Source organism: Microchirus variegatus (assembly GCF_963457635.1).
Source record: "Microchirus variegatus genome assembly, chromosome: 21".
Classification (NCBI taxonomy): domain Eukaryota; kingdom Metazoa; phylum Chordata; class Actinopteri; order Pleuronectiformes; family Soleidae; genus Microchirus; species Microchirus variegatus.
The window spans coordinates 3,840,187-3,912,275 of NC_139822.1; the positions used below are offsets into that span (position 1 = coordinate 3,840,187).

Here is a 72,089-nt window from a genome sequence, read left to right on the forward strand (position 1 = left end):
AAACACAGTGATATTTGAGAAGTGAAAAAAAGTTTATATGATTTACACAAAGTGTGCAAGAATTATTTAAAGAAAATTAAGCATGTGCATAAATTTAGGCATCTTTGTCATTTTATTGATTTCAATACAATTAGCGCTAATTATTGGAACTCAAATTTGGTTTGATAACCTCAGTGACCCTTGACCTCCATACAGGTGAATCCAATCGTGAGAAAGGGTATTTATGGAAGCCAATTGTAAATGTTTCTCCTCTTTGCATCTTCTCTGAAGAGTGGCAACATGGGAGCCTCAAAACAACTCTCAAATGACCTGAACACAATGATTGTTCAATATCATAGTTTAGGGGAAGGATACAGAAAGGGTTAGGGTTAGGGTCTCAGAGATTTAAGCTCTCGGTTTCAACTGTGAGGAACATTGTGAGGAATTGGAAGACCACAGGCACAGTTCTAGTTAAGGCCTGAAGTGGCAGACCAAGAATATCAATATCAGCAGATTGTGGAGAACAATGTCCAGGAATCAGTGACAAAGTTGAAGTTGTGTCGGGGCTGGATCTTTCAACAAGACAACGACCCTTTACACTGCTCAAAATTTACTAAGGCATTCATGCAGAGGAACAAATACAACGTTCTGGAATGGCCATCTCAGTCCCCAGACCTCAATACTATTGAACATTTGTGGTGTGATTTAAAGCTGGCTGTCCATGCTCGGAAACCATCAAACCTGACTGAACTGGAGATGTTTTGAAAAGAAGAATGGTCCAAAATACCTTCAGCCAGAATCCAGACTCTAATTGGAAGCTATAGGAAGCGTTTAGAGGCTGTTATTTTTGCAAAAGGAGGATGCACAAAATGTTTCTTTTGTGGTGCCTAAATTTATGCACATAATAAAATGTATTATGTGTATTTAAACAAAATTATTATTTAATAATAATTTTGTTTAAATAATTCTTGCACACTTTGTGTAAATCTTATAAACTTTATTTCACATCTCAAATATCACTGTGTTTGTCTCCTATATGATATATTTAACTGAAATTTCTTATCCAAACAACCAATGATTTATAAAGGAAAATCATGAAAATTTACAGGGGTGCCCAAACTTTTGCATACCACTGTATATTAGCGAGCTGTTGATGAGTTTAACTCATGCAGCATGTGTATGTAATGCTCAAGCACGTCTTAAATAAACCTGGCGTAATAGATGTTTTTGTTTTTTTTTACAGCAGATATGTCTTTAGTAGGACAAACACAGGATTTACCAGTAACATTAATTAAGGTTTCACTCCAGTATGAACAGAGCTGTGTCATTGTTCAAGAGTAATGCAGATCACTTGACACCTGTAGAGGATTTTTTTTTTAACAACAAAAAACTGCATACATATGTTCTGGATGTGTTCCAGTAAAGTTAAATATAAATAATGATCCTCTATTGTCATTATAGCATTGCTAAAACAACAAATCTAATGGTGGCCTAAGTCTGCACAGTACTGTATAATCATAGCTATACTCAAGCTTCACTAAAAGGTTGGTAAAATTCTGTAAATTCTTTTCAGGACCCGAGAAATTCTCCTGCAACACATCTGTGGGTCCCTAGTCTTGACCCAGTTTTTGGAAACCACTGGTCTAGATCAATGAAAGCTATTTAACACAGATGATTTGAACTAAAGCAGTTCACTGACTGCAGCTTGAGCACAGACTTGACTTCTTTGTCTTTTCAATTTTTCTGTAGATGAATATGGAAAACATTAAAAATCTCAACTACACTGGGCCGCAGAGGAGGAGACACCAATCAGCAGAATCCAGGAAACCCAAAATGACAGACCATAGACTGATTAGATGTGTGTAAGAGAAGGGATGAATTGTTGTTTTGTTGTTTTTGCACATCATCTATGGATTCATCTGTCAGCACAGCCCTGTGGGGCAGCAACTACTCAGCCCACACCTCCAGGCCAAGCTTCACCAACCAGCTGGGCACCTCTTCACCTGTTGTGCCGAGGTAATTCAAAGTTATTATTCATTCAGCCTCACTGAAAGAAATGACAGCAATGGGGCAGGTGCTCGCTGACACCTCCACCATCCATAAACGGAGCTACACCAACCTATAACTCAAATATACTTTTCAATTGAATTGCCAAACTAGCTTGAGTTACAGTTAGTCAGAAGAAGGGATTTCATGTCACACAGAGTGGACAGAGTTATGGCTACACATGCAGGTGCATGCAGAAAATCTAAAGAATCACATTCACTGCAGAACATGCAATTCTGCATGATGTTACAGAAAATTATTCCCCCTGTGGGATAACGATTAAATAGGTTTTTATGATGATTAATCTATTAAAATTATTATTAAATTAATAGGCAATTATTTTGCTAATCGATTATTGTGACGTCACTATCCTGCGCCGCTCCGTATTGCGAACTCATTTGAATTATGAAACACTTTTTGCGGCGAACATGAAAACGAAAAAGCATTTCTCTGTTTGCTTTGTCTTTTAACTAAGGCACAGAACAAGCAGTTTTGAAGTTAAAAATTAAAATGCAGTTTTATTTATGAGTCAAAAAATGCAGCTACATTTTGAAAATGAAAAAGCATTTCATCTAATGCATTTTTATTTTCAAATGTGACATTTCAAATTGAATTTTGTTACCTTTTTGCTGGAGGATGTTTTGAAAATTAAATCTTAAATGTTATTTTCTTTATAATTTTAATTAAGTCACAGAATGAGCAGTCTTGAATTTGAAAATGAAAAAGCATTTTGAAATATTGATTATTCATTTTATTCATGGGTCACAAAATGCAGCTCCATTTTGAAAATTAGAAAGCATTTACGTTAATGCATTTTAATTTGAATAATGGCACACATTTGCTTCCATAACTGAAGTCCTTTACAAGAAGGGACATAACCACCTCTATTTTCTGAGGAGGCTCCGCTCCTTTAACATCTGCCACACTATGCTGAGGATGTTTTATGAGTCTGTGGTGGCCAGTGCTGTTCTGTTTGCTGTTGTGTGCTGGGGCAGCAGACTGAGAGTAGCAGATGCCAACAGACTGGGGGATGCTGTCAAAGGTGAGGGCTATACTGCAGCATGACTCTCACCCTCTCCAACAGAGGAGCACCTTCAGCTAGAGACTAATTGCTCCTAAACAAACTATAATCACCCATTCTCATCTAACTTCTTTTCATTTGTTTATACTTACATTCACTGTATATTGTATATATTTCCAGATTGTCTACTTTTCATTTAGCTTATTGCCTATTTTACTGTTTTATTTTATTTTATTTTATTTTATTTTTATTTTTATTTTTATTTTATTCATATCTGTATATCTAGCTCTTGTTTCCTCATGCTGTATTTCTTTCCTACTTTGCACGGAGCACCCGGTGATTAATAAAGTATTCTGATTCTGATTCTGATCCAAAACACACAAAGCCAAGTAGACCTGTCATTGGCTACAGCAAAATAAAGTTATGGTTCTGGAGAGGCCATCTCAGTCTCCTGAATTCAGTATCATTGAGCCACTCTGAGAGACCTCAAATGCAGTTCATGCAAGACAGCAAGACGATGCACAGCAACTGGAGGCTTTTTGCCAGGAAGAATGGGCAGCTTTACCATCTGAGAAGATAAAGATTCTCATCCACAACTAAGACAAAAGACATCAAGCTGATGTTAAAGGGGGAAATACACAGTAATAAGATCTGGGGTATGTAATCTTTTGATCAGGGTCATTTGGACAGTTTGTGTTGTAATTATGATTTAAGAGTAAACACAGTCATTTGACAATAAATGGCTTCAGCCAACCACTAACCATGAGTGAAAGAAAAGTGTTTGTGTTATCATTCATATTCTCTGAAAAATGGCCAAGAAATTGTAAATTCTACCAGGGTATGTAAACTTATGAGCACAACTGTAGATCGGTAACATTGTATTTTAGTAGTTATAGTAAATACTCTTTGTAACTTCTGCAGACTAATCTCTGCATTTGTACAGTACAGAAAAAGTACAGTCTCCATTTTGTTTCATAAGAAACATTATTTTCTGTGCATTTAAACTAAATTAAGTGATTGTTAGCAATCAGCTGAAGATAAAAAAAAAAAGAAATACAAAATTAAATAAACATTTTCAATAATTTCTTTAAAAAAACAATCTACTGATATGCTGTACATGAAATACTGTTAGTAAGTGTGAGAACATATTTGATCTCTGCAATGATCAAACCATCTCATCTTTTCTGGCTATTTAGGGTTGTTTCCATAGTGACCAGACTGGTGACCTCCACCACAGAGGCTACAGTGGGAACTACAGGAAACCTATCGGCCTTTAGAGATGAAAGAGGGAGTGAACTTGGTCAAACCCATCAGGTATCGACATCAGCTCTGGTGAGCACTGCAGAGAGTAACTCTGCCCTGCAGGTCATCACAGTGGCAGCTCAGGCCCTGGTGCTCCTCTCCATCTTTCTCCTCTCCAGCCTCGGTAATTCCGCAGTTGTCATTGTCATCATCAAACACAGGCAGCTTCGCACAGTAACCAATGCTTTCATTATGTCACTGTCGCTGTCGGACTTCCTCACAGCTGTTCTATGCCTGCCCTTCTCCTTTGTCATGCTCTTCAGTAAGGATGGCATCTGGATGTTTGGTGATCATTTCTGTGTGGCCAATGGCTTTTTCAATACCTGCTTCGGGATCATCTCCACCCTGACAATGACTTTGATCTCCTTTGATAGGTATTACGCCATAGTTAGACAGCCACAGGCTAAAATAGGGCGGCAGAAAGCCACTCAGTTGTTGATCGCTGTCTGGCTGACTGCAGTCATTTTCTCTTTACCTTGGTATCTGTTGATCCGATCACCAACAGAAATCCATAAGCGAGGTTTCTACCATTGTATGTATGTGTTCCATTCTGGGACGTCACGCATGGGGACGGTGTATAGCATCTGCCTGATTGTTATCTGTTATCTACTGCCCTTCTCCCTCATGTGCTTTTGTCATTATAACATCTGTAAGACAGTGCGGCTCTCAGAGATCCGAGTCAGGCCGGTGACCACATACGCATACTTACTGCGATTTTACAGTGAAATGCGAACAGCCACCACAGTTCTTATCATGATTGTTTTTATTATATTTTGTTGGGGGCCATATTGTTTAATGGGGTTGGTTACAGCAATGGGAAACTACACGTTTAACCCTGCAATGGATACAGTGGCCATCTGGCTAGCCTGGGCAAATGGAGCCATCAATCCCCTGATCTACGCTCTGAGAAACCCCAACATATCCATGTTACTGGGCCGGAGCAGAGAGGAGGGTTATCGGACAAGAAATATTGCTGCGTACCTCTCAAGCCAAACCCAGAACCGTGAGATCCGGCTTAATCAGGCAGAGAGGATAAGGGACCGCTATGTGAGCCGTGTAGGGATTAACAACAGCCGCCTCTCCAGTTCTAGTCCTGGAAAAGGAGGAGAGGTGGCAATGTGGGCCTGTAAAAACCCTGCTGTGTTCTTCTGCAGGGATGCCCAGTCTGACACGGCAACGCTAACTAACTCTGTCAGCACTCGGAAGATGAAGACTGCTGACACCAGCCTGTGACGTTCCTTTGGAAACTCCAGATTTCTGATTCATCAGATCACAGAATGTCAGAAAAATGTGTTTATGATAAAATAATTGACCAGATTCTGTTCCAGAAACAAATATCATCTAATCTTCAGTAGTTGTGCTGTGGGAACTGGACTTCACGCTTGCGTTAAGCCTGAAGACATTTTACCTCTCATCCAAGAGGCTTCTTGATTTCTGAATAACTGGTGGAAGAAACAGGTGAAACTCGCGGCTGCCCTCACAAAAACCTGTCTCGGTGAATCCACTTCCACTAGCCCTGAAATTTTTTGAAACCAGATTGTAGAGTGGGAAAATCTGGTTTGGGGAGTGAAGTGAACGTCCTGGATGGAGATAGCACAGACACTGGGGAAGAACGAGCAGACTTATCAGCAGAGGTGGAAGTGACGTGGCGACAACACTCGGGTGGCTGAACTGTGACTGTGAAATGTGTGGCTCTGTCCAGTTTATTAGCACAATCATGAAAATGCAAATATTGTTTTTTTATTTTTTGTGCATTCTCTTCTGATCTGGACAGCACTACCTGACCACCCTCTAATGACTTAAAAACTTAATAAAAGTTACAAGTACATAATTTAATAAAAGGAGCTACTTTATTGACTTTGGGTTCTTTACGAAGTTACTGCATTATATTGCCTCCTCTACTGGCTTATTCTGGCCTATCACAACATGCAACGGCTGCTTTGATGACGTTTATTGACAGTTTCCACACAGAGGTTCATTAACTGATATTTGTATTTGTCACAACATATTTGCAATTTTTAAAAAAGTAAATTGAGGAGGCCTCTCCTAACGACTTCATCCTGCCACGGGTCCCGTGACAGGTACCTTTGCACCTTGAGGCATCTGCAAGAAGATCTTCAGGTTGTCCTGCACCAGTATTGCTGCCCGAGAAGCTCTGAAGGCCACTGAGCATCCAGGAGACCACTCCTGTCGCACATCTGCATCTCTATCTTCATCATGTAGCATTGTTCTCATTGACATGGTCGCAGACTGAAGTTCTTCCTCGCTGACAGCTCTTCTTCTCCTAGCATTCTTCTCGTTGACATAACTTTTTATAGCACATTTCATACATGTAATAATGTAGCACAAAATGCTTTACATTTAAAGAAAAGAAAATTAAACAAAACCCTTTAAACAGCCCCACTCCCCGCCCCACATAAGGCCCTGGGAGTGGAGGGCCCCCATGTGGAGAACAATGGAGCTGGAAACTAAGAGACAATAAATAAAATAACTACTAAAAGAAATGAAAAGACCTCCAAAAACAATGTAAATTAATGTTAAACCTGTAAAAGCAGCATTAAAAATAAATACATCAATAAATAAGTAAATAAATAAATAGGTAAATGAATAGTAAAACTTAAAAGAGAAAATGAAAAGACAGCATAAGTGAGTAATACTAAAAGAGTAAAAGGGGACTTAGTTAAACGCTAAATTAAAAAGGTGAGTCTTGAGCCTGTGTTTAAAAGCATAAGAACGCCCAAGTTTTTCACACAATGTAAGTGTTTAAAAGCATTTCGTTTTGGTAAAAGTTTCTCTCTCTTGCCTTCAGGACCAATAATTAAAACCTTTGTTTTGTCCTGGTTGAGCTGTAAGAAGTTCTCTGCCATCCATGACTTTATATCTAAGATACAGTTTAAAAGGGAATCAATGGGCCCCATGTCATCAAGAGACACGGCAATGTAAAGCTCTGTATCATCAGCGCAGCTGTGAAAATTGATGCCGTGCCCCTGATGACGACCCCAAGGGGAAGCATATATAAACTAAAAAGTATTGGAACTAAAATTGACCCTTGGGGCCACACTTAAGTTCATGCGTCCCTGAAGAACATGTATCCATACTTACAAGAAAGTGACAATCTGTGAGGTAGGAATAAAGCCAGTTAAGAACAGTAGCAGAGAGGCCCAACAGGTTTCTAAGTCTATTTAACAAGATGTGGTGATCTACTGTATCAAAAGCAGCGCTTAGATCCAGTAGCACCAGGACTGACAGTTTCTGAGAGTCCAAGTTTCACCTGAGATCTTTACGAGGGCTGTCTCGGAACTGTGGTTCGTCCTAAAACCAGATTGACATTGTTCTAAAATATTGTTGCTGTTTAAAAATACATTTAATTGGATGAAAAACAGCTTTTCTAAAACTTTACTTAAAAAGGGTAAGTTGGATACAGGTCGGTAGTTGTTAAAAATGTCAGGATCCAAATTGCTCTTCTTCAGAAGGGGCCTCACCACTGCCGTTTTAAAGACACCTGTCTGGAGAGAGCAATTCACGAGATTCAAAAGTTCAGACTCAAAGCACGCATACAATTGTTTTAAAAGTGATATGGGGATTGGGTCTAAAAGACAGGTTGTTAGGTTAACTCGGGAGAAAACTCTACCGAGTGTTTCTGCATCAACCAGGACAAAATGCTCCATAGTCTCCACAGATAAAAGCGATGGTTCAGGTCTGTTAAAAACAACCTTATTTTGTCCTAAAAGAGTGGATCTAATGTCAACGATTTTAATTTAAGTGGTCTGCAGAGTCCTCACATAGATTGTTTGTTAGAACAATAGAGGACTTCTTAAAATCAGTATTAATTAAACGAGCAATTGTGGAGAAGAGAAATTTATGGTCATTCTTTTTTATCTGAGATGAGTTGTGAAAAATGGGAAGTTCTTCTTCTGTTTTACTGCTTTATTGTAGGTTTTTAGTTTGTACCGGAATATGTTGAAATTAACTGTTAATTTTGTCTGCCTCCATTTTCTCTCTGTGCTCCTGCAATGTCTTTTCAGTTGTTTTATTTCAGTATCTATCCAAGGTGGTGTAGGTTTGATTGATATTGTTTTTGTGGAAAGTGGAGTCATTGAGTCTCAGGCTGACCTCAGTTTACTGTTAAAATGATCAACAATAAAATCACAGGGTGCAGGTAAAATGTCAGCAGTGCTATTGTGTAAAATTTCAATAAAATTTGCAGCCACCTCAGGAGTAAGGTAGCGCCTACTCACTGTTCTCACTGGGGCCTCCTTTTGGATAAAAATGGAGATATCATTATGACCAGGTCCAGGGTGTGTACTCTGTTATTGTCTGTGTGTATGTTAAAATCACCACTTATTAAAACTACTATTGTAAATTGAGTGCAAAATTCAGAAAACTCACTGATAAAAGAGGGATGGTACTTGGGTGGTCTATAAATAGTCATACATAAAATCGGAGGACTGCTAAAAACAAAGGCATGGTGTTCAAATGATGTATTGTTGTTAAAAAAAATTCCTTTGTTATTATAGAGTTTGAGATAATTGTTGCAGTCCCACCACCTCCTGAAATTTGGTGGGGAAGCCTCAGTGAGAACAGCTGGTGCATCAGTGCTGAGCCATGTTTCTGTTGAAAATAAACAGTCAAGTTTTTTCTCTAAAATCAGGTCATTGATGATAAAAGACTTGTTTGTCAGGGAGCAAACATTAAAAAGTGCCACGTGGAGGGCTGCATGTGGACTGGTTGTCTGTGAGAACTCGTTGATGGTGACATGTTTCAGGTTGTGACAGGAAGGGCAGGGAGATGTAATGGGACGGTGGATGTGTAGTGGTCTGTTGTTTGTAATGACTGGGATGTGTGCAGGGTGTGAACTGAGTCCAGGAGTCTTTCCTCGTCCCGTATCCAGTAAAGGTCAGAGATATGGCGTTCCAGTTCAGCAATGGACTGAGTCTTTTGGAGACAGCCATCGCACTCGTGTGAAGGGGTAAGTAGAACCGCAGTGGTGGCAGCCATGGATGTAGCTCTTAGCTTAGCTTAAATCATGGATGTATTATATGAACTGGATAGAGCACCGCCCCTTCGCTTCCGTTCATTCCTATGAAGCTGCTCACCCAGCGCATATGCCAAAAAAGTTTTTGACTTCCGCGTTTATTTCCGGGTTATGGGGCCCATAGAGCATGCGCAGTAGTGTCACTACCATAATGCCTCTCAGCTATGTGAACGAGCCGTCCACGTTATCGACTTGCTCGGCGCGTACATGAACAGCGAAAGGCATGATGGGAATACGCTAATGAAGTGCGCTAGCGGATTTCATGAATACCGACGCCACTTTAACTTTGGCTTTAAACACATTTAACAGTAACATGAACCGATAGTGACAATAAGACAAACATCCTCCCCGGGAATCAGTGGTGGAGGGACCGCAGGTCTCAGTGCATCACACCGTCACAGCTCCACAGTCCACACCGTCATCAATGTCACGATGTCCTGGACTGAACACAGTGATAAAGAGCAGCATGTCAGTCTCCTCTCCTCAATGAATCCACACAGCAGCTCATTTGAAAATAAATGCTAATGAGCGACGAATAAATAAGTAAAACCTGCTTTGTCATACTATTTTGTCCTGTGGACACTTTTACAGGCGTCTCTTTTATTATTGCGGTCAATGGGAAACTTTTTGGGCCCAATGGGATTTTTTGTTGCAGTACCCACAGTGGCCACCATGTAAAAATTGTCTTCAAGGCAGAGGGGGCGGTGCTCTATCCAGTTCTGTTATACATCCATGGCTGAAATCCTAAGCTGTTAAGCAAAAGCTTGGGGATCGAGCCGAACAGTGCCGAACTGTGCACTTCACTTAACTGTTACCCAGAAAAAATAATAAGAAAACATGTCCAAACACAGAAAGACAGTCTGCACCATTGACGCATTAACAGCCTGACATGCTCACAGACAATGTGCAAGGATTGAGAATCTGGTGGACATGGTCGGACAATGAAGCTCTCTGCTCATGTGGACCCGTGCATTTATCCTCTTCTTCTTCTTTAGTATGAATGCCTCATATGCCCTGCGTCCAGACTTGTAGTGCCACCCGATGGTGAAGTGGGATACTACAGGACCCTGGTGTGGTGCGCAATGCAACGTGCAATGTGACGTACGAGGAATGTGCGCAGAAGTATACCAGGCCTTTAACAAATCTCTAGGGTTTCCAGCCTTCAGAGGCTAAATACTTGATTGATATACTGACGTTTCCACCAGTTAGTCAGAACTGAAGAAGCCTCTTGGATGAGAGGAGAAACGTCTTCAAACTTTACCCAAGCAAGTCTGTTTGCTTACAGCTAACTACAGAATTCAACTATGACCTGGATGACTGATAATCTGCACAGACAATAGGATCTAATTTTAATTATAGCAGCAGTTGTAAATTAGCTAAATTATAGTTAAGTTAATTTGGGTGGACACATGAAATCAGCTCAAGGAATCATTGAATTACCCGAAGGACTTCTGGGATTCAGCCTGCATGTGTTCAAAACAGTTTGTTTATGTGCTGTCACACAATCTCTTTGTGTATGTGGATACAGAATGTGGATCTGGAAAACAGATGTTTTCTTAATCCTAAACCTTCCATGCTTGAAACATACAGTATATACATTATTTAATTTTTAGGCTGTTCTCTGTAGAAATTGTATAATTTGCCATTTGTTGTTTGTGGACTTACAGTATGTTACACATGTTGCCAACTTGTATATTTAGATTATTCTTAACATTTCTACAAATTCCTTTTTTTCCCATGTTATGTGGTGACATTACTGACAATTTGAGTATGGGTGAACATCATGTACTGCACCCTGGGAAACAAATATTCTGGGAACAATAATGACTTTGAGATAAGTATCAGTATTGTGTATTGGGCAGTACTGGCTGGTCCATCATCTTTGTCTTCCTACATGTCTACATGTCCTTGGGCAGGACACTCAACAACTGTTCCTAACAGCTGGGTCGGCAGCATATGAATGGGTATGGAAGATAGATGCACTGTATGAACATGTGAGTTAGTGGCAAAACTGTTTTGTGAAGCACCGTTGAGTGGTCATTAAGACTAGAAAAATGATATATAAATACAGACCATTTACTAGTCACTGGGGAATTTACCACCATTCCAGAGATTTGCAATTTATTTTAATGTTTTTATTATTGACTTCTGTCTCATAAATGCCTGCAGTTTCAACTCCAGGAGAGCATGATTGTAATTAAGTTGATGGAGCACGTCGCTGATGTGCTTGTTTGTGCCTTTATTTACATTGGATGGCTGTCTTCAATCACAGAGGTCAGAGCTGTGGAAAGGCTGTGCTATCGGTCAGTGTTTTTTTTTTTTTTACCAAACTTGATTATGTGGATATTCTGTTTGTCAGCTCTTTCTGTGGCTTTTGTTGTAGTCCTCCTAATTAAACCAAACATGAACCATTGATGTTGTTGATCATTGTTTTCCAAACAAAAGGTCGCAGGTGATTTCCAGAAATCTAATGTAATTTAAAAAAAAAAACTGAAACAACATATATCAGCCATAAGTGTAACAAAGGAAAGTTGGGGCAAAAAGTGACATTGGAACTCATATCAAATGTCCATACACCAAAAAAGTGGGCGTACTCTCATTTCCACGCAAAGATTGGCATTTATCAATGTGGATGTTGGCGTAGCCTACAATCAAATCTCACACCAGTTTGCAGTGCAGTGTGACTGTGTGGACAATTGTAAATAGATCAAGTTCATATTATATATTGAACAATGTTGAATGTTATTGTTAAAAATAATCATAATATGAATAACAATACAAATAATATACAGCTACATATTCAGCACAATATGTGACATAATTTTGACATGTGATTCTGTACAATATCAGGACAGGAAATAAAGTGCAGCCAGACAAGCCCATGCCCGCAGAGCATGAGGGATGAGCGCTAGTGCATAACTCTGCATTTGATTAATAAGAAAGAAATGTCTATGGTACGATAATGTTAAGGAGCTGTACAAATAAAAATGTTTTGTTTCTGCATACATGTATTCCTTAGGAATTTGGCATATTTCTATATTTACCATGTTTTATTATCTGGTGCGCTCTGATTTCCTTTGTTTTAGGCTGATGTCAGGCAGGGCCAGAATCCCCAAATAGCAGACTCACAGACACAGTCAAAGTTTAACTAATAACAAAAATTTAAACTCAGAAAGAACAGCCAACATTAAAATGGTTAAACAACAACCTGACAGCAGAGAACTTGAAGTGCTACACGACTCTGGATGCTTACGAAAGTAAACGGTTACAGTATTAACAACACAACTTTTTTAACCAGCTGCTTCCTGTAAGTGAAAAATATTATTCGGCCTTCTCTAAAGTTATCAGCTCCCATTCCTAAGCACAAGCCTAAACAGTTCAGGACAGCGCCTGCTGGAACTGTTGTTGTCACATTGACCTCGGTACAGCACTGTTGTCTACAGAATTCGTCTCTTCATGTTTTCGCTGAGCCTGACCGGATTGGGGCAGAGGACTGACGCTACTGCGCAGTCCTCCCCAAGGTCAGCTCTATGTATCAGCAGAAGAAGCACCTTTAAGTATCCTAACTCTGGGACTCACAGGCAGACTGACAGAGGATGCCAAACTGTTAACGTACTTGGTTTATGTTCCGCATTGTCTCAGTTCTCCTCAGATCTGAGCTGCTTCCAATAAAGCTTTTTCAACTTAACTCATCTCTGACTCCAGGAAACTCCATCTTTGGTCGACTCACTTAATAATCAAATCTCCGCAACACTTCCTACAGCTCACTAAACTACCCTGGGAAGGGCGAGCAGAACACGTACGGCGGACAACGTGAGTGTCTTTAAGAGGTTTTATTCTACACACAACTTAATAGGTTGTAAACCGACAAAGCAAACAGCTTCTGATGATCAGTTACAGATGAAAAACAGGAAAATATACATGCTCCATACCTGCTGGAAAGTTCTACACAACTAGCAAAACAACCGGAGTACATTAGCTTCTGAGCTATGGTAGTTTGACGTAAACCTGAGTTTAATTACACTTAGGGTTGCCACCCGTCCCGTAAAATACGGAATCGTCCTTTATTTGGCAATTAAATGTTGCGTCCCGTATTGAACCAATACGGGACGCGGTTTGTTCCGTATTTCCTTAAATATCCAATCCACATGTCTGTCACACACACATCAACACTAAAGATAAAGATGAAAATAAAACACAGGGAATAATAAGGCCAACAAATTTGTCGTGGCCGGATCTATACGCAGGATCCCAGCCGCCCCGGCTCATTTCTTGTTCATGTGTTCCCCCAGCTGCTTCCCAAAGTAGATGTTTTCTGTAATACAGAGTTCTGTAATGTTTTGAGATACTTGGCCTTACTTCATAAGTCATCATAATGGTCCTTCAAAAAGCCTCAGAATGCCCCATTTTTACCTCAAATTTTCAAATGCTCCAAACCAACCCGCCTTCACTCGGTCGCTCCGCTCTCCCTCGCCATGTACTCACCATAGTGAAATTTTACTAGAAAAACCCCCGACACCCTTACAACACACGTGCCTAGATGTCCTAGATTAGTCGGCTCTGTGGTGGTCATGGCCCCGAGGTCCCTTATTTTCATTTCTGAAAGGTGGCAACCCTAATTACACTGTTGCTCTCAAACATTGTTTTTTTAACATTGTTATGCATAGTAATAATTACTTCATTCATGTTAGCTTGTTACCTGATGCCAAAAATGAACGTAACGTTAACTGATATGGAGTGAGTGATTGGGAACATAGGACCCGGGGAACATAGGTACGACCCCGTGTGATGTAGGGTGCCAAGGGGTCTATACGCAACAAAGAGCAGTCTCTAAGTCCTGGTGGGTCTGTTCAGACTGCCCATTGCTATGGTACCAGGAGGGGAGGCTGACCGCAGTCCCCAACGCTCTGCAGAAACAGTGCCACAGCTGAGAGATGAATTGGGATATAGTATTCATGATTCACAAAAGGAATTCTCATCAGCAAATGCAAATTAGCTAATCTAACCACTTCTTAAGTGCAAGATTTAACTGGGACAATCATTTTTGTGTTCTGTCCAGGGTGTACCCCACCAAAGTCTAAAATATATAAATGCCGATTATACAATATAATTACCACGTTTATGAAATAATGATCACGTTTACAAAATAAAGTATCACGTTTATAAAATATAATGATCACGTTTATATAATATAATGATCATGTTTATATAATATAGTATCACTTTATAACATTATACTGATCCCCAAAATAATAAACAATAAGGGTAAGGGGTGAGGGGGGTCATCCATCAAATTTTGACATAAGGGGTCCTGTTATCTCTCTCACTAACAATGAAAGTTTGTCATGAAAAGAAAAAAGGAATGAAGAAGTTGCTAGAAAAATAGTTTTATCCTGTTTATTTATTTTAAATGTTATATACATTTATGGAGCTAAGTAAGCAATCTACCCTGCAAATAAACCCTTAGCTGTTCTGAATAGTTATTCAGACAAAGTGAGTTCAAAGACAGAAATTCTGCTACCAAGCCCAACGTTGCAAAATTACAAAATTTCTCTGAAAAACATACATAAACATTTTTTTCCAAAATCTCTTTGATTTCTGCATCAAAGGCCTCCTACAACAACATCTGAAAGGTCAAATAATTTTTTCTTTAGGTTTTTCTTAATTTGGGTCTTACAGGGTTAATGAAATACCTAAAGGACACATGTATAGGATATAGATTATAAGGAATAATAATACGTTTTTTAATTAAACTAGTTCTGACCATCTCATGTTCCACACTCCAGTCCAGTAGGTGGCGGTAAATGCGCCTTAAATAATGTTGCCAACCGCCATTAAAAGCCAACAGAAGAAGAATAATATCTTTCACTTCCGGTTTAGGTAACGAATGAAAACACAGAAGGGAGCAGGTTGACTTCAAGCTTTATTGGTCCAAAATGGGTAAGTAAAACAACTCACAATAGTTCCGCGATTAAAGATAACTATATTCCTGTTACGTTAATAATGCTGCCGTACACGTATATTGTTGTTTGGTACCGTTTGGTACTACGATACTAGCTACCCGTGAAGCTGCTAGCTAACCACATCCTCCTGCACTATCCTAAAACCTCTATATGAAACACCGTACCGTTCATCCATCTTTTACCGCTTTATCCTCCACATTAGATTCGCGGGGGACACTGGTGCCGATCTCAGTTGACATAGAGCGAAAGGCCTGGGTACACCGTGGACAGGTCGCCAGTCTCATAGAGACAAACAACCATCATCTGTCACACTCACACCTACGGTCAATTTAGTGTCCTCTTTTCCTCATCCCGAAATCTGCATGTTTTTTGGGACTGTGCCAGCTCCATGGAGAAAGGCCCTTGTTTCTGACTTGATCGAGTGCTGAAACGCCATCCCTAACTTAATTAAATAAACAAACATCGTCATCTGTATGTACCAGTATGACATCAGAAGACATGACTGACAGAACGCTTGCTAATACTCCCATGACCTATACTTATTGTGGACCTGAAAAGCTAATTTCCCTTATTGCTGAATAATAAATGAATACATCATTTTAAGTGATAAACTTCCACGAGCTACTTTGGAATCATATGTGATTACATGTGGCTCACGAAATGACTTGTAAGAAAGTGCTTGTTTTGCCACAATGTTTGTCTTTGGTGACTGTTGTATAAAGGGCTATATGTTGTTGCAGCTGTGGCCATAAGCTCTACGTGTCCAGGCCTGTACTGTGGCAGGATAACGGTCAATGGATCCGTGGAGGGAGAATGTGGGGTGAGTACATGGATGTATAGACCCCTTGGCAGCCTACGTCACGCCTTCTCTCTACTGTGCATGTCGGTTGCAGAAAGCGCTATTGTGAGCAACATAACAACATGTCTTATTGTGCCGTCGGTTGCACTAATCGGTTTAAAGGTCCCCTATTGTGCAAAATCAACTTTTAGTACTTATATTTGGGACTCAGTGGGCCATACCAGTCCCCAAAATGTGAAAAAACAAGACTCAGTCACGTTTTAGTGGTTCCACTTTGTGTAAGTATAGGCGATAAAACACGCGATTTTTAAACCTCCCTCGGAATGACGACATAGCAACACATTTCACCGTGAATGTTGGCACCCCGCCAGGCAGAGTACTTCACAGCTCCACCGTAGCTCCCCCTTGTCCCTGTGAAATACGAGAGTGCAGGCGAGGGAGGAAAAGTGGCTGCACAGCGGAGCACAGTGTTTTACACAAACTTCTAGCCTCAGAGGACTTGTGTGTCCAGTGGATATATTTTATTTATGAAAAAAATGTTCACAAGCTTCACAAGCCCTTTGTTGTTGATCGTGTATGTAAATTCCTATGCTAGAAAAACACCTTGAACGCACCAGTTACGTGCCTGCAGTTAGCGAGTGACATGTGTGGATCAATAATATGAAGAGCACGCATTTGAAAGCACTGCAGAAAGATGAGATGTTGTCCTACATTTCTTCTCAACCAAAGGCTGCTTTCTGTCGTGTTTCCACGTTCTCTCCTCAGTATTGATCCACACACGTCACTTGCAGCTGGTGCATTCAAGGTGTTTTTCTAGCATAGGAATTTGCATACACGCCGCGCCGCGCATTAATAGTTTTTCTATGATTCTAATGTTTTTATGATCGCGAGAAGCCAAAATCGTGGTCACTCTATGCATTAGGGTGAAACGCAGTAACAACGGGTAAACGGACATTACTATGGGGTATATGGAGCATGGGTTGTGACGACGGTGCATGACAATAGGTGATAAGTGGTGACAGTATGGCTGTGGATAGTAAGTTAGATCGACACTCCCCTGGAAGCGGTGGGTGTGTGTTTAACTGGGTCTCATTCACATGTAAATGACCAGGCACAAAACCGAGCATTCTGAAAAGGGCTGTTTTGGCAGGGTTATTGAACTGCTATTGTGCTTCATCCTTATGATATTTTGACTAAAGCATGACACAGACATGTTCATTAGGGCACCAGGACCTAGTTTAACTTGGGTTAATAGGGTATATTATGGGACCTTTAACAAACAAGACAAAAGCCTGGAGTTTTACCGGACACCGAGTTGCACCCCTTTCAAGGCAAACCGGAGACATCTTCGGTTGCAAGACATCAGGAGGAGCGACTGGAACGAGCAAATGATAAAAGAAGCAGGAATTTGCGGTGCTCACTCTATCAGTTAAAGTTACGTACATTTTTGGCATCAGGTAACAAGCTAACATGAAGTAATTATTACTATGCATAACAATGTTCAAAAACAATGTTTGAGAGCAACAGTGTAATTAAACTCAAGTTTAAGTCAAACTACCGAAGCTTAGAAGCTAATGTACTCCGGTTGTTTTGCTAGTTGTGTTGGACTTGCCAGCAGGTATGGGGCATGTATAGCAGGGATTAAAACTAACTTTTTTCACCACCGTCCCAAAAACATTTTGAACCGTCCCGAAAATCTTTTTTACATTTTTAGTTGTTACTTACTGATAATATAATAACAACACAATACATTATGTTGATAATAAATAATATATTTATTTCCAGACTAGATTTGTTGTAGGGATGCACCGATTAATCGGCCAGTGATCGGAATCGGACGATTTTACCGTGATCAGTCAGAATATTACGATTTTAATAAGCCGATCAAAATGCACCCGCATCGTGCAGCATCAGCAACACATGTGCACGCGACTACACGCACATGTAGTAGAGTGTAGGGCTGGGTGGTATACCGGTTCACACCTAATACTGTTTTTTTTTTGTTATGATATGAATTTTTAATATACGGCCATACCGGTGTATTTGAATACATCAGGGCAGCGGCGCAGCTGTCTGCTTTGCGAGTGGGCGCTCTGCATGTAAACGTTTCATTAATGTTTATATATTTGTTTCAATCACTGAATGAAGCCGGTCATATTTGAGTCAGGATCTTAAATCACTTGCACAAAACTTTTGATCAGCACTCAGCATTTGTTTGTTTGTCATTTAAACCTGTGTGCGCAGAGAGTGCGAGGCATTGTTGGCACGGGGCGGGAGAGAGAGAGAGACGGAGAGAGCGAGCTCTGAGCTCTTGGTCATTAGTTCATTTACTTATTTGTGTGTAGGTAATATGTTGTGAAATATGTTTAAACTTAAATAAACTACACATACAGGTATTTTTTTTTTTGTATTTTTAGTTGGATATTGGATATGAACTGATTGTATTTCTATCATAAAATGTTATATTAAAGAAAATATGCAAAAATATATATAGTTCAGTATGCTGTAAAGTGGTTTAAAAAATTGCAATCGGAATCGGCTAAAATCGCTATCGGCAGGTCAAACTTCTTGAAAAATCGGAATCGGCCCCGAATGGACATTACAGCCATGTTTTTGAGCCTAAAATGAAGTAGTACCCTGTAGAATAATTTCCACCCCCGCATTACTGCTGTTGCTGCTGCTGTAAAAAAAAATTCGATAAAAAATTCGACACGTGGACCTCGACAATCGACTCTAAAAATGTGTGAAATTCCCATCCCTAGTGTAAACTATTCTACAGTGTACTACTTCATTTTAGGCTCAAAAACATGTCTGTAATGTCCATTATTGACCATCAGAACAGCGATAATAAAAATGAGGGGCAAAAAAAAAGGAAAAAAGCGGACTCCACTGGAACGCGTATGTCGCCACTCGCCAGACGGCTCAGGTTTTTGAACCTGCGCTCGTTAGGTGTCCACCAGAGTGAAGTACAGTGATCCTGACTGGGTGAGATGCCGTCTTCATTTGTGTAGCGCTTGTGTTATGTCCCCCACCCCCGTCCTAAACTTAAGCGCAACCTTGTTCGCACTGCACGCACGCACGCTCTGACGCGCACAGCCACTCGAAAGAACGAGCTGGTGACGCATGCACCATCATGTGAGAGCGCAGGGAGCCTGGACAGCAGGATCACCTTTTCGTGCACAGCTTCTTTAACCTCCATGGTCGTGAACTTTACGTGTTTGTGACACTTCGACTTTTTTTACTTTCAATTTTTTTGTCGAGATGCGCACGTGTCGATTGTCGATCGATTTGTCGACAAAAAAGTCCCATCCCTAGTGAGAAGGCTCTCGTTGGCTGGCCAATCACAACACAGTCAGTCTTCTGGGGGTGTGGATTCGGTCTGAAACAGCGTGGCCCAGTGAGGAGAGATTTCGATTGGCCCGTTTGCAGCAACTATGCGGGTTTTTGATCATAAAAACAAGTTAATGTATGTAAGTAGACCTCCATAACTCGTATATGTGTGATAGGACCACTCTATGGGAGCTTTAATGAATCAGTTCTTAGGAACTTATCTCTTTGCTGCTTATTTTTAAACTTTTCACCAAACCGAGTGAGTGCTCTTCTCATAAATATTGCAAACAACCCCATTTCAATGGAGCACATTTTTAAGTAGGTGTGGGAGGTCTTGTTCCATGCAGCACATAACCTGACAAATTCCTGAACTCTGTTTTTTGTTGTTGTTTTTATAAATGCTGCATTGTCATACCTGACAACTTCGTGTGGTCTGCTGCATTCGGTCAGTCAGTCTGTATGTATGTGTGAGAAGTGGTGGCCAATGTATTGGACACACAGAATTCTATCTGTTCTTGTACACATAAGATATGACAAAATATTACAATATTAGTGCGTGCTGCTGTTGTTGTTAAAGTGAGTCGGCATATGTTTTGATGTTCTTCCTACATCACCTCATAAACACGTTTGGTCATTTCTGTTGATCTTGAAGTAAAATTAGGTTTATGCAATCCTGTCTATTAGGTTGATATTCTCCTCTTTAATGCTTGTTCCATGTCCATCCATCTGTCACAACTGATTCAAACTGTGACTTGCATCAGGTCAACAACACAGATAGATATGCTTTCAGGTTAGGTTGTTATAAAGCAGATGTTTGGCTTATAGCAGGAAGTGGGTGGTTGTGTTGTATTTGGCCATCATTGGTGTAATGGACATTTCTGTTTGAAATGATCAAGTAGTCTGACTCTTCTGTGTAATGTCTCTGGTCCTATCAGGTGTGCCCGCGTGGAGAGAGGGTCAACCCCCAGAAGATATGCCAACGCTGCATCGAATCACCTGAACACTACGACTGGCTCTATCTAGGATTCATGGCCATGTTGCCTCTCGTTCTACATTGGTTCTTCATTGAGTGGTACTCTGGGAAAAAGAGGTGGGGGTCACACAAGGTCCATGTTTAAAGTAGGTTCTAATGTCATAGTTTCCCAAATTCTTAATTTCACACGCACAAGGATACACAGAAATGGTAATTGTATTTGTGCAAATTTGTGTGTGAACAAAAAATATAATAATAATAATAATATTTACTCCAATCACACGGCAGAATGTGCGCCACCAGACAATCAGTCTACCTTTTCCTGTGCCATTCATGTCTGAGTTTGCATGGAAGGTTAAGAAAGAAAATGGCTGCATGAACAAAACATCTGGTGCTCCTCCACTGTGTTCTCTTCAGTGAACAGTAAAAGAGCCACACTCGATCCCCATCAAGTTGACAGACTGTTTCTATCAATTATCAGAAATTAAGCTTTTTGCATTGACCCATGACTGCTGGGTGTAACATTAATACATTTTAAATTAAGAACGGAAAGTGGGAGCACTCGAAGCAGATCGTTCATCCCACTCTGTCATGACTGCTGTTAGTCATTAATACTCTTAACACACTATTTCGGTTGAGAAAGTTGGATTCAGGGACTGAATCAAAATGATGGACTCATGCTGAATTTTGTTATTATATATTATTTTATTATATAATAATATAATTATATCATTATTTTATTTCTCTATTACCAATAATAATTTGATATTATGTGGCGGGCCGCAATAAATCAATTTGGACCATGAATTTGAGAGGTCAGATCACTTTTTGGAATGAGACACTTGTGCTAATGAGGTTGAGTTGTGTACTGTTTTCTTGTTGTGTGTTCAGTTCCAGTGCTCTCCTGCAGCACATCACAGCCATGTTGGAGTGCAGTGTGTCAACAGTGGTCACTGTGCTGGTCACGGAGCCGGTGGGGAAGCTCACTGTCCGTTCCTGTGGAGTCCAGATGCTCTCAGACTGGTACACTATGCTGTACAACCCTAGTCCAGACTACATCAACACAATACACTGCACCCAGGAGGCCGTCTACCCATTGTAAGTTACCCGAATGAATGAACGTTTCTTTTGTACATCCCAAATCAACGTGGAATGGAGCTCACATGCAGAGGTTCCAAACTCCTACCTCTCCACATATCCATTTAATCAATTTAAATAGGCCCTGAGATTCACCTCTTTGATCAAATGACGCAATGAACAAAGGAAAGAAAAGGAATTTCACACAGCAAGAGCAAGAGATTCTAGTGAATGAAGTGGAGACGCATAGGGAGATTTTGTTTGGTACATTGTCAACAGCGATAAATATGACAAAAAAAGACGTGAGTGGGAGCGTGTGTGCGAGTCTGTAAATGCCGTGGGATCCGAGCAGTGCGCGCGTGCACACACACGCACAGATTAAAGAAAAATGGTCAGATCTCAAGATGAAGGTGAAGCGAAGGGTTTCTGCCCACAGCCGAAGTGACCGCAACAGATCATACAATTAGCTGCTCACACATTGCTCGTGCGTAAAGATGGCAAGATATTAAACACTTTGACTCATGTTTATTTACGGCCGCTTTTACTGACATGAATACTGAACACAGGGAGACGATCAGGGGCTTGTTGGAAAGCTCTGTACCTCTAATTTCACCAGCAGAAAATAAGGAAAACCAAAAACATGATATTTGAATGGGCACATACCCAAATGGGCATGGCGCGAGTTTACATACGGGACAATTAAAAGAATAAACTATTTACCCACCCAGAAGCCACCCATCGCACACTGTGCCAGCCTCCAGCCTGTTCCAACCATGCTGTTAGTCATAATGAATAAGTCATGCATTGAATGAGTCATGCGTTGAACCAGGCCACCTTGCCACATAGTTAGCTGCATTTGCGCATCACATGTTTTGAACATTGATGGAATGAAAATGTTTCCTTTCCTTTCCCTAACGTAAACAAATGCATGCATCCCTAACTGATCACGCTCCTGCACCAAAAAATCCTAGCTCAACTCCTGGTCACATTTGCTGATGTCTGTAATGCACCTCTGAAACCAGCTCTATATTACTGCCCTCTTGATTTGTTTGTTCCTCAGATACACCATTGTGTTAATCTACTATGCATTCTGCTTGGTGCTGATGATGCTCCTGCGCCCCCTGTTGGTGAAGAAGATAGCCTGTGGTCTGGGCAAATCAGACCGCTTCAAGAGCATCTACGCTGCTCTATACTTCTTCCCCATCCTCACTGTGCTGCAGGCTGTGGGGGGAGGACTGCTCTGTGAGTTCACACCCAATCCAAATACCAATACCTAAGCATTGTGGTCTTACAGTATAGCATAGCTGTGATTCTGCTATCTATTTAGCATCTAATAACATTTATGCACATTTTGATATTGATATTTCGCATTATTTTAATGTAAAATTTCAAGTGCATGCATTTGGCAGAAAGTATTTGTAGAGCACATGGTAGTGGGATGGATTATCTCGGCAAAGGAGAAGTGCTCACTAACAGATTTAGACAGGTTTGTGAAAAGTATTTGAAAGAAATGTTTAATTTGTGTATATAGAAAATGTTTTAGATCTTTGAATTCAGCTCATGAAAAATGGGAGCAAAAAAAAGTGTTGCATTTACGTTTTTATTCAGTGTATTTATTGATCAGTATATTAAACTTCACAGTTTTGTATATTATCCACCATCCACCCTAAAGGGTGCGAACAGGTAGCCGTAAATCATTCCCATCGTACCTGTCTGTGGGACTCGACAGACCTCACTCACTAAGTGGCAGTGAGCAGTGCGGTCCAACAATTTTGGCTTGCTTATGCCACATGCTATCATTGCAGCTTCATACATTTATTTTTTAATCATATAAATGAGGAAGGAAAGGAACGTACAGTATATATCAATAGTGTTTTATATCCTTTTTTTTCGCGCAACCTAGGCAAAAAATAAAATGACTATATAAACACACCTGAGAAAAAAGTATTGAAAATTAGATTGAATTTGAAAAATCTGGAAATATGTCACAGTTAAAAGTTCGATTTGATCGTTTTTATGAAAAAAAACGAAAGAAAAAACTGTCTATTTTGTGACGTCTGCACAATTATTGCTACTTTATATCACTTTGATATCACAATTTGATGTAAAATGAATCATAACTTAATAACACATAAGACGACAAAAAAAGCATATTTTGTAATGCCTCAATATGTGACCTATAAACACACACATTATTCCCATGGCAATTTACCAAGGGTCCGCCTGCGGCACAGATCTGAGCATAGTCTGCATATAGCAAGAAATGGCTATATGTAGAGCTGAAACAATTACTTGATTAATCGATTATTAATCAATTACTAAATTAATTGTCAACTATTTTGATATTTTGACTTTTTTCATGATTAAAACAAGATTTCTGATTGTTTCACCTTCTTAAATGTTTTAAAGTTTCAAGAAATCATAAACAGAATCATTTTGTTTTGTGAACAAACAAGACATTCAAGAACATCATCATTTCCAGGTTTGACACTGATCAACATCTTTTTTATGTTTTCTGACATTTTATGGATCAAACGATTACTCGATTTATTGTGAAAATAATGACAAACAAACTAATCAAATTAATTGATTATGACAACAAGGGTTAGTTGCAGCTCTAGCTATATGCAGACATGCAGCTTACATTTTTCACACCACTTAGTGAATGGAAGCAAAAATAATGTCTTAAATAGAATTATCAGAAATAAAATGTACCCAGTGCACATGTAGTGTGTTTAAATTGACATCTGATTGTGAACATCTGATACCTGTGCAGCACTGAGTGACTGTGTTTTCTCTTTTCAGACTATGCATTTCCCTACATAATGCTGGTGCTGTCTTTGGTCACTCTGGCTGTTTACATGTCTGCCTCTGAGATTCAGGTAACACCTCTCATTCTAAATAATGTTTTGTTTATCGTTATACTTTGACAGTCCTTCCAGTTAAAGTTCAGATATTGACACATAGTCAGAGCTAACTGCACTGTGCTCATCCCCGCTCAGAGAAACCTGAGATATTGATGCTCACGGTCCCTGAAAACATGGTTGCAGGCAGGGAAAAAAGGAAAATCACCTTTTAGAAACAAATGGCTCACAAACGAATAAAATTAATTCCTAAGTCTACAATATTTAAGGAACATTGTTACTATTTTATCTCACCGTTGCAAATGTTTTCAGTTAGGAACGGCTGTCTAATGGTGAAATAAAGTGGCTAACTAATAACTTAAGCTGGTGTAGCTTTTATAATATGAGTCTTTCATGGGCAAAATCTGTTTTTCTCTGTGATTTCCCTGATGACATCCATTTTGAGAAAGCATCCTCGTCTCAACCTCGTCTCAGGCTGGTTCTCATGCTGCTCTCTGTTTACATTGGTAGTCAGAACAGAGTGACATCATCTCCAAGTTCAGGCTAGGCATGGTTGGCTAATGTTAGCAATACCAGTTGATAACGCTCTACGTGTTAGTTTGTACACACAATTAAACGGGTTGTGATTCGGCTCACGATCACAGGCTTTCGGCAGTGCTGTCGCTAAATACCAGACCCCCGATGGAAAAGTCAAAAAAAAAAAAAAGTGTTGAGCCTTGCCCTGTTAGAACTGTATAGTGAAAAAGTGACATAAGTGTGGTAACATATACTGTACACCCACTTCAAAAAAATCTTCTCAAAATAAATGGTCAGATTTTTAAGTTTGCATTGTTGTGTAATTACACATTGTGTCAGTCTATTTTAAGTTATTTTAAAGAATTATTAAAGAAATCAACATTTACTACCTTTTCATTGCATTTTATCATCATTATTATTATTGTTATTATTATAATAACAAAATAAAATTAAAATAATAATAATACTAACGAAACAGCATCTCGGTTTAAATCCTAACCTCAATATCGTGTTCTCATTCATCCCCACAGTCTTTTAAAACCCTGGTGGCCAAGAAGAAGCGTCTGGTGGTGTTGTTCAGCCACTGGCTGCTCCACGCCTACGGGATCATCTCCATCTCCCGACTGGACAAGCTGGAGCAGGACTTGCCGCTGTTAGCCCTTGTGCCTGGCCCCGCCCTCTTCTATATTGCCACAGCAAAGTTCACTGAGCCAAGTCGCATCCTGTCTGAGGGCAGCAATGGACACTGAATTGCTTTCAACAGAAAGTCAGGAGAAATCAAAACTCATTCATCCATCAGCTCACACCACTGAGCAAGTCAGTAATTACTGACCCATTGTGTTTTGAGTGGGCTTTTTACCCGTTGACATCATTGAAAGTTCTCTAAACTACTTGACACGCATGTTGCAGTTGAAGGGAGAATCCATGAAAAATTGCCTGGACCTTGACTAAAGTGAGAACTGCACATGGAAGTCTGATTTATTCTCTGGCATGGAATTATTAAATTAAATTGTGTCAAGTGATAGAAATAACATATCTTGGATAGATAAAGGTGACAAAAGGTCTACGGTTTAAAAATGTATTTGATGCTTTATGTTGTGGTTTAAAAAACTCTGACTTCTGACTGGAAAGTTCTGTTTTAGGTCCCCATGAGCAAAAAAACACAGATTTTCTCTACAGACCTTTATGTGGGAAAGCCAAAGGTTTACAATGTTTCCATAACTTGTGTGTACTTAGTATTTAACAAAACTTGTCCAGAAGATCAGTTCGAATGGCAGCCATGACATGCCTGTGCTTTAGAATTGTCGGACTCTCAACAAAACAACTATAGCCATTTATTAGCTTGAATAAGAACTTATAGTGGACTTAAAGCAGAATGTTGCAGTTGCTTTAGGATGAAAAGTACTTTTTAACACACATTTATAAACATAAACAAGTCCTGAAATAACCCCTTTTAAAGTTTCGGTAGGTAGTGCTGCAGGAAAAGTAGTTGATTGTTCAGATTCATCCACAGTTTAATATACATTGTGGAATGGCGGCTGACCAATAACCACATATTTGTTTTACCTTAAAACTCATTGAGGTTAAACATGCTGTTTGCCAAAGACAGGCTGCAGCACATACAGCATACGCAATACAACATAAAAATAATAAAATATACATACAAATCTCCTTAAGACGTAGAAAGTCCAGTGTAAAATCAAGTGTCCAATGAGACCAGATCCTTTCATACCATTTTTTAGCTTGTTCCAGGAAGAGGGAGCTGCATAGTTAAATGTCCAGGACAGGCCCTTGGGACTGGCAATACATTTACTCCTGCCTAGGATCACTTGATTTATGTGAAATTTCATTATGTTATTATTGAACAAAAATGCCTCATAAAAAACGAACTTGTATATTGTATCTGTGTCTTGTTTTGTTTAGTTTGGTGTAATCCCTCAAATGGCCTCCAGTGGTTTTCTTGAACAATGACGTGTAATATATGTGTAAATATACGACTGCTATATATAAATATTGGTGTGTCGATGTTCAGTTGGATTTGGTTCATGCAGATTGAGTGTTGATTGTGATTGTCTGTTGTGTTGACTCTATCACAAATAAAAATAACAACATACATCCAGACTGATCGTGAATGACTGTAAATCATATTTGTAGAGTGACTGAAAAGATTGAGCAGTAGGTTTAACAAGACCTTATTAACATCTCATGGTAACTTGTACAGTCTACATTCAGCAAGGATAACTGATATATCCCACATTAATGCCTTATCTTGTTTTTGCAACAGGCTCTCTGTGACTGAGTCACATTTATGAGTAAACAGATTCAGAGTAAAAGAGACTGTAGATCATGGAGAGATGGATAGTAAATGGTCTGTATCGTTACCTCCACGAAGGAGGTTCTGTTTTCATCAGTGTGACAGATAAGTGACTTTGTCCTGTGATCAACTTTGAAAATCCTGCTTCTGCAACCTTTTAATACAAGCAGTATGTATGCTACTTATACTTTTCTGTTTTAAAAAGCCCCCGCAATTATTGTTGATAATAGTGGTAATAATATGATTGATAAAATATGATTAGTATTTTTTTTTAATACATATATTTTTAATATAAATTAAGTTTAGATAGGGGCACCACCCTGAAAACAGGGAAAAGATAATCAATCTATGCCTTTAAAATTAGTCTAAATAATTACTGTAGTTGACTATAATATCAAAGTCATTCAGGCGTCAAAGAGTCTGGAACACGAGCTGTCGTGCTGAGATTCACCAACAGAAAATACAAGACAGCACTGGTGAAGCAGGGCTGGAAGCTCAAAGGCTTGGACGTCTACGTCAACGAGAATCGCACCAAAAAGAATGCTTAATCGCCAGAAAAGCTCGACAACTGAGGAAAGGGGTCAAGATTCAACACACCTGGATGGCAAACTGCAGAATCTACATCAAAACAAATGGAGCTTCAGCAGAAGAAGTCAAAATAATACAAATCAGGAGTGAGGACGAACTGGAGAAATTCAACACTTAAAGGGGAAGTAAGTAGTTTATAGTGACATCTAGAGGAGAGGCTGAAATTTACAACAAAGACCTGCTGCTCTGCTCACCCCCTCCCTTCCCTGAGCGCTACGGTATCCGCAGCTGGTCAAACGTCGTCCTCGTTGTCTTTCTCCGTGTCAGCAGATGAGGTTCGTGAGGCGAGGGAGAGGGCGAGCTACCACGGCCGTAGCAGACGAAGCGGAGAGAGTGGAGGCAGGACTTCCGCTACAAGTAAAGAGACACTTGATTTGTTCTCTCGCGTTTGTCCTTACAGGCTCCGGCAGAAACATGGCGTCTCGCTGCTAACAGTGGCTATGCAACCGCGGCCCGCGACCATGTTATTTTAAATGACTTTTTGAAACACTACGAAAATGAAACAAAGAATATTATACAGCGACTAGACAATGCAGGAGCACATAATATGTATAAAAAAGTGGATTTTGGGTAATATAAACCCATAAATACTACATATTGTCCCTTTAAGGTATGGCTTACAAACTCTCCATAACTACAGCACAGCAAAGGTCAAGGGTTTTTACACAGACTAAACAGATGATGGAAATATCAGAGAGGATTGCTGAGCATGAAAATGAGGAGCTGATGAGATGGATGGGAAACTGTCAATAATTCACTTTAATAGCAGGAGTCTATACACCAACTTGGACCACATTAAGGAATACCTACATCACTTCAAAAATCCTTTCAACATCATTGCAGTGTAGGAAACATGGATTAATGAAGACAAAGGTGGAGGAGGAGTGGCCCTGTTCATTGACATAACATCAAGTATGAGATTGTACATGTGTCTCAAGCTGTTGAACACTTAATGGAATGTGTGACAATTGAAATCTGTGTGACAAAAGGTAGAAACATAGTGGTAAGCTGTGTTTACAGAGCACCAGATTCAAAAATAGAAGATTTCAATGAATGCGTTGGAAGAATATTCTCAGAACTTAGTCAAAAGAGGATTTTTGTCTGTGGAAATGTAAATATTGACTTACTCGACCCAAAACAAAATACGATGATTGCTGACTTCATTAATATGTTGTATACGATGGGATTACAGCCTCTCAGCACACGACCAAGCAGGATCACAACACACAGTGCTACCCTAATCAATAATATTTTCACTAATATTATAGGGAATGACATAACAAGAGGACTTCTGATAAATGACATAAGTGACCACCTACCAATCTTTGCCATCTATGACTGGAAACACACTGAGACAGACACCGGACAAAAACACACAGGGTCAGGACTGAAGACGGAATGATTACACTGAACAATGAACTACTGAGCAAAACTGGAACAATGTCTACAATGAAATAGATGTAAATGGTGCATTTGATTCCTTTTTGCAAATAATTAAAACGCTGTATAACAGATACTGTCCTGTGGAAAAAAAGACACACAAATCAGAAGGAGGGGAAACCGTGGCTAAAAAAACCATTGCTAAATGCCTGTAGACTTTGCACGAGCCGCACTTTCTCTGCCCCGTCCTCGATTTCTCAAACCTCACCACTTACCCGATGTCCCCCCATGACATATAGCCCATAAATCCACATGTAGCACATAATGCATTTTAATTTGGATAATGGCACAAATTTGCTTCCATAACTTAAAGGATAATAACACAAAGGTAGATAAAGTGGAAATCATAGCAGAAAGTTTCAACAACTTCTTTGTCAATTTGGGGCCAGATCTAGCCAAGGACATTCCTGACTCATCCCTACAGTGAGACCACTTTGATAAGGGCAGAGGCAGAAACCCCAGCACAAATTACATTTACAACATTTACAACATTGCTCTCACATCCCAGCAGAAAGTGTGTTTTTTTATTTACAAATGAGAGATTTTTATAGAACATCGGAGATGCAGAGCACTTGAACATGATATGAATGAGAAGTCATTTATGTGTGAAAACATCATTATGTTGGGGATAACAACTGTACAGTCAAACAGCCACTTCATATTTACTTTACAATGTAAAACATGATCAAAATGAGGTAATCCCATGAGATTATACCGAGGTCTTAAATGTTTGAACAATGTTTTTATGTTTCATCTTAAACTGCTGCCAACTGCGCTTCTCCCCCACGAGATTACACATTAAATAAATTAATAGTCTACCACTCAAGCAGTTTCCCCCTGTAATATTATTGTGTCTCCCTCTCTTTTGCTGCTGCAGTGGTGTTACACTTCCTTCTAAAAACATGCTCAAACTCACTGTATGAGCACATTAATATTTTCAACTCCAGTGGGTGAAGAACGTCGCCCTCCGCTTCCCCGTTGCCATGGTGACTCGTCGAAACGGGGCTCAATTGATGCTGTCTTTTTATACTTGTGGTGCACGCGCTTAACTTCAGGTGAAACTACTCTGAGTTGAACAAACTAACTCAAATCAGCTGTTGTGGAACCGAAAACAGAGTTTCCTATTTCAGAGTAGATCAACTCAGAGTTCAGGGTTAGACTCAGAGTTTGTTGAACCTGCTTTGTGAAACAGGCCTCTGGTGACCTGTCTACTGGTAAATAGGTTTACCGGTGGAGGGGCCATAAAACAGAGATGGTCAATGAGACTTGGCCTCCAGTCATAAAACAAGGAATGTTACAAAATGAGGTGGATGCAGGATTTGTTTAAAATCAAATCAGGCTTTTTGTCGGCATACAAGCCTCAGACAAAGAACAATGGATTACAGCCACATGGGTTAGCCAACAACCCACTGATGATGTCACAAAAAAATTACAAAATCTTTAAGGGATCCCTACTTCTGGATAATGGGCAAAACTGAAAAAACAAACAAAAAAATGCCCCTGCAGTTTAACAAAGTAATGTACACAGACTAAAAGACTTAAAACTAATAATAATAAAAACAATATTAAAATAAGTGAAAAATGATTAAAAGAAAAGCTAAAAATATTAAAGAAACAAAAACAAAACAGGACACAATGAATCACAACAATCTCTCATTCTGAATTTAAAGACTAGTTCTCCATTTATTTGAATTCGACTCAGAAACGATGTCCCAATCCAAACACTGGATCCTCCAAAGGAGATGAAAGTCTGCTGCTCTGAAAAGAAACCATCTTGCTTGCTTCCTTATGGTGTGTTCCAAACTTGGAGCAAATTCACCAACCTTGACATGAGATTTCAACACACATTAATAGCAACTCATTTTTTTCACAGTCAATCATTCAGCACACACTGTTTATTCATAGCTGCAGACATGTTGTTCCATAAAACCATGTAGAGTGCTATTGACTGATATTGCTCGCCTGAGTTTTCAACTGGAATGTGGTGAACTTGGGGGCGTCATTCCTAGTTCCAACTTCCGATGGAACGTAGCATTACCTGTTAAATCACCATTTCTCTTGCTGGCATGTAAACAAATCTGGGATAAGATTGGCTAAGCAGAATTTGCCCAATGTAGTCTTCGCAGCCGGGCAAACTTAGGCCACAATCCCTTTAAAGGGATTAAAACTAGTTCTTGCTGTGACGCAACAATGCTAGCCACTGCATCGCCGTGTGAGTCATAATGGCGAATCCCCAACCAGGTGAAAGTGTGAACTGTTGGGTTTCTCTTCTCTTAATAAAGTATGGTCTGCCTTACGGCCATACAGTGCCTTGAGATTGTGTATGTAATTTGGCACGATACAAATAAAACTGAATTGAATTGAAACACAAATACATAATAATGCTAAAATAATGTTCTTTGGCGTTCCCATATGAAAACTGCTAATGAAATTCCTAAATCTATTTTATTTACTTTAATTCTTGTATCAACACAGGTTGATTTTAAAATGTGATTCATAGGGAAAAAAGGAGTATAGTATAGGAGCACAAGGAGTATATTGGATGTGGCCTCTCTGTGGCTGGAGTGTCAATGAGGATAGGGTACTTTGCTCAGGGGTACCCCAAACTTTGACTTGGTAGAGACTTGAACTGGTAACCCTTCAGTTATGACTACTGTATATACCGATATTAATACAAAATAAACTAAAATAATTATTAATAATAACATAATACCAAGGACACCTGTTTTGTGAACAAGCCATTTTTAATAATAAAAACTCTGCACAAACACCCTACAAAAACGACCCCTCTCCCTTTGCTCTCAGTGGTTCAACCACAAAATCAGTGATAAGACTACATGATGTAAAAATTAATAAAAACAAATAAACAATAACAGAAGTAAAACATTTTTGGCTGTAAAAACATACCTGAAACAGTCTTTACCATCATAGGTCAAAGCAAAGTAAACTACACCCTTTACATACTTCCACACTGTTACACAGTCAATGAGTTGAGTCATTTTCTTCCTTTGGAGTAACATTCCTTCATCCAGCAACCTCAACCTGATCTCCTGAAAAATTAATATACATTCAGGTGCAACAGAATGCTCAGTATACAAGCCAACGTAATGCTATAGATATGACAAATGTGAGTATGTTTATTCAACTTCAGCACTTAAGAGATGTACTTGCCGAAAACCACGTTTTGTATATACTCGTGATATGTTTCTGCAGTACTCCACTAGGGGGCACACCACAGAGCTCAAGCTGCACAGAACTGCCAATTTTATATTTTTGGTTAATAAAGACATGGGCCATTTCTCAATATCCATCCTTATCCGTACTCCCGTACTTGTGAAAACGTCATCAGCCTCAGTCCAAGTTCTGTACCAATTATCAAGTACGCGAGCAGTGAGTATGGTTCTCTTACCCGGAAGTGTTCTCGCTCCGCCCATTTTACCAAGTATGCATCGGATGACTTTCAGTGTACAGCATACTTGGGAAAACCATGTATCCCAGAATGCATTTTGGCAGAACACAGCAGCAGAGAAAACTCAAAATTAACCCATTAAAGCAGGATGATTAATTTGTGGAATTAACACGGTAATTTTTTTTCAGGCAACTGCTTGGGGGCCCCCCGACACTCAGAGCCTGAGGGCTGTTTTTAAATGTATCTAAAATTTGCAGTAACCAGCCGCATCCCCGTCCCGCTTAAACAACAACGGGCGATTTGCCATGACATCTCAGTAGGAAACCTCCCTAAAGGGGCCCCACGTCAATCCCATGATCCCACCTCACATTAACCTGTTAAGTTATCGTTCTGCAAGTTGTAAATGAAGCTGAAGGAAAATGAAGAGGAGTTATCAATCAGGTAGTGAGAAGACGAAAAAAAAAAGAGGATGAAGAAAAAAAACAAGTGGCGCTGCTGGTGCACATAATGATATAATCATTATTGAACTGTTACTTTGTCTAACTAACAGGGACACAGAATTGAACAGCAGCTAACATTAGCATCAGAACGCTTGATAACGCTAACACTAACTAGTAAAAGGAGTGATTAAAAGGTTAATACATTCTGAATTTCCTGCTGTGGGTTTAGTAAGAAAACTATTTAACTTCTATATTTTATATTTTGTTTCTAAGTTTATAATGTGAGTTATTTACAGTGTGATGTATATATTATATAAGTTTTTTCTTTTACTTTATTTACAGTATTTTGTTTTTCTATATATTTATATTGTCTTATAATGTAGGTTCTTTACAATGTAATGTTCATTTTTTACTAACTTTATATAGTTTTTTTTCAAGTTATTTACCATACTTAATAGTTCTTTACATTTATATTTTCAAATACTTACTTTCCGTTCCAAACACAATATAAAGAGAACATTTTTCTGGCATATTTACGAATGGTAATCGTGATTAATCCACAGCTACCCTGTGATTAGGCTGATTAAAAATTGTAATCTAATATTAATAATCTTATATAGCCCTAATATAATAACATTTTAAAGAAATATTTTTCTGTGTCCCGGAACACAGTTTTGAAATCATTTGAGGAAATTAGTCATTTATAATCCGAACATGTGGTTTGTGTATTCCGATATGATGTATTTATAGTTTGGCAGCTGTGTGTATGTTGTCGTGATCAGCTCCACCTCTGCGGACGCTCGGTGCGCACAGTGCTCGGCACAGAGCAGCGTTACCTCGGCCTGTACTGATGAAATGATCCACTGGCTCAGACGGCTCAGAATCGGAATCCTTTTATTGTCATTGCACAATGTACAACAAGGCCTTTAGTGCAATGTAGGATGTAGATTAATTATGTCATGTTTTGGTATACAATATAGTGCAATGATTGTATTTACGGTTTATTGCTCATTTGTCTTTGGATGGGTGGGTGGCTGGGTGTGTGCACGTGTGTGCCAGTGTTTGTTTGTGTTCAGTGTAGTGATGGCTTGTGGGAAGAAGCTGTTTCTGAGTCTGTTGGTTCTTGTTTTTATGGACCTGTAGCACCTGCAAGAGGGTAACAGGTCAAAGAGGTGATGTGCGGAGTGGGTACTGCAGAGTGGATACTGTTTCTTGCTGCCTCAGAAATGTCTCTGAGGTAAGGGAGGGGGCCTTCCGAAAAGCTGGCCCTCTTAGTTGAATAGCCCTGCTGTAGGGAGACTCATCAACCCCCATGATCAGTCCCATAACCGTTGTGTCGTCAACGGGAGGGGAGGCTTGTGTAGGTTCCTCCTCAGTCTGGCTAGTAATCCAGACCGGCACAGCCTCGCTTTTGCTTCCTCACTTACAACAATCCACAGAGCACTCGGTGGCTTCGCTATGGCGTGTGGGATGTCATGGGATTGACTCGACTCTGCTGTTATTGTTGAGCTGTGGCTGTGTCCAATGTCCAGCAGCTCATGGCGACTGTGGCTTGGTTCAGCCACTTCTGAGAACGCTGTGCTGTATTGTAATCTCAACCTGTTCTGGTTACATAAACAGTATTTTTCCTGAACAGCAGATCCTCCTGCTCCGGGCACATCCGGTTGCGTACATTTAACCGCAGAGGAAGAATAACGTCCGTTGTGGAGGTATTTCACTTGCGACAGTGTCTTCTGACTCTGTGTCCGACTCCGGGTCAAAGGCGTAAAAGGGACTGCGGTGGGGAGTTGTGAGCCCTTTTTAAACATTGTTAAAACAATGCAACGGTATTCTTTATTTTACCGAACCGTTCGGTACACCCTGTTCGGTTCAAAACAGCAAACGACGGTATTTCGGTAAGTTTCAGTCCGTCAGAATGTATCTAATCACAATGCCGCGTGATTAGATCCACTCAGGAGCAGAGACATGAGCACAGCTGCGCACTCAGCGCTGCTCTGCTCATGCCGTCTTCATCGTCAATCAGCGCGAGTGAACGAGACTGAAAAAAGTAAGTTTGAAGCGGCACCATCTTCGTATAAAGCCCAATTTATGCATCCCTAATAATGAGTAGCAGTGCATCCACCATTCCAGAGGGGGAGCTGGTGTGCTAATTACGTCACTTCCAGGTATTGGCCAATCACAAGACATTGGGAAAGCTCTCGTTGGCTGGCCAATCACAACATGGTCTGTCTTCTGGGGGTGAGATTTCAGTCTGAAACAGCGCGGCTGACAAGAGCTTCAATGAGGAGAGATTTCTATCGGCTCATTTACAGCAACTAGGAGGTTTTGAGTAGTACATACTACTCAAGTATGCAAGTACATACTTGCATACTTGGGTATTGAGAAAGGGCCCTTGTGGAAGAGATTGCAGGTGAGGCAAATGTTTACTTGCAGCATAATGTTGATCTGCCCTCTAGTGGACAAAACTTACAGCAACTACATGACAACAGTAGAAAAAGTGGTGAAACACAAGCTTGTACGAGGTATTATAATAATAAGTAGACACAGTAGTAATAGCAGTTTGGATAAAATCTGAAAACAATTAATAAGTAATGCATGATGCCCTGGTGAGGCCCTCAAATCAATGGTGTCGCTGTACTGCTGCCAATGTTTATAGGGTTGCATATTTTCAAAATGTTACATGAATTTCTGAGGATGTGCACAACTGACACCTGAAGAAATGCAGTATATGTGAGAGAGTCGTGATGATGTTAACGTGTAAAGGTCACTATCAGCAAGTATATCTTTGGTCTTCATGTTAATCCCACTCATATACAACAGAGTGACTGGTCAACTGTTATTCAGACTGTCATCATTTTACGAAAAACCTCAAAACAACATCCAGTGTATTTTGCTGACAACAGGATAAAAGTGGCAAACCTGAGCATCCATTTCACTCTGTAAAAGTCAACATGTTCATTTTCAGTTTGTAAATCAAATGATATGTGCGTGCAAATAAATCCATTCACATTCAAATCCAGATGTTCCTTCCACTGATGCACAATCCAGCAGTCCTTTTAGAGTAAGCTACACTGTGCATAGAAACATGCTGTTGTAGCAGCCTGGGTGAACCCAGCTGAGTCTGCCAGCAATTTGATTTCACTCTGCATACTTGTCTGGCAAAGACGCCATTTTGGCCAACTACAGAAATCACGAGAAAACCAATCACAAACCCCTGGCGTGCTACGTTAAACCTGCAGTTTTAAGAACTTAACTGCACAATCTCTGTGCCATCTTATATATTTCCCAGCTTTCCATCAATGGGACTTATCATTAATCCCCAGTATATGACATGTAAACATTTTGCAACATGGTTTCACAACAACATAAGATATATGCTTGTAATTAAAGGGATAGCTCAGGATTTCTGCCTCTATCAGCAACCTCAACTGTATAATTTTGTTACTTTGGTGTTTGAATCACGTCATTGAATCACATTTCTCTGACAGATATATGTTTGATTGAATTGCATATGTTTTTATAGTCACACCGTCAGAACTTAACAATAGGATACAATACAAAATACAATTGCATTGTTTCAAACTGTGATCTTGATATAATACCAATTTCTTGTTCAGTCCAACTAATTATCACTTTATTTTGGCAGTCTAGTCACTGTCTGCAGTGCACCTTTGCTGTGAAAGATCATTAAGTGACACTGTTAGAACTCTCCTTGTTGCTTTCTTCTATTGCGTTTCATGTTGTATCACTGTGGCACTTTGCAATTAGTGTTCATTTCAACCTAGGCCCCCTTTACACCTAGCAATAAGATGTGTTTTCTGTGAGCTGACCACTTGTAAGTGGTCAGGCACTGTACATGTGCTGTACGAAAGTGTGAGTGAATGTCGACACAGATATGTAAATTGATAGTCTGCCGCTACAATTGATTTGCCTCGGGTGCACTGTGGAGTCGGTATGAGTGTTTCTAATGCCATGCTAGCACATACTATTGACTTGTGCTAGCAAACTTGCACCAGCAAACTCGGCAAATAGAAGAACTGAATGAAATTTCTTGAAAACGTCTCCAGACGTCTCCATCACACCAGCTGAGTTGGAAAATAGGTCTTATGTCCAAAATTCCGAACTATCACTTTAAGTGGTTTGATGGATTGGATAACAATCATAAATGGTATGTATTTATATAGCTATGTATTCTGGTCTTGATGACAACTCAAAGCTGCTTTATACATGTCTCCAGACGTCTCCATCTGAGGCTGAGTTGGAAAATAGGTCTTATGTCCAAAATTCAGAACTATCACTTTAAGGACGTGGTCCCTCTGACACATTGTGACCACGTTAAACAGTGTAAATGCAATGCGTCTCTGATGAGTCTCCAATGTCAACTACGTGAGCGGAAATTGAAAGTCCCAAGCACAGCTAACGTGTAAGCGGCGTCACACTATCTGATCCATATCCAGTACCAGAAAACACATTCTAATACCAGGTGTAAAGGGGACCACAGACTTGCTGGTGGAGGCAGCAGTAAACGAGCAACTCTTGTGTTCTGTTTTTCTCAGAGGGAGACAACAATCACAGTGAACACTCACCTCAAACAACCCTACTTCAAAAATCCCACCATTTCTCCTGCTGGCACTGTTATTATTATCAGTTATATTACTGACAATCACATTCAAGCAACACTACACATCTCCCCTGCCCTTTCAATGACAGAATCACAATCTACATGATTCTGTCATTGAAAGGGGAGGGGAGATATGTAGTGGACAGAGGCTCAGGACACTCCGCACCTGAACCTCTGTCCACGCACTATTTAAATTTAGTGAGTGTGTAGGAGCCAAGGTTAATTTCCAACCCTGGTAGGAAGATTGTGATAAACAGCCAATAGTGTCTGCCCTCGAATGCTTGGTTCACACCAGCATGGGTGTGTGTTGTTGCCAAGTTCCATCATGTTAACAGATTAGTGTTCAGACTGCACACAGGAGACATGTGAGCCAAAACTCAAAAATCAATGTGACTGATTAGAGCTGCAACTAGTTATTATAGATTCATCTATGGATTATTTTCTCGACTAATCTTGTTTAAATTCTTGTTTGTCAGAAAATGTTTCTCGACCCACTGATTCGAATTATAATAATTCCGTTTTTTTGGGGAAAATATTCACATTTAAGAAGCTCATAGATCTGATTGAAAGTGATTAATCGATTATCAAAATAGTTGACGATTCATTTAATTCGATTAATAAACAATTAATCAATCGAGTAAGTGTTTTGGCCAGCCCTATGCCTGAGACACGCTACTTTTGAGTATTGGCGTATTGTCTATTTGTCACACGTAACACACAAAAAAAGACAGAGAAATAGTCTGTTTAACATGATATTGACATTCTACCAGCAATATAACGTAAAACTGACACCTGTCACTGTAGTTTTAGTGTCATGATGTATTGGTGGTGTGGGCAGATGAGCGAGATGCAGAATAAGAGTGAAACGCAGAAGAGCAGTGACGTGCACGCCACCCATCCAGTGGGAACCAGGTGTAATTTTGTTTCCTGTGATGCTACAGATCTAGTGGTGAGGTTGTGAACAGAGTCCAGAGGTGTGCAGAAGTGTACATGATGCTGAAATCTTATTATGGAAATTCATCGATAAAGCCCAAAAAATAGAAAAAAAAATAAATGAAAAAACTACTGCACCTACCTTTACTGATTGTCAGAGACTGAAACTGCCACATTTAGGCCCAGTAATTTCAAGAGCAATGCAGAACTGAGGTGAGTGAAAAAGACACAGTGCTGCTTTAAGAGATGTACCATATTTTAAAGTCAAAGGATCCTTACAGAGACGTGGACAGTGTTATATCCTGAGCATTTTCATTCTTGGCCTTCACTTTTGTAGCCTTTGACTGGAGAATACATACAATCCATGTCAAGAGGTCTGTTCCCCTTGCTTCAAATCACATGACTTAGACAATTCTGTCGAGTCAGCAGTGGCAGGACAACAGCTCCACCTCTGTTTAATTGGACAGGAGAGGATGAGTGAACCTGGTTCCTGTCCATCGCCTTATAAACCAGAACAGCGCAGTGCTGTTCACACCGTTGCCTCACTAAAAGCACACACCCACTGCATGTTCCTATCATAATATTCTGACTTTTTTTTAGAAGTAATGAAGCAAAAGAAAAGACCAGGCTCCACTGGTAATCCATTATCATTACTTCTGGATGTAGATGATGATGATGCACAGAGCTCCCACCAGGCCCAGAGCCTGAATGCCCAGAAACCAGAGCAGCAGCCAGAAGAAGACGATCACCACTGGCTCCACTATTTTGTCCCCAAAGTACATCTGGCTGAAGCCAATCCCCCGCAGGCACTTGTTGAGCATCCCGAACAGAGTCCCCATGCGCTCACAGTCATCCAGCTGAGGCTGGGTGGTGGGATCGTCCACAAGGGGCCACGCAGCACTGGGATCACCGGGTGGTCCAGGTCGGGTCCTTCTAACATTGCCCTGTGGAGACAAAGTTATAATAATGAACACAGCTGCTCCCGGACTCCTCTTGCCTGTTGCAGCCCATTAAATGAGAAGAGCATGGGCTGTAACTAGTAAAAGAGAAAGAGCAAAAGAGACAGGGTATCTGCAGATTTCAGCAAGTTAAATGTAAAAAGGTGTCATGTACAAGGAGTAGTATAGGTAGTATATCTGATATATGTATTTAACATCTTTTAAATACAATTATGTGGTAATTTGTATTTTATTTCATAGATGAAAATGCATTCATATTTTGCATCACAATACTTTAGTGTTGTGCATTTTGGTATTTTTAAAATAATGTAAAATGCTGTCTAAAACAATGTGATGACATCATAAGACAAAATGCCAGATGCTTGCTGCAGATTGGACTGCATGTTGTTTGGTGCCTATTTTCGTTTGCCTGGACCTGTTGAGATCACACACCCAAGGAAGTTGATTCAGAGCAAGGTGAGTAATTTAATATAGCTAATTTATTTTAACTGTCCCTTTAGGCAGAATCTTCTTCTTTTCTGCTCAAACCTTTTTTCTTCAGAAAAGGGTTATGGTTATTGATGTCAACCATGAATCAATTTCTTTCCTAACAAGGTTCTATTCAGTATAATATTAGGTGTTCTATGTAGAAGCTAAGTTATCTTTGTAGATGCTAACTCACAGTTACAAATAAAAAAAAATGTATTATTATAAAAATACATCGCCTCACTGTTAACTTACTGAAGTCGGAACAGGCTACAGTTAATGTGAGTAGTTACTGATTCCATGCTCTTTCCGTTTTTGTAGTTTTATTACAATGTAACATGCAAAGAATGGCAAAACTTTATAACTTTGTAATAGTAACCTTCTTCATTGTTTTTATTAAGAGCCTGCAGATGCCCTGGAGAGAGAGAGAGAGGGAGAGCAGAGGGAGTGTCTGTTATAGGGATGTGCGATACCACAGTTTCTCCTTTCGAGCCAATACCAGGTGATACCAAGGCTAGTATCCCGATACCAATACCGATACCGATACTTTTAGATGTCCTACTTGTGTATATGAAAATGATGACTTTTACAATGAAAACTTGTGAATGTGATTATGAAAAAAATATTTTATACCTCTGTATAAGAATTAAACAAGCTGCCAAATATCAGACTTCGTTTTCTGTTTAATCAGAGCAATTAAAGACAATATAATACTAGGGATGCACCGATTGCCATTTTTGGGGTTGATTCCGATTACCGATTTTTCAAGAAGTTTGACCTGCCGATACCGATTTTAGCAAATTCCGATTTCAATTTTTTAAACCACTTTTCAGCATACAGAAAGATATATATTTTTGCATCTTTTCTCCTTAATAGAACATTTTAACATAGAAATACAATCAGTTCACATCCAATATCCAACTAAAAATACAAAACGAATCACTATAAAATAGAAGTATATATAAAATACAAAAACAATTGTCATGATACATTTGAACATGCTACCATGGAACATAATAACTTAAATTGTGACTTTTTGAACAGATTACCACTATAAAATAGACTTAAATAATGCTGTGGAATATTCACACACACCTTAAAAGTGCAGTGTTATGGAACCATGTTGTTCACATCCAATATCCAACTAAAAATACAACAATGAATCACTACCTGTATGTGTAGTTTATTTAAGCTTAAACATATTTCACAACATAGTACCTACACACAAATAAGTAAATGAACTCTCTCTCTCTCTCTCTCTCTCTCTCTCTCTCTCTCTCTCTCTCTCTCTCTCTCTCTCTCTCTCTCTCTCTCTCTCTCTCTCTCTCTCTCTCTCTCTCTCTCTCTCTCTCTCTCTCTCTCCCGCCCCGTGCCAACAATACCTCGTGCTCTCTCCGCACACAGGTCGAAATAACAAACAAACAAATGCTGATCAAAAGTTTTGAGCAAGTGATTTAAGGTCCTGACTCTTGTCTTAAATATGACAGGCTTCGTTCAGTGATTGAAACAAATATATAAACATTAATGAAACGTTTACATGCAGAGCGCTCACTCGCAAAGCAGACAGCAGCGGCGCAGCACCGCCACATCGCTGCGGGTGCGCGGATGTTGTGTAATCAAATACACCGTTGCGGCCGTATATTAAAAATCATATCATAACGGAAAAAAAACGTATTCAGTGTGAACTGGTATACCGCCCAGCCCTACACTCTACTACATGTGCGTGTACGTGTGTTGCTGATGTTGCGCGATGCGGGTGCATTTTGATCGGCTTATTAAAATCGGAATATTCTGACTGATCGGCCGGTCACCGATTTCGGCCGATCACGTGAAAATCGGCCGATTCCGATCACTGGCCGATTAATCGGTGCATCCCTATATAATACAATATAATTCTTTATAATAATTAATAATAATATTTATATAATTTGAACTTGAACGACAACAAAGGTCACATTCTACATTGTCTCTCATTTCCCGTTTATATGTTTTTGTTAAGAAACAACAGAATGTTGACATGATCCCCCTTCAGTCTGTTTCTTCTCTGGCTCACTATCTTTCCTGCCTTGGAAAACATCCTCTCTGAGGGCACAGATGAAGCAGTGATTCCGAGGTACTTAGCTGCAAGTCTGCTTAGGGACGGGAAGGCTTGTTTGTGGCCTTTCCACCAAAGTAATGGGTCCTGGTTAGGGATGCACCGATTGCCATTTTTGGGGCTGATTCCGATTTCCGATTTTTCAAGAACTTTGACCTGCCGATACCGATTTTAGCCGATTTCCGATTAAATTTTTTTAAACCACTTTACAGCATACAGAAAGATATATATTTTTGCATATTTTCTTTAATAGAACATTTTAACAAAGAAATACAATCAGTTCACATCCAATATCCAACTAAAAATACAAAAACTAATCACTACCTGTATGTGTAGTTTATTTAAGTTTAAACATATTTCATAACATATTACCTACACACAAATAAGTAAATGAACTAATGACCAAGAGCTCAGATCTCTCTCGCTCTCTGTCTCTCTCTCTCTCTCCCGCCCCATGCCTCGCGCTCTCTGCGCACACAGATTTAAATGACAAACAAACAAATGCTGAGTGCTGATCAAAAGTTTTGTGCAAGTGATTTAAAGGTGAAGTAAGTAGTTTATAGTGCCATCTAGAGGAGAGGCTGAAATTTACAACAAAGACCTGCTGCTCTGCTCACCCCCTCCCTTCCCTGAGCGCTACGGTATCCGCAGCCAGTCAAATGTCATCCTTGTCTTTCTCCGTGTCAGCAGATGAGGTTCGTGAGGCGAGGGAGAGGGCGAGCTACCGCGGCCGTAGCAGACGAAGCGGAGAGAGAGGAGGCGGGACTTCCGCTACAAGTAAAGAGATGCTTGATTTGTTCTCTCGCGTTTGTCCTTACAGGCTCCGGTAGAAACATGGCATCTCGCTGCTAACAGTGGCTATGCAACCGCGGCCCGCGACCGTGTTATTTTACATGACTTTTTCAAACACTACGAAAATGAAACAAAAACTATTATACATCGACTAGACAATGCAGGAGCACATAATATGTATAAAAAAGTGGATTTTGGGTTATATAAACCCATAAATACTACATAGTGTCCCATTAAAGGTGAAGTAAGTAGTTTATAGTGCCATCTAGAGGAGAGGCTGAAATTTACAACAAAGACCTGCTGCTCTGCTCACCCCCTCCCTTCCCTGAGAGCTACGGTATCCGCAGCCAGTCAAATGTCATCCTCGTCTTTCTCCGTGTCAGCAGATGAGGTTCGTGAGGCGAGGGAGAGGGCGAGCTACCGCGGCCGTAGCAGACGAAGCGGAGAGAGTGGAGGCGGGACTACCGCTACAAGTAAAGAGACGCTTGATTTGTTCTCTCGCGTTTGTCCTTACAGGCTCCTTACATGGCGTCTCGCTGCTAACAGTGGCAATGCAACCGTGGCCCGCGACCATGTTATTTTACATTACTTTTTGAAACACTACGAAAATGAAACAAAAACAATTATACAGCGACTAGACAATGCAGGAGCACATAATATGTGGGATTTTTCATCCCTCACCACTTACCCGATGTACCCCCATGAGATGTAGCACATAAATCTACATGTAGCACATCTCTAACTGATGTTTAACCTCTTACAGTTCTGCTGACACCAGTGAATGACATGAGGTCAGGACAGGAAAGAGGACCCCGTCATCCCCAAGTCCCTGACCACAACAGTCTTCACTACAGGCTGTGATAAACCCAGTGATCCAGATGATCCTGGCATTTAAAGACTTTTTCACTTTTTATTCTTGTCATTGTGTATTGTATGTTTTGGGTAACATCTACTGCACGTCTGTCCATCCAGGGAGTGGATCCCTCACCTGTGGTTCTCCCTAAGGTTCTACCGTTTTTCCCTTTTACAAGGGTTTTTTTTCCCTGGTAGTTTTTCCTTACCCTGGTCGAAGGTCTAAGGACAGAGGATGTTACCAACCCTGTCAAGTCCCGTGAGACAAACTATGTTTTGTAAACTGTGGGCTATACAAATAAAGATTGATTGATTGATTGATTGATTGAATATGTATAAAAAAGTGGATTTTGGGTTATATAAACCCATATATACTAAACATTGTCCCTTTAAGGTCCCGACTCTTGTCCCAAATATGACAGGCTTAAAATTGGAATAATTCTGTCTGACCGGCTGGTCGCCGGTTCCGGTCACTGGCCGATTAATCGGTGCATCCCTAGTCCTGGTCCCTTGGAACTGGCTTTTCCTCCATGTAGCGATTTCAATAAGCGCATCGGTACCTGTTGTGCGGTGCTGTTGGGCTGCCAAAATCTGAGTGTCAAAATCGGCCCATATCCCTTTTTTCACTTGGGCAGAGCTGGAAGTAGGTGCAGGACTCCCTGGTGAGGCAGAGCTTGGCCCAGGTGCAGAGGCAGAACTTGACTGACGTGCTGAGGCAGAACTTGGCCAAAGTGTTGAGGCAGAGCTTGGCCCAGGTGATGAGGCTGCCTGTGGGGCTGCAGAAGGCGACTCTGAGGTTAGATGATGAGTTTCCTGCATTTCAGTGTCGCTTTTTCAAAAACTTTTTTAAACCTGACATCCAGGAAAGTGCTTGCAGCAAGACTGTGGCAGGTTTCAATCCCACGGATTCAATCTGTGTTGAATTTGCAGTGCCAGCTGTGCTGAAAGAAAGCTACCTTGATGCTCAGTGGCTGCAGCTTCTCTGTGATGTAGTGATACAAGGGGGATTACTTTTGACGGAGACATATTTTTCTGATGAAACCTCTCTTGTCACCTCTTCAAAGGATCTCAAGGCCTCAACAGTGAGGTGGATCATGGAAAACTCTTCATCATTTAAGCACGGGGAGCTGTTCCCAAGTAGACAAAGGGCTGTAGTCACTGCTTCCCTCTGTTCATGCAGCCTCTCTAACATGTAGAAAACTGAAATCCACCCTGTTTCCACTGATTGGATCAGTTTATGCTCCGCAACCTTCAGTTGTTTTTGGATCTGCTTAAGCTTCTCTGCAGCTTTTGCACTATTGGTGGAGACTATGCTGCTGCATTTTGTCAAGAGCTGAACAACTTCATGGACCGCTTTTATCCCATCTTTTACCACTAGGTTTAAGGTGTGAGCAATGCAAGGGTAGTGCTTCCACCCAGCCTTGTGAACTGCAGAAACCATATTAGCACCGTTGTCTGTAACAACTGCTATCACCTTCTGAGTTATGGCCCACTCATCTGTTATTCTTTTCAGCTCTAGACTGATGGAAACAACACGTTTCCAGAACAAAATTGCATTTGCCAGTTGTCAATGAAATGACAAGATACAGTTAAATATGAAGTCCACATATCTGTTGTGAGAACCACACTGTGTGCCCTTTGCAGAGCTGCCTTTACTTTCTTTTTACAGCTGTTGTACAAGTCTGTAATTGTGCCTTCTATCATACGTTTGCAGCTTGGGATTCTGTAGTGTGGGTTAACAAATGCGTTAAACCCTCTGTCCTCTACAATTGATATTGGCTGTAGGTCCTTGGCGATCATTTCTCACAGACTTCTTGTTATCTCTGCAGCTCTTTGGGAGTCATCTATGAAAAATAAAAATATTTTTGATGTGTCTGAGTCTTTTTATGGTAAGTGTAACTCACATACCACCAAAAATAGACTAAATAGCTACTGTTTTACGTAATAGTTTAATTATTATACAATTCTAACTTAAAGGGACACTGTGTAGTATTTATGGGTTTATATACCCCAAAATCCACTTTTTTATACATATTATGTGCTCCTGCATTGTCTAGTCGCTGTATAATAGTTTTTGTTTCATTTTCGTAGTGTCTTAAAAAGTCATGTTAAATAACATGGTCGCGGGCCGCGGTTGCATAGCCACTGTTAGCAGCGAGACGCCATGTTTCTACTGGAGCCTGTAAGGACAAACGCGAGAGAACAAATCAAGTGTCGCTTTACTTGTAGCGGAAGTCCCGCCTCCACACTGTACCCTGCGCTCCCTCTCTCTCCCTCTCCTCTAATCTCCTCTGCTGCAAGTCGTCGTGCTCTTTGGTATGGTTCACCTAAGGTGATTATTGAGATTTGTGGTATTACCACAATACCAGAGACACTTTGAGCACAAATCACAGGTAGCTTCATTTGAGCTCACTGCTGTGAAATGTGTCCAGACGATGCTCCCCTTCTCTCTGCCATCCTGTGCTTCTTTCCTCCGCTGTCTCTGACTGACTGATGGACGGCTGCTGGCGTGTGCGCGTTGCTCCGTCAAGGGAAAATGGAGACGGCAAGAGCTGCGATTGGTCCTCAGGACAGGCCAATCGAAGCTGCTCTGTGCCGGATCACAGTGCGCACCGAGCGTCCACAGAGGTAGAGCTGTTCACCGCCGACAACGTCGCTGCCAAACTATAAATACGTCATATCTTAACACACACAGCACATATTTAGACTCTAAATTGCTAATTTTATCACCTAAAATTATCTTAAAACTGCGTTCCGTGACACAGAAAAGTGAGAAACGGCCACTGTTTCAACAACAACAGTCTTTCTCTCTCGGACGCCATTGCTCACTGTAGCCAGAAGCCAGGGATTAAAATTAACACCGTCCCGTCGTCCCGGGGACGTCATTAATTGTCATCGGGACGATCAATATTCTCTCTCCGGACAGCCACATGATGAAAGAGAATTTTGACTGACTAAATTTTTCTGTTTAAATTTTCAACACTTTCTGTGAACCAGAATGGGTTCACGGTCGGTGGGAAATACTTATGTGAAAAGGTAAATGGCTGCGCGCTCATGTTTGTGTTGTTCAGTGAGACGTAGAGACTGCTCCTCTCTCACTGTGCGCCGCTCGAGCCGCAGCGAGGCTGTCTGCTTTGTGCGCCCGCACTGCATGTAAACATTTCATTAATGTTGACATGTTTGTTTCAATCACTGAATGAAGCCCCGCCAGGCTTAGCGTTGCTTGTTTATTTATTTAAAATAGATTTTTTTATACACCACAGCTTTTTCTATACTGGGGAACAAGAGCGCATGCGCCCCATGTAATCAGCACAGCGCACGCATGTCCAGGTGCCGATTGAAACCCAAGTCACACTATCAAGTGCGTCATTATTACGGTTACATCGTTCTTGTCAATAAAGATGTTATATTTAGGGATGCACCGATAATTCGGCGGTCAAAACAGAGCGAGTTCACTGTGGAACAACACCTGTTAAACGCTGTAAAGTCTCTAAACCAGTATGCGCAGAAAGAGAGCGAGAGAGATCTGCGCTCTTGGTCATTAGTTAATTTACTTATTTTTGTGTAGGTAATATGTTGTGAATTATGTTTAAACTTAAATAAACTACATCTACAAGTAGTTATGTCTGGTTGTATTAGTTCGTCCTGTTATTGACGTCATGCTGTCATCACCTGACAGTCTGGCTGATTTAAAGCCCCCAGATGCAGCGGATGCAGCGCACACCAGATGCGCGCGTCATTGATATCATGCGCAAATACAGATATTCGAATATTTGTGTTTTTTCAAAAGTCATTTTTTTGTAATTTTGACAGCCCTAAACAGCCTCATGCAAATCTCAATGCATGGACCTTCTCATGACGACTACAACCCACTAAATGCAGTCACTAAATGGTGGAGTAGTGGCATTAGGTCCGGTAGGCCACAGTTCTGTGACTGAGTGTGTTGGTTGTCATCTACAACACAACAAATCTAGTCTGGAAATAAATATATCATTTATTATCAACATAATGTATTGTGTTTTTATTATATTACCAGTAAGTAACAACTCAAAATGTAAAAAAAGATTTTCGGGACGATTCAGGACGATTCGGGACAGTTCAAAATGTTTTTCGGGACGTTTCCGGGACGTTGGTGAAAAAAGTTAGATTTAATCCCTGCTAGAAGCACAACAACCTTGCGCAGCAACCCCTACTGATCGGGCAGGAAATTGCAGCGCGTATCTGTCACCACGACGCAGAAGTATGAAGGCTCGAGGGGTCTCCGTGGTGACGCAGTCGGATAGCGCATTATGCAGTCGGAGAAGTATAATGTGGCCTTAAACATGTAAACATTCGTGCTGCCGGAGAGGCTCTCCAACCGGCTATCCGGCGACGTAGAGGGGTCTCCATAACTGACGTAGAGCACTTTACGCAGTATATGGAGCAGGGGTCGCGTTAACCGAATATTTTCCGTCATTGACCGGTTTTTTAAAACGGCGACGGAAAAATCTGAGGGCCATCCGTCATTTTGACAGATTGCAATTTACACCCCTGACCACTTAGTGGCGAAGCGCATGTTACAGTAATTGGCTCTTGTAGAAGAAGAAAAGTAGAAAAGAAGAAAAAGGTCACGGCAGTTGAGTGTCAGAAGTTTCTTTAAAAAGCCCAATAACGATGTTGATAAAAGAGGTGAAAAAAGAGGGATAGATGCAGATGAAGATGAAGGACAAACTCAGCCCTTGGCCTCGGCGGAGCGAGGAAGCAGCAGCAAGGAGATGAGGCGGGAGTACAGAGTTCAGTGGGAGCGGGAGTTCTCCTGGCTGAGGACGGAAAAATCCGGGTGGTGCTGACAGCACGTTAAAAAGCTATGGACAGGAGGCTTTGGAGGCAATTAATTACCATTCGTAAATATGCCAAAAAAAAAATAATTTTCTCTTTATATTGTTGTAGGAACGGAGAGATAAATAAAGTATGTGAAAATATAAATGTAAAGAACAATAAAATACTGTAAATAACTTGTAAAAACCTATACAAACTTAGTAAAAAATAAACATTACATTGTAAAAAACCCACATTATAAGACAATAGAAATAAATAGAAAAAATAAAATGCAGTAAATAACTTTAAAAACTACTAAACCCACAGCAGGAAATTCCTCATCAGCACCTTTGAAGCACTGCTTCTGCTAGTTAGCGTTAGCATCAGCTGGCATTCTGACGCTAAAGTTAGCTGCTGTCTGTTCCCCGTTAGTTAGACAGTGACTGTTAATGTTATAATTATATCCTTATCTACACCAGTAGCACCACTTACAACTGTGTGTCTTTCTTTCTTTTTTCTTCATCCTCTTTTTTTCTTCCTCTTCTAACTTACTGATTGATAACTCCTCCTCATTTTCCTTCAGCTTCACACAGGTTAACGTGAAGAGACGTGGGGCCCCGTTAGGGAGGTTTCCGACCGAGATGTCATTGCAAATCAATCATTGTTGTTTAAGGGGGATGGGGATGCGGATGCTCACTGATGCATTTAGGCTCCGAGTGTCGGGAGCCCCCCTATCGGCTCGGGGCCCCAAGCAGTTGCCTGTCTTGCCTGTTCATAAATTGCACGTCTACCCGTAGCGCAATGAAAGTGAGAAAGTGCGTTAATGCGTTAAAAAAATAAAAGTAAATTTTGACAGCCCTAGTTATGATATGAATTTTTAATATACCACCATTCCGGTGTATTTGATTACACAACATCCGCGCAGACGCAACGCTGCTGTCTACTTAGCGAGTAAGCACGCGCTCTGCATGTAAACGTTTCATTAATGTTTTTATATTTGTTTCAATCACTGAACGAAGCCTGTCATATTTGGGACAAGAGTCAGGACCTTAACTCACTTGCACAAACATTTTGATCAGCATTTGTTTGTTTGTCATTTAAACCAGTGTGCGCAGAGAGAGAGGGGCGAGAGAGAGAGATGTGTGCTCTTGGTCATTAGTTAATTTACTTATTTGTGTGTAGGTAATATGTTGTGAAATATGTTTAAACTTAAATAAACTACACATACAGGTAGTGATTAGTTTTTGTATTTTTAGTTGGATATTGGATGTGAACTGATTGTATTTCTATGTTAAAATGTTCTATTAAAGAAAATATGCAAAAATATATATCTTTCTGTATGCTGTAAAGTGGTTTTAAAAATTGAAATCGGCTAAAATCGGTATCAGCATGGTCAAACTTCTTGAAAAAATCGGAAATCGGAATCGGTGTATCCCTACCACTATTCATTGTAGCTACATGTAGCTACTGGGGCCACACAGTCAGATGTTTTTGTTACTGCAGAGAAAAATGTACATATCCTTCATATTCTGCTTGATGTGTGTATCCACGGTGTGGATTATTTGTTCAGCTTTTTTGGACTGAATATTAATCAAAAATTTATTAAAATTAAATGCAATTGAATATTTATTATCATTTAACAAAAATAAAATAAAAATAGCTTATGACAGGATTTTTATGACCCTGTCAGTCAAAATGACAGACAACAAAAAAGTCTAGCGCAACCTCTGATACGGAGTATACATTGGGCTTTAAGGAATGTGGTCACACAAGTCCTCAAACAACTTCTGAATGTAGTTTCTGTGATTAGATCTCGCAAAAAGAGTGAGTTAAGATTTAGAACACAATCATACGACATGTCAACATATGATCTAATCGCCCTAAATGGAATGTTATTGCCAGATCTGAATGGGCTCCATGTATCAGTAACTATTACATCAAGCTCTTCTTATTACCATGTAATGATATATGAACTCAGCATGTTGCTGCAGTCAGCACACAGGACATGACTTTCAAAGACCAAAGCTCAGTTTGGGATTTGGTTTACCAGCACTCAGTAAGTCTCGCTGCGACACGGAGCAACGATTTGACACTTCACGCGTGTCCCTTGCTCGGAAAGCTAGGTTAGCTTAACTCTGCTCTGCTATGTCATGTTGCCGCCGTTACCTGGTGTCGCTGGTGTTGGAGTGTGGGCTGCCTCGCACCAGGGACCGGCAGAGCAGATTGTCCGCCTCCTCTCCGGTTCACGGACGGTAGCTCCTCAAAGTCACGCCGATGAAAGACATGCTGGTCGTTTCCAGGCAGCGTAACAGAGGCCATTTTTACCACAAGGAAGAGACACACTGACAGCTGTGACGGTCCAAACAGCAAACCGACACTTTATTTTGCGGGTCTACACTAAGCATTACGGTACAATAGCTCAAAGACTCATTTCAAAATAAAAGCGGTTTCTGTTGGAAGTGAATTGAAGAATTTTACTTTTCAATCAGTGGAGGGGGGGACAGACAGACAGATAGTGCGTCAAAACAATTAAGCTGATACCTCATCATTGCAAAGCAAGCCCAACTCATGACTCTTACATTTAACTATTCATCGTTTATGAACTGACAGGATGTGAAAAATCACGCCAAGCAGCAAGTTACTTTTATTTTGAAATCAGACTCTTACCCTAATATATGTAAAATAATTAGGAAGTACGGAGACATTGTCAAAACAAATTTAAATTGTGGCCACAATATAGCTATAACGTGCACACAAAAAGCAATTTTCGTAGCCACACAATAGTAAATTATGACGAAGTAGGTATAATGTGCCCACGAACTAATAATATCATTCCTGGACAGCTGGGTAAGCAAATGGCGTGCATAAGTTAGCAGGACGTTTGATATTCGCTGGATATTCGTTTTCAAAAGACATTTTCTCAATCAACAAATAGACATGTTCCCATTCTGATTGCTGTAGTAGTTGCCAATGGTAGGCAGCTACTTACTACAGGTGAAGTTTTGTTGATATTTGCCATTGATGTGAAACAGTATGCAATTAAATATTTAAAAACTTCACTAAAAATCAACAAAAATATATTTTCTCATTCTGATTGCTGTAGTAGTTGCCAAGCGTAGACAGCTATTCAACGAAATTACATTTCCATCGTCTATTTGCCGGCTTGTTGCCAATGGTAGGCTGCTACTTAAAGGGACACTGTGTAGTATTTATGGGTTTATATGACCCAAAATCCACTTTTTTATACATATTATGTGCTCCTGCACATAATATGACCTGAATAATATGGCCTGTCCTGAGGACCAATCGCAACTCTTGCCATCTGAACTGAAGTTGAGGGACTCAAAGACAGGGACTCAAGAAAAGGCATATTGGCTGTTACCTACTGCACTGTCAAAGGTGGAATACAGGGAATGCCAGAATATAGAGTTCATTGTAACAAAGAGATCTCAAGTAAAAGAGTTGGCAAGATGAAATGTGCTGCTCACAGCACATCTATTCGCTGTATAATAGTTTTAGTTTCATTTTCGTAGTGTTTCAAAAAGTGTCATGTGACGACGGTGCATGACAATAGGTGGTGACAGTATGGCTGCGGATAGTAAGTTAAGCCCAATTTATACTTCTGCGTAAAGTGCTCTGCGTAGGTTACGCAGAGTCCTCTGCATCGATGCAGAGCCTGTCAGAGAGCCTCTGCGTCGTCTCCGACTGCACAAAATATTTTTTAAGTGTCCGTCACTACGTCAAGGGACAATGGAGATGGCAAGAGTTGCGATTGGTCCTCAGGACAGGCCGAGCGAAGCTGCTCTGTGCCGGCTCACAGTGCGCACCGAGCGTCCACAGACGCAGTGGGTGTGTGTTTACCTGGGTCTCATTCACATGTAAATGACCAGGCACAAAACCGAGCATTCTGAAAAGGGCTGTTTTGGCAGGGTTATTGAACTGCTATTGTGCTTCATCCTTATGATATTTTGACTAAAGCATGACACAGACATGTTCATTAGGGCATCAGGAACTAGTTTAACTTGGGTTAATAGGGTATAATATGGGACCTTTAAAGTGAAATGGAGAGAAACTATTATGTTGTTCTTACACTGTTATTTTGTTGCTTCGTCTTTTATTCAGGTCAAGTCAATCCGAGCAACACCTGGAACCCTGGATAATCGCTGAGAAGTCTGCCCGGATAATTGGAGCCCACTGCACGTGTATGGCTTGCCTCGGAGAGACGGGCACACATGTTGCTGCATTATTATTTCTCATTGAAGAAACTGAACTGAAGTTGAGGGACTCAAAGACAGGGACTCAAGAAAAGGCATATTGGCTGTTACCTACTGCACTGTCAAAGGTGGAATACAGGGAATGCCAGAATATAGAGTTCATTGTAACAAAGAGATCTCAAGTAAAAGAGTTGGCAAGATGAAATGTGCTGCTCACAGCCAGTCACTTGAGGAACAAAGTGCTAATGATTTTTGTACTGTTACAGTTGGGAAAACACAACAACCAACCAGTGATGAACTTTCATCATTATTCAGTGCTCTTACCCTGGATTTCCACTGGACGCGGAACGGCCGCGGAACGTCAGCGGCGCGGTCGCCGTTGCAAATCGCTTCCATTCTAATCAATGAGAGCATTCCCACCGGCCGCGCTGCGGCGCGTCTCAGCAGCGGCCCAGAAGCGGCTTGCCGCGCCGCAGCGCTATCGATAGGAATCAGTTCTATTTTTTCCGTTGCCGCTGCTGAACCTCGTAAATTTCAACGAAGCAGATCGCACCAGACAGGAAAAGCGACACAGAATCAAAGTAAAACATTTCCGCCCCCCTTTCAAAATGAAACACAATACGCAGGTAATATCGCCTGTCACAACTTCATCAACATTACGTCGTCACCGGTGCTGCCAGGTACAGTCAATTAATCAGAGCGTCTCTGAGAGTCATAATGTACAACGAGAGACTGATTGTTGAAGTGGAGAAACATAAAATCATTTATGACACCAGATCAACAGTTCTTCCACGTCGGAGAATGAAAAGAAGCTGTTGTTGTTGTTTACTTTATACACACAGTCTATCGCTGGATCTCGCGTCCGTTCGAGATTATCGCGCGATCTTCCGTGAATACCGCTGGCTCCCAAGGCTCCACGCCGCTGCCGTAACGCGCCCGGTGGGGATTGATGCTGGGGAGAGGACGAAGCAGAACCGCGCCGATGCCGTTCCGCGGCCGTTCCGCGTCCAGTGGAAATCCAGGGTTAGTGCGACTGGATCAAAGTCTGCTATTTTGTCCCTGATTGAGCCTTACTCTGACAGTTGTGTCCCTAAAGTGATTGGAGAAAATGTTCCTCCTGTGTTGACTGAACTTCGAAACGATTAAGCAGTTCACATGGACTATAGTGATGTACTGTCCATGTGCAAAGATGTTGAAATGTCAGTATCAGAAGAGCAAGCAAAGGCAGCTGAAGCCGCTACAAGGGATCGAGCTTCTTCTAAACTGTGGTTTCGATTTTGTGCTGGTCGAATAGCAGCATCTAAAATTAAAACTGCATGTTGCACTGATCCAAAACTGAAGGAGTCTGAAGGAGTCAAATGTCTGAAGAAGCGTTATCGCAGATCGTTCCTCCCTGAAGCTGATAGACTGTACAACAAGTACTGCTCTAAGTAGACCACACACACACACACACTCCACTCTCAATGTGCAATATACTGTTCATTTTTCATTGCTGTAATATACTGTATATATCTTTTTCATAATGTAAATTTTTTTTAAGTGCAATATATTGTCATTTTTCATACTGTCAAGTTTTTATACTGTAGTTTTCTCATCAGTGCAATATCCATATCCTTATTTAATATCCTTATTTAATAGCTAAACCTTGTTTCCTTACACTGTAAATACCATGTGCATACTGTGTATATTCTGCATTCTACATTCTACATTCTATTTTTAAAACTATTTTTATAGTCAGTGTTAATATCTTTATATTGTACTTTATATATTCTATCTCTTTTTGGTAATGCATGTTTATTATTTATTATCCTTCTTTATTGTCTTGCTGCTGTAACACTGGAAATTTCCCCACTGCGGTACGAATAAAGGACTATCTTATCTTATCTCTTAAAACAACCAGCTCAGAGCTTCATCAAAAGTGTGTGCTATCCTGAGTCATACAAATTCACATCAAAAGCCACTACCTGGGGATGTAATCATGAGAAATTTGCACATGATTTGTTTATAGATGGACATAAGGAATCTCGTGAAAATGTTAAAGTACATGACACAGGTTTCTTCTCCTGATGGCCTTGTTTCTTGTGATTGTTGTGGTGTCAGTGTAATTGAAGTGAAATGTCCATTTTGTGTGAAAAGTGACAAGGTAAACAGGATATCCTATTTGGAGAAGGACAGTGAAGGGAAACTAAAACTTAACCGAAACCATCAGTATTTCTACCAGGTGCAAACTTTATGGAGACCCTAAAGGGACATGGAGGAAAAAAAAGTTGTTGCCAATGACTCCTCACCGCAACCCTCAAGAGTTATGGCTGTCAAATCTCCTAACACTGTAACAGTCCCACAAGTATAACATAATATGATAATACATATATGTTATATTGTATAGATACCCATTTATTTATAGTTTTGAAAGAATTGATAAAATTGTGGGTATGGATGTGTGGAGAGAGAGAAGCGGAGCGGAGCGCAGACGGCAGGCAGAAACGGCCCCACGTCTCCTCACGTTAACCTGTGTGAAGCTGTAGGAAAATGAGGAGGAGTTTTCAATCAGGAAGTTAGAAGAGGAAGAAAAAAAGAGGATGAAGAAAAAAAGAAAGAGACAGTTGTAAGTGGCGCTGCTGGTGCAGATAATGATATAATCATAACATAAAGGGACACTGTGTAGTATTTATGGGTTTATATAACCCCAAATCCACTTTTTTATACATATTATGTGCTCCTGCATTGTCTAGTCGCTGTATAATAGTTTTTGTTTCATTTTCGTAGTGTTTCAAAAAGTCATGTAAAATAACATGGTCGCGGGCCGCGGTTGCATTGCCACTGTTAGCAGCGAGACGCCATGTTTCTACCTGAGCCTGTAAGGACAAACGCGAGAGAACAAATCAATCGTCAAATTTACTTGTAGCGGAAGTCCCGCCTCCACTCTCTCCGCTTCGTCTGCTACGGCCGCGGTAGCTCGCCCTCTCCCTCACCTCACGAACCTCATCTGCTGACACGGAGAAAGACAACGAGGACGACATTTGACCGGCTGCGGACACCATAGCGCTCAGGGAAGGGAGGGGGTGAGCAGAGTAGCAGTTCTTTGTTGTAAATTTCAGCCTCACCTCTAGATGGCACTATAAACTACTTACTTCACCTTTAACAGTCACTGTCTAACTAACGGGGACACAGACAGCAGCTAACATTAGCGTCAGAATGCTAGCTGACGCTAACGCTAACTAGTAGAAGCAGTGCTTAAAAGGTGCTGATGAGGAATTTCCTGCTGTGGGTTTAGTACCACAAGAAAACTATTTAACTTCTATACTTTATATTTTGTTTATAATGTGAGTTATTTAAAGTGCAATGTATAGTGTTTTTTAAAAAGTTATTTACAGCATTTTATTTTTTCTATTTATTTATATTGTCTTATAATGTGTTTTTTTTACATTGTAATGTTTATTTTTTTTACTAAGTTTGTATAGGTTTTTACAAGTTATTTACAGTATTTTATTGTTCTTTACATTTATATTTTCACATACTTTATTTATCTCTCCGTTCCTACAACAATATAAAGAGAAAATTAGAATGTTTTTGGCATATTTACGAATGGTAATTAATCGTGATTAATCCACAGCTACCCTGTGATTAATCTGATTAAAAAATTTAATCTTTTGACAGCCCACTTTTTTTTGGCCTGCAGGGGAGTAATCATGCCCTGCAGGTTCATATTTTCCAAAACAGTTCTATTCAGAGACAACAGACAAAAGGAGAGGTTGTATCAGTGGTTCAAGCACAGGGGTTTTAAATTAGACATGCTGCTGCCGCCCCCTTTCAGAGTTAAAATGATCATCATAGGCAAAACATAACGCTTATATTTTAGGAATAACAAATGCAATATTTAAGTCTTACCGCCAGGCAACACTGGCCGAGTTTTTGGCCCCAGTGAAGAGGTGGTCGTGCTCCCCTCTGAGGCCAATAAACTCGGCAGTCTGCTCCTTGGTCCCTACAACAAAATAAAATGATTAACGCACGTTTCTTTCAAACCACCAACTACAATTAGTGTATGTGGCAAAATAAGCATGATATAAAACCGCCACATTCAAGTTTAACTTAAAGCAAAAGTTTGAAAGTTACGCCGTGATTGAAACTACTTCACGGTGCTTACAGACAGCGAACAGCAAATGCGGCGGTCCGTCTTGTGACTTGTGCTTATTAATTACATAAATGGCAGTACAGAAGAAAGGTTTTTATCTTGTTTTTATCATACTTACATTTCAATAAGAAATCGCTGCTCCCAGCCGCCGCAGTACCTTCCTCCACCATCTTGTTTTTTATGAAAATGATTTGCCGCTGGCGCGCAAAGAATTGCGGTATATGGTCGGCTGCGAAGGATACCCCAGACCTATCCTTCAAAAACAAGCTAACGTCGGCCGCATATCTCGGCCGCATACGGAGCAATCGAGGTGGACCGGTTCATTCGGGACAGCCGACGGCGCTGCGCTGTGACGTAATTTGACAACATCCGGTCGACGAATCCACCCTTCCTCGGCCGCGGTCTCGCATTTGGGACATAGCTACAGCTTATAGACACTCACACACACACAAAGTAATGGGGAACAGGTGGAAACAATCAGGACGGGGAAGACAATCATAGTGGCGGGAAACCCACAGGGGAAGGGCAAGTTATCTGAAACATGAGGAAAGAGAGATGTCAAAATAAAGCAGGAAGTCACAAGACAGACAAGAACTAAACATAACTTAAAGAGATATTTCACCGCTGGGAAGTTGAATGTCTATTAAAAAAGGGTAATCTATGGAGTAGAAATGTGAAATAATATTTGAAGAAAGTGCCTTCTTGGCCGAGAAAGGCAGAAAAATATATTTATTGCTCATGTACACAAACGACTCAGAATGCTCTGCTCGCTGCGCTCACTTCATGCTCGAAATAAGTTCACAGCTCACCCAGTTGATATATTTTGCTGAAAGGTTTGTTTTCCTGAAAAAAAGTAAAATCTTGGTTCATATTTTATGTGTAATTGTATTCCTTGTCCTTTACAGTTGAAGCACAGTTTAATCAAGTCTTGGAGAAACTCTTCACAGTATCCAGCTCTGCTCCTCTTCACCACTGTGACTCCTCCAGCTGTCCCACATCAGATTCTGTCACCGCTCTACATTATTTATTTTTTGTTTGCATATTGTGTTAGACATGCTTTTAGATTTGGCTCCTAGTTTATTTTAATTTGTACTCTTGAATTTGATGGTAAAACATTTTCCTTTGTGAATAATAAAGTTATTTGTTTTACCTTCACACCCTGCATGCATTTGTACACTTGTGTAAAGTAAAGACTTGAGGAAGGAGGCAGAATAGTGACTGATTTTATTACATTATTATACTAGACCAGTTGGATTTACACAATAAAAATGATGCAGTTGTAATCAGTAAACAAAGTAGCTCTAATTCGGAAGTGTTTATCAACCCTTTTCTCCAAATTAAATCACTTTTCATCTAATAATACTGTAATGGAGGAACACTAAGGGCTAGAAAATAAACCACAACATATATGAATTTACATTTTTAATATTAATAGTCATAAAAAGAAAAATCAGACTTATTATACTATATTATAATAATATAATATATTATAATTATTATAATATATATATACTTATTATAGACTCAACAGTCTTCATAGACACAGTACTGTTTTCAGGAGCTGCGTATGTTCTTCTGAACAACAAAGGCAGGTAAAACAAGACGATCGTCGTAGAAATCAGGGGAAAAATGAGGGAGGGAAGCACACTTTCTAAAAAAATAATAATGCTATTCTAGCAATACAAAGCCACATGCTAATCAGTGAAGTTTTCCTTCAACACAACTTCCTAGATATGACAGTGATGAGGGACAGAGGATTACGCACTGACGCCGACGTCACCTCTTTTCTGCTGAACAGGTAATTTCACATACTTCTCTAAATGTACTGTGTAGTTCTATTTCATCCTTACTGACCTAAAGCACTGGATATCTCCACCTCGCGCCTTGTATTTCGAGTACCTAATACCAACATTCACCTGTGACCCTCCACGTGACACCGGGAAGGCTATAACTTCCGGTGTCGTTAGAGGATCAGTTCCCTTTCATCTTCTCGCTGCGCATATACCGTCTTGCACTTTGTGCTGAGAGAAAGGAATAGGAAACTTCGTTTGCAGCTGGCTGTGTGCAGCTTCGTGCCGAAAGTCGGAGCCGCGGGGAACCCGTCCTCCAGAGGCTGTGGCCAGCTGATCATCTGAGACCAGACGACAGAAGAGAGTCAGGTTTGTGTGTCGGTGTTTGTTGGTGAAGGCAGTGTGTTCGCTCCCTCTCCCAGCGTTCGCTGTCCTCATTGCTCTCAATGTTTGGTGTGTTTATTGTTGGTGTGTTAGCCGTTAGCTTTGCTCGGTTCTAAACACCGCTTTGCTTTGGTTTTTGTTGAGTTGAGCTGCAGGTGGTTCAGCTCACACCATGTGACAAAGTTGTCCACCACAGCCCTGTACTCAGCCTCCTCACCCTTAGGGATACATCCAACCACAGCAGTCATCAGAAAACTTCTGAAGATGACAAGACTGTCTTGTAGCTGAAGTCCGTGGTGTAAAGGGTGAAGAGGAAAAGAGAGAGGACAGTCCCATGTGGGGCCCCAGTGTTGCTGACCACTGCATCTGACACACAGTGCCGTAAGCGCAACGTATTGTAGTCTGCTAGTGAGGTAGTCAACAATCCAGGACACGAGGGGAGGGTCCACCAGCATCGCCGTCCACTTGTCACCAAGTAGAGCAGGCCTGATGGTATTGAAAGCACTGGAGAAGTCAAAGAATGTGACCCTCACAGAGCTCCCCGGCTTGTCCAGGTGGGCGCAGGCCCGATACAGCAGGTAGATGAGGGCATCCTCAACTCCAATCCGGGGCTGGTAGGCGAACTGGAGGGGATCCAGATGCGACCTGACCATAGGCCTGAGCTGCTCCAGGACGAGTCTCTCCAGGGTCTTCATGATATGTGACGTCAGTGCCACCGGTCGGTAGTCAGAGAAAGCAGTGGGCTGCTGCGTCTTTGGCACAGGAACGAGGCAGGACGTCTTCCATATCACAGGGATCCTCTGGAGGCTCAGGCTCATGTTGAAGACATGATGAAGCACTCCACAGAGCGGTTAAGTGCAGGCTCTGAGGACCCGTTGGACTGACACCGTCAGGGCCTGCAGCCTTACCAGCAGGGAGTGTGCTCAGCTGTCTCCATACATGATGCGGTGTGAACAGTGCAGATTGAGGGGGGGAGAGGTGGAGTCCATAGTGAGAGGGCAGGTAGCATGGGAGCCAGAAGATGTGTGAGAAGTGGGGGGTGGGTGTGAGGGGCTCAGAAAGTTGGATGAGGTGCTTTCAACAGGATGAGGGGAGGTCTCTAGTGTTGGTGGCTGGAGACAGTCAACAGTAGAACCAGCAGGGGCTGGGGCAGCAGTGTCAAACCTGCTGAAGAATAGATTTAACTCATTGGCCATAGCCACACTGCCATCAGCTCCACTGCCAGTGGGTCTGAAACCAGTGATGGTCCTCAAAGCAAGATAAAGAAATCCTAAGACATCTTAAAAAAAATTAAATCAGAAGTTATTACTTAAAATTTTTTTTATTAACCCAGAAATTTTCCACTCAAAACATGTTTCCTCCATCAGAGTTTCAAACAGAAACACTGAACAATCATCAACAGTGGAGAAGAAGTCTTCCACCAGATTCTTGCTCTGAAGGAAACATCTCAACTCTTCATCATGGAAAACAAGACCAAACTCTTTACAAACACATTTCTCAAGTCAACAACTAAAGAAATGATCCCTGAAAGTAAAGTCTTAGTTTGGTTTGACTGTTTCTCTCAGTTTTATATCTACAGACGAGGATCTTTAGTCCTGGTGTGAATCATCCTGTGGACCAGAAGGTTAAACCTCCTCTAATCACATCCAAGCCACCAAAGGACCTTCTTCCAGAGAGATTAAAGAGCCCATATTATACCCTATTTCCCCAAGTTAAACTAGTTCCTGATGCCCTAATGAACATGTCTGTGTCATGCTTTAGTCAAAATATCATAAGGATGAAGCACAATAGCAGTTCAATAACCCTGCCAAAACAGCCCTTTTCAGAATGATCGGTTTTGTGCCCGGTCATTTACATGTGAATGAGACCCAGGTAAACACACCCACTGCTTCCAGGGGAGTGTCGATCTGACTTAAGCCCAATTTATACTCCTGCGTAAAGTGCTCTGCGTAGCTACGCAGAGTCCTCTGCGTCGACGCAGAACCTGTCGAAGAGCCTCTGCGTCGTCTCCGGGTGCACGGAATATTTTTTAAGTGTCCGTCACTCCGTCAAGGGACAACGGAGACGGCAAGAGCTGCGATTGGTCCTCAGGACAGGCGGAGCTAAGCTGCTCTTAGCCGGCTCACAGTGAACACCGAGCGCTACAGAGGGCGGAGCTGATCCCCACCGACTTCGTTGCTGCCAAACTATAAATACGTCATATCTTAACACACACAGCACATGTTTAGACTCTAAATGACCAATTTCTCGCCTCAAATTATCTTAAAACTGCGTTCCGGGACACAGAAAAGTGACAAACGGCCACTGTTTCAACAACAACAGTCTTTCTCCCTCAGACGCCATTGCTCACTGTAGCCAAAAGCACAACAACCTTGCGCAGCGACCCCTACTGATCGGGCGGGAAATTGCAGCGCCTATCCGTCACCACGACGCAGAAGTATAAAGGCTCGAGTGGTCTACGTGGTGACGCAGACGGATAACGCATATGCAGTCGGAGGAGTATAATGTGGCCTTTACTATCCACAGGAACCACTTATCACCTATTGTCATGCACCGTCGACCCAACCCCCGCTCCATACACCCCATAGTAATGTCTGTTTACCCGTTGTTACTACGTTTCCCCGTAATGCATAGAGTGACCACGATTTTGGCGGTCATAAAAACATTAGAATCGAAGAAAAACTATTAATGCGGCTGGGCGTGTATGTAAATTCCTATGCTAGAAAAATACCTTGAATGCACCAGTGTTACTGCAACTGCAAGTGACGTGTGTGGAATAAAAATGAGAAGAGAACGTGGAAACACGACAGAAAGGTAGGGTTGGTTGAGAAGAAATGTAGGACAACATCTACATCTTTCTGCAGTGCTTTCAAACGCGTGCTATTCATATTATTGATCCACACATGTCACTCGCTAAAGGCCACATTACTGAACGGGCACGTAACTGGTGCGTTCAAGGTGTTTTTCTAGCATAGGAATTTACAAACACGATCAACAAAAAGGGCTTGTGAAGCTTGTGAACATGTTTTTCATAAATTAAATATATCCACTGGACACACAAATCCTCTGAGGCTGGAAGTTTGTGTAAAACACTGTGCTCCGCTGTGCAGCCACTCTTCCTCCCTCGCCTGCACTCTCGTATTTCACAGGGACAAGGAGGAGCTATGGTGGAGCTCTGAAGTAGCGGTGAACTGCTCGCTATGTCGTTATTCCGCAGGAGGTTTAAACATTGCGTGTTTTATCGCCTATACTTACACTGAGTGGAACCACTAAAACCTGACTGAGTCTTGTTTTTTCACATTTTGGGGACTGGTATGGCCCCCTGAGTCCCAAATATAAGTACTTAAATTATTAAAAGTTGATTTTGCACAATATGGGCCCTTTAAATTATCAGCAGTGTATTAAATGCTGTGTCCAATTTGCCTAATCCCCATATTAGATGTTTTTTGGACTCTGGGAGGAAACTCATGCACACACGGGGAGAACATACAAACTCCATGCAGAAAGACCCTTGTTCTGAACTCTGGTCTTCTTGATGCAAAGACAAGAGTGTTAACCTCTACACCAAACATGTGGCCCATGTTTGGTGTAGAGGAATTCACTCCAAACAATTAAAATGCTTCTACTTTTCAAAAGACACTTTGCACTCTTTAATATTCTCCACAAACGATGTGGATCAGAAGGTCACAACACGATCTCAAACTAGACAATCGGGAATTATTTGCAGGCTGAAAACTGCAGATTATATCCAATTTGTGATGAAAATGTCTTTTGGAAATATCATCTGAAGAATTAAAAGGTTTTATGAAACATATTAACAATATTAAAGATAAACAAAATCATGAGCTGTTGGTTACTTACATGAAGTTTCAATGAACTCTTGCTATGAAGGAAACATCTCTGCTCTTCATCATGGAAAGCGAGACCAAACTCTTTAGAAACACATTTCTCAAATCAACAACTAATGAAATGATCCCTGAAAGTATAGTTTTATTTTGGGTTCACTGTTTCTCTCAGTTTTATATCTACAGACGAGGATCATTAGTCCTGGTGTGAATCAGAAGATCAAATGTCCTCCACTCCACTTAGTTGTTGTTTATTTTGTTAGTCTCTCATCTGTTTTATGAACATCCATCCATCATCTACCACTTTATCCTCCACATGAGGGTCACCAGTCTCAGCTGACATAGGGCGAAAGGGGTACACCCTGGACAGATGGCTAGTCCATCACAGAGAACATTTCTCCATGGAGAAAGACCCTTGTTCTGAACCCTGGTGTTCTTGCTGCAAAGTTAAGAGTGCTAACCTCTACAGCAGGGATAATCAACTAAAATTCTAATAGGTCCACTTTGAGAACATTTCCTCAAGCAAAGGTCCGGAACATCATCATGTCTAACTTGCTTTATTATTTAGTAGTAGGATATATACTGAAGTAGCCTAGTAGTCTGCATGTAATCAACAACTGTCAGATCAAATACAGATAGAGCAATTCAAAAACATTTCGAAAATATTTTTTGTCACTTTTATACAATTATATAGATGTAACACTGAACATTTGTATTATTTTCTTCTCTCTTAACGGAAAAGAAGCTCTGAAAGTGCTTATTTTCTGGGACCTAAGTTCAGATTTGAGTGCGTGTGTTTGGCTAAAAATGTTGTGTTTGGTCTCATAGTGGCATTGTGTCACTGTCTCTGAACATATGAGACAGACTGGTTTTGTGCTTCCAGGGGGAAGATTGAACATGAATGAGTCTGTCCATTCTGGGTTGAAAGCTCTATTTTCGCTGTCCACTTTTCTCTTCTTAGAGAGCGCCATGTTAATTATTTTTCTCTGGCACACTCTTCTCTACCTGTATCGCTCACTCGTCTCTGTCTTCTCTCGCTGTAAACTCTCTTTTCTCTTTGTGTCTTCTATCGCTGTAAACTGTCTTTTCTCTTTGTGTCTTCTCTCGCTGTAAACTCTCTTTTCTCCGTCTTAGAACCCATGAGGTGGATCAGAAGGTCACAGTATTATCTCAAACTTCACAATCTGGAATTATTTGGAGGCATAAAACTTCAGATTATATCTAACTTGTGATGAAAATGTCTTTTGGAAATAACATCTGAAGAACTAAAAGGTTTTAGGAGTGGCAAAGTGGCAACAGGTGAGAGAAAACTGACAACGCCACCTAAGGGAATTTCACCCCGAGGAAGTAACTAATTATAATAATTCCGCCCACGTCAGGGCTCACCCCAGATTAAGGACACAGATTCAAAAAGCACTAGAGATGAGACGTGATTCCACAATTAAACAATTATTTTATTTTCACAATATGGCTAAAATTATAATAAGATCATTCACCTTTCTTTTATTACTGTACCCGCACACTCAACCTATTCTACACGCCCACAAATACCTTGGCTAGGGCTGGGGGCCTAATGCTGCTGGGAAAATATGATAAGAGAAAGGGAGGGGTGCTAATGTACACCACAGTGATTACCATAACCATCCAGATGACACCCAAGTGCTGTTGAGGGACCAATGACGGATACCACCACCAGGGGGACCAGCCACGATCTGCCCCACAGCTCTGCCCTGCAAAAAGACAGAAATGGTCGACTTAGTTGACTGAAGAATGGCTCAAAACTGCACACACGCCTACCAGCAAGTGGAATACAATAGATCAAAATAACATACTATTAAAAGTTTACAAAGAAACAAAACAACATGCAATAACACAATCTAATTATTTTTGATAAAGTAATCTGAAAAAACACAAAACAAAATATTCAAACAAAACATGCATTAGTTCAAATCAAATACTTCAAAATACACACAACACACAAACAAAATCAAACAAATTAGCAAAAAAAAACAATAACCATAATTAAAACGATTAACTATGTCAGAAAATATCTATTATAATAAAAGCGGTGATATTAGTAGCGGTAACACTCTTGAGTTTGAATAATAAAAAGAGAGGGAGACAGAACAGCAGTCGGCCACGGCTTGGAGGCTGAGATTCACATAGGGCCGCAGGACTATAATTCACGTGCTGGCCCAATCACCTGCCAAGCGAGCAGAGAGCAAAAATACTCAGAATACTATAATAATATAAATGTGTCAACATCTAAAAACACACACAAATCGGCCTGCAACACAGTTTTCCCAACCTGTGAGGAGAGCGAGCGAGAGAGAGAGAGAGAGCGCATGGCTCAATTGCTGTCCACGGCAGCTAGAGACCAAAAAGCCATTCAGTTACTGGCCCAACAAGAGCTACCGGCGGCTAAAGCACAATGTAGCCAGCTTACCTTCCAATGCAGATGTATCCACCTACAATGCAGGGAGCACACTTCGGCTCTGCAAGAGGACGCACGCAGCCAACACACAGCTGACTCTGCAAACAGAGTGGAGGCATGTGTAACGCCACTAACACTCGCCGTAACTTCATAGACGTTCGAAAGAATCCTGAAGCATAACCTACCATGCAATATTATCGTGTTGATGGAGCAGTCACGCCACGCCAAACAGCCACGGTCAGTCACACCAAACAGCGATCACAGCATGACGCTGATTAGGGAAAGAGGGTGTAGCGCGCATCAGAAGCGCAGTTACCTGCCCACATATGTGTCCAGCCATGGCAAAAGGGTTCACAAGTCTACTTTGGGACATTTGGAGTTATTTACAGATTCCGAAAGTGTGATTTCTAAGCTTTCCAACAATGTCAAACACATGTCCATCTGATCATTTTTGAAGAAGATGTGGCCATTTGAATGTAGGCACTCCTGCTTTAGGGAGAAATTCAGCCTGAAAGATTTCGACCTTCTTGAGGAGCCAGGCCAATAGCTGCTCATTTGCATCACATTAACATGGTCACAACCCCCCACCCAGTCTAGCTGTCAGTGATATCTGATGTCTGTTAGCCCACAGGACAGTAACAGTGTAGCAGTTTGAAAACAAAGGAATGAATGTAGTTCATGTCAATGTAGTGTTATTTGCTGTAGGTACTTCAGTGGACTGATAAGAATCAGAATTTACTTTATTGATCCCCAGAGGGAAATTCTTCTGTTACAAAAAGCACTTGAATAAAAATGAGAAACAAGAAAGGTGAAAAATAGATACATACTTCAAATATCAAATAAAATATATCTAAGTGTGTGAAGGAGAGTTCAATATTTTCCAGACCATGGACTATATTATCATCTTCAATACCAGTTCCTCCCCCACAATGTGGCTGTACCCACTCTGTCCATCACAGTTGATATGCGGCTAAATGGTGACATCACAAGCGCACCCTCTTCTGCTTCCTCTTCTGTGCTGTAACCTTTGGTGCTGGGCATGTGAAGTCTTTTGCCTCATCAGAACAGAAATGCCTGATTTTTTCAAAAAGATACGTCTGCCTGTCCATGGTCAGTCCAGGTGGGGCCAGGACGGGAAGACTGTCAACAGGGGGCAGAACTCCTGGGTTGCGCAGTAGCTGAAACTCGATTGGCTCTGCATCACTGTGAGTTTGAGCAAGCACCACACCTGGTCTGTTGGCATCAAAGCTGTGACAGAATAGAAGCACACAACAGGATATTTAAAACATGGCTCACTGTTCACATGGAACACTATCATGTCCATTCGTGATTTTTTTATTCATAAATTGCAGAATTTTGAATATAAATACCTAAAGTTCTGATAACTCTTGATCTGTGGGAGCTTTTGAAAGTAGGGACTCAGATGTGTCTGCCAGTCGATGGTCGCTGCGGAATATTGAGGCGACTTTCAGGAGAGCTGTGTTCCACTACCTGTTGACAGCAAGAACCACAATGAAAATAATTATTTAACTTTTCCCCCCCAAAAAAAGACATTTTACACATTACATATAGCAGTCTACATAAGCATTTGGCTATTGTATAGAAATCAATTTATACACATACCAAGAGCCTTAGCCGACCTCATGTATTGACGCCACACTGAGGCCTTGGACACATGGGTTGGCAGCAACTTCACATGCCAATCCTTATGCCCAGGATTCAGAAAAAAAATTAAAAAATTCTTATTTCAGATCATGGTTCATGTTAACAGGCACTTTATCACTGAATCAGTATAGATTGATCATCAGTATTGCTTGAATTATGTGTGAATGCCACACCTTTATGTGCATGAATTGCACGTGTAATTAACACGTTCATCACACATTGTGTTAATCATGTGTGATTCATGCATGCAAAGGTGTGGCATTCACACATCATTCAATGCAATGTTAGGTTTCGAAAACGGGAGTTTCGTCTCAAAGCATTTGAATTATCAAACTGAACCTGCGGGTGTACAAAATCTCAAAGAGGGCCGTGACATGCTCCTCTTACGACTTATAATACGCTCATCTGACCGAACAAAAGTTGCGCATCATTCTCATTGTAATAATACAGTACCGAGCTAGCGAGCTAATAACAATGTAGCCAAACGGCGTTATGAAACGCACAGTGGATTATTAAAAGACAGCGTCCCTATGTGCGTCTGTATGTGACTTTGAATGAACACTAACATAACATAGATTAACAACGTTAATGAAAACTCACCCAATAAGAAACTGAAAGGTATTCCGGCAGACTTCAGTGCCTCCGATCAGATAAGAGGTCCGGGCGTGCTTCCTTTTCGTCTATTAGATAGGAGATAGAGCGGTGCTGGCGTCATGTCAAATTCCTAATTTTGAAAAAAAAAAAAGGTTTTCCTGTTTTTCTTGTTTTGCGCTTGGGTGACTTGTTCCCGCTTGGTCCGTGGCGGGTCACATATAGCGGTGGGCGGCACTGCCCAGTCATTACGCACTGATGGCTGAGTGAATTCTATATAATGATTTCAATGGGGGTCACATACCCCATCCTGTCACATTCTACCCCCCCTTTTTGCATCGTAGCCCGGACGATGACAGAAAAGACTTGGAGGTTTAGCACCAAGGTCTAAAAATGGCAAAGTGATTATTAGTGGCTGGCCCTGGAGCTTCAACCTCTCCATCTACTGCCACACTGGCTGCCCGAGGAAGTCGGTAGACGTTGGAATGTTGACCAGCTGTAGATCGTCCGGTTCGTCTCAAGACTATCCGACTACGACTGGGTTGGCCTGTTGGAGAAGAAGCGGAGTTGGCTGCTGCGCCAGAACTTTCTGGTACCAAAGTTTCTGCAGCGGTGACAACCGGAGACCCTCTGGACTCTGAGGAGTTTGACACCACCCCTGAAACCAGTGGAGGGGTGTTAGCGACCAGCAGCCATAGGTCACCATTCTCAGACCTACTGGGAGGGCTACCAGACATGTGTTCTAGTGGTTGTAAGGTGTTTAAGGGTTGAGCCAAAGGCTCTGACCGAATTTGGGCCTTCAGCATGTTGCGATGTACATTCCGTACCTTACACAAGTTATTCACAGGAGCAATGGTGTAAACCGCTCCTTCACCTACAGGTACACGCAGCACCTGATACACCACTGAACTCCACGTCTTGGATTTTGTGGCGACCCCGAGTACTGCGGTCCTGAATGTAGACCAACTGGCCCACCTGAAAAGCTCCTTCCGACGGCCTGCCTGGCCTGGTGCTCCGCAAGCCAGTCCTGCACTCCCCCTGGCACAGGGTCCCGAACACGACCCAAAAGAAAATCTACAGGGAGCCTTGGTTCCCGACCAAACATTAACAGAAAGGGGGACTCACCAGTACCCTGGTGAGGGGTGGTATTGTAGCAGAACAGTACCTGTGGCAGACAGGAAGCACAGTCCTGTTTCCTGGAAGTTGGCAGTGTGCGCAGAAGATTGTGGAGTGTTCGATTGAACCTCTCACACTGTCCGTTGCCAGCTGGGTGATAGGGGGTAGTACGAGACTTTGCTACTTCATACATAACACATAGTTGGTGGAACTCTCAAAGCTCCTACCCTGGTCTGAGTGGATGCGGCTGGGAACACCGAACCTGAAAAACCACTCAGTGGACAAGACCTGTGCCACAGTGGAAGCTCGCTGATCCCGTGTTGGGACAGCCACAGTGTACTTGCTAAAAACATCTGTCATCACAAGGACATTCTCTAATCCACCCCGAGAGGGCTCCAACAATGTGAAATCAATTGCCACAATTTAATTTGGCCTAGAAGCCAATAAGTGACCCATGAAACAATGTGGCACTGACCCAGAGTTCTTTGCAAGCTGACAACGTGCGCATTCTTGGACCCAATGCTTAATGTCTGCAAACATTCCCGGCCAGTAACAGCGCTGTCACACCAGTTCACTGGTCCGGTCAATACCCTGGTGGCCATGTTCCTGGTGCAGTTGTTTCAATGTCTCTAATTTAAGGACTGCTGGTAAAACAAGCTGAAACTTTAACTCCCCCCCGTCAGAGCGAAAGACCTGACGGTATGAGACACCATCGTGTTCAACCAGGCGATCCCATTGGCGCAACAAGGCCAAAGCTGGTCTTGGGATCTGTCGCCTCTCTTCTGGAGTAGGAGGGACCCGTCTTCGCCAAAACAACAGAACATCTTTCAGGATGGAGTCCGCCTCCTGCATGGAGTGGATATCTGAAGAGGAATGGCTTGGCAAGACTGATATTAGAGACTGCATCGCTGGCACCCCTGAATCTAGGGGTGGGGCTTGTTGGAGGGCCTCTGGGACTAAAGTGCCAGATAAGGCCTGTTGAACTAGGTCAGGACCTGACAGACACTGCCGGGAAAGCGCATCAGCATTCTTATTGCTGCGGCCTGACCGATACTTAATCTCAAAGTCAAAAGCAGAGAGTTGAGCAGCCCATCGGTGCTCCGTGGCCCCAAGTTTGGCTGAATTGAGGTAGCTTAATGGATTGTTGTCAGTAAAAACCACTCACCTGTTGCCTAGGAGGTACTCTCGAAACTTTTCAGCCATGGCCCACTTGAGTGCAAGAAATTCCAATTTCATGGAACTGTAGTTAGCCATGTTACGCTCAGTGGGCCGAAGCCCTCGACTAGCATAAGCTACTGGCCTAAGGCCACTCTCGGTCTCCTGGGAAAGGACAGCCCCGAGCCTACTATGGCTAGCATCGACCTCCAAAACAAAAGGGCGACCAAAGTCGGCATAAGCAAGCAAAGGAGCAGAAACCAACTTGGTCTTTAAGGCCTCAAAACTCTGCTCACACTGAGCTGTCCATGCAGAACCCAATGCCTGCCCTTGTCTTTTCTTGGACCTGGTACCTACCAGTTCCGCTACCAACTTATGGAGGGGACCGGCCAGCTTAGCAAACCCCTCTACAAAGCGCCTGTAATAACTGGCAAACCTTAAAATCGAACGCAGCTCAGACACATGGTGTGGACGCTGCCATTTAGCCACCGCCTCAATTTTGGCAGGGTCTGTGGAAACCCCCCCACCAGAGATGACATGGCCCAAGTATCTGACCTCTTGTTGTAAAAAGGCGCACTTTTCAAGTTTTACCTTAAGCCCCTCCTTTTTGAGCCGGCTAAGGACCACTTCAAGTCGCTGCAGGTGCTGAGAAACAGAGGATGAGAACACAATGATATCATCTAGGTAAAGAAGCAAAGACTGGCACTGCTGATTCCCAAACATCCTCTGCATCAACCGCTGAAATGTGCTCGGGGCATTACACAACCCAAATGGCATACGGTTCCATTCAAAAAGTCCAAATGGCGTACAAAAAGCCGTTTTGGGTTTTTCTTGCTCTGAAACCGGTACCTGGTTGTATCCACTGGCTAGATCTAAGGTAGAGAACCAGCGGGCCCCCGACAAGGCATCAAGACTTTCCACGATGCGAGGCAAGGGAAAGGCATCCTTCCTGGTCTTACTGTTAAGCAGCCGGTAATCCACGCACATGCGCAGACTCCCATCTTTCTTACGGACCAAAACAATCGGTGAAGCGTAGGTACTACTACCCATTATCACCTGGGTCTCAAGAAGCTGGTTGATGTGAGCTTTGACCTCCTCGTACTCCGATGGTGGAATGCGCCTGTACCTCTGCCGAACTGGCACATCAACCAGCAGCGGAATGTCATGGGAGATGAGGTTGGTGCAGCCCAGGTCACCATCTTGGGAAGAAAAGACTGAACTATATTTCTGCAACAAGGACCTCACCTCCTGCTGCTCCGGCTCCATCAAGATGGACAGGTCCACAGTCTCCAGCCCCATCTGCACTGGGTGGCTAGCCACTTGAGAGGACACTGTGGCTGTGATGGACCTCACCTCGGTGAGTCCTGCTGGGAGACTGACAATATGAGCATCGCCCAAGACACCAAGACTGGTACGTGGATAGAGCAGCACCTCTGTTATCCCCACATTGACCACAGGAATGTAAACTGTACCACAGGAGACCTGCACAAGGCAAGGGGATGCCAATAGCCCTGCTGGTAGGCCAGACTCACTGGGCTCAAAAAGTACAGTCATGCCAGAGAATGTTTCAGGGCAAGTACTAGCCACCAATTTCATAACCCCACCGGGAATACGGACAGCTTGTGTACCTCGAACCCTGGCTGTACCAAAGGAAGGTTTTGGGGACTGAGTGGTGGACTGATGGAACTGCTGCAAAGCTTCAACTATGGGGAAAGGGGCATGCACCACCGAGGACTTGTCAAACAGCGCAGACCCATGTGCGCCAAAGAGCTCTCTGTAGCAACCACGAATAACATTCATCCCCAGGATGCCAGGGACAGAAGACACGGAACCAAGTGGGTCTCTGACTACCAGTATGCCACAATTAGGAATCACCTTACCACACAGAATCACATTTAACTCTAGATAACCAATGTAAGGGATTGCCAGGCCATTTGCTGCACGGAGCTGTAACCAGTGACATGACTGAAGACGGCCATGACCCCACGGTGCAAACTGCTCTAAAAAGAAGCTCTCAGTAATGGTAGACACCATTGACCCTGTGTCCACCAAACATGAAATAGAAACCCCACCCATTGAAGCCTCAATGGTTGGACAAGACGACATCAATCTGGCCGTATGACCAATCTGTGAGCCCATCAACTCCCCATCTG

General features: G+C 41.4%; 3 protein-coding genes across 3 annotated transcripts; 2 read left to right on the forward strand and 1 right to left on the reverse strand.

Moving 5' to 3' along the window:
• Nucleotides 1-1,888: 1,888 nt before the first annotated feature.
• gpr135 (G protein-coupled receptor 135) lies at nucleotides 1,889-5,581 on the forward strand (the record flags this gene model as incomplete). Its single annotated transcript, XM_083908199.1, has 2 exons — nucleotides 1,889-1,995; nucleotides 4,243-5,581. 2 exons carry the CDS (start codon nucleotides 1,889-1,891, stop codon nucleotides 5,579-5,581), a joined length of 1,446 nt encoding a protein of 481 aa, XP_083764325.1.
• Nucleotides 5,582-15,263: 9,682 nt separating this feature from the next.
• Nucleotides 15,264-27,001, forward strand: jkamp (jnk1/mapk8 associated membrane protein). Its single transcript, XM_083907886.1, has 7 exons — nucleotides 15,264-15,323; nucleotides 16,087-16,166; nucleotides 20,411-20,565; nucleotides 21,340-21,546; nucleotides 22,586-22,767; nucleotides 24,331-24,407; nucleotides 25,436-27,001. Exons 1-7 carry the CDS (start codon nucleotides 15,320-15,322, stop codon nucleotides 25,652-25,654), a joined length of 924 nt encoding a protein of 307 aa, XP_083764012.1. The 5' UTR covers nucleotides 15,264-15,319; the 3' UTR covers nucleotides 25,655-27,001.
• Nucleotides 27,002-39,082: 12,081 nt separating this feature from the next.
• Nucleotides 39,083-50,929, reverse strand: fam241a (family with sequence similarity 241 member A; the record flags this gene model as incomplete). The annotated part of the gene is made up of 2 exons (XM_083907789.1): nucleotides 39,083-39,594; nucleotides 50,777-50,929. 2 exons carry the CDS (start codon nucleotides 50,927-50,929, stop codon nucleotides 39,301-39,303), a joined length of 447 nt encoding a protein of 148 aa, XP_083763915.1. The 3' UTR covers nucleotides 39,083-39,300.
• Nucleotides 50,930-72,089: the final 21,160 nt, after the last annotated feature.

Excerpts from the sequence above, each read along its gene's own strand:
- jkamp (XM_083907886.1), top strand. Across the intron at positions 20,566-21,339 it reads TGGTACTCTGGGAAAAAGAG|TTCCAGTGCTCTCCTGCAGC; the intron begins GTGGGGGTCACA and ends TTGTGTGTTCAG. Across the intron at positions 21,547-22,585 it reads CAGGAGGCCGTCTACCCATT|ATACACCATTGTGTTAATCT; the intron begins GTAAGTTACCCG and ends TTTGTTCCTCAG.